This window comes from Taudactylus pleione, unplaced genomic scaffold (genome assembly GCF_031769625.1).
Source record: "Taudactylus pleione unplaced genomic scaffold, aTauple2 ptg000174l, whole genome shotgun sequence".
NCBI classification, from domain to species: Eukaryota; Metazoa; Chordata; class Amphibia; order Anura; family Myobatrachidae; genus Taudactylus; species Taudactylus pleione.
This window is the reverse complement of record NW_028284576.1, coordinates 5,719,906-5,791,994: the sequence shown is the minus strand read 5'-3', so window position 1 is coordinate 5,791,994 and position 72,089 is coordinate 5,719,906. Positions and strand designations below refer to the sequence as shown.

General features: G+C 36.3%; 4 non-coding genes across 4 annotated transcripts; 2 read left to right on the top strand and 2 right to left on the bottom strand.

Moving 5' to 3' along the window:
• Positions 1 to 24,398: 24,398 nt before the first annotated feature.
• TRNAY-AUA (transfer RNA tyrosine (anticodon AUA)) lies at positions 24,399 to 24,472 on the bottom strand. The gene has a single exon. It is a non-coding gene; the product is annotated as a tRNA-Tyr (tRNA).
• Positions 24,473 to 30,127: 5,655 nt separating this feature from the next.
• On the bottom strand, positions 30,128 to 30,201 carry TRNAN-GUU (transfer RNA asparagine (anticodon GUU)). Its single transcript has one exon. It is a non-coding gene; the product is annotated as a tRNA-Asn (tRNA).
• Positions 30,202 to 43,889: 13,688 nt separating this feature from the next.
• Positions 43,890 to 43,962, top strand: TRNAA-AGC (transfer RNA alanine (anticodon AGC)). The gene has a single exon. It is a non-coding gene; the product is annotated as a tRNA-Ala (tRNA).
• A 21,453-nt stretch (positions 43,963 to 65,415) lies between these two features.
• Positions 65,416 to 65,488, top strand: TRNAA-AGC (transfer RNA alanine (anticodon AGC)). The gene has a single exon. It is a non-coding gene; the product is annotated as a tRNA-Ala (tRNA).
• The last annotated feature ends 6,601 nt before the right edge of the window (positions 65,489 to 72,089 follow it).

Genomic DNA, 72,089 nt, shown 5'->3' with positions numbered 1-72,089 from the left:
CCAACATTTCAGTTAACAGCCGAAAACACGCTAACCAATTGCCCCACAGAGACACATGAAAGTGCTTTCTAATGGATATTATCAGTAAGGGAAGATGAACCAGCAGAACTGAACTTAAACTGCTTAAAAGTTTCTAACTTGGATCATTTCTTACAAATGGACACTATAATATGAGCTTGTGCAAAGTAAGAAATAACAGGATTATACCCTGTGAATTGAGAATTTTGTCAGTGTGTGAAAATATCTTAGTCATGATGGGGGCGAATCAATCCATTTATAAAAGGGTTGAAATAGGGGGATTTCAGTTAGTCCAAGGATCCAAGTATATGAGAACTTATTTGCAGTGTTAAGAAAAATTCTGGTGATGTATTCACAATGATAAATGTGCCAAATTGTATTTATAATAAAGATAGAGAATGGTGGAACTGAGTTTTTTCAATATAAAGCTATATGGCATTTGGTAGCACTCAAAATATGTGTTAGAAATTTGTGGGTATACTTAGGAATATCAGAAATATAATGAGATAAAAGGGAATATGACAGGGAGTTGGGCATTACAATTCCTAAGAGAAGGAAAGCAAGACAATGTATCTCTGTCCACAATGGAAGTAAGTTGGGACAGTGCCACCAGATGTGGGACAGTTTCCTCAGCCCCACAAAGTCTGCAACACAATGGTGATAAAGAAGGAAACATTTTATGAAATCATTAAGGTACTAAATACCAACGATAATGGGATTTCACTAAACTTGAGGCTAATGGATGTTTTTGAGATGTTATCTCTAAATGTAATCCAGTCCTCCTGGTGTAAGTGGTGGAAATGGCTATAACATCAAAGGGGAATTAGCTCAAATGGTAGAGCGCTTGCTTAGCATGCGAGAGGTAGTGGCATCGATGCCCGCATTCTCCAGATAAGATTTTGGAACCAAAATTTGCTGCAGTATGTCAAGTGAAGAATAACATTCCAGACCAAAATTCTTCACTGTTTTTATTTTCTTCTGATGCCCCAGAGGAATGCTGAGTTACATATAGTTGTCTTGAAAATTACTTGCAAACAATTTGGGGGTGATTCAAAGAGCTGATACACCACATTTCCTGTGAGTAACAGACTATAAGCCACACTTATGGTAGCTCCAAACTTGCACCAATTTGTTTTAGCCTCATAATGCTGCATAAAAAATTGATATCGGGTTGCTAGGGGTCCAATTTCAACTGCTGTAACTGGTGTTACTATACTGTTGCAAGGTTAACTTACCCCATTTGTAAATAATTGAATCAACTTCTCAGAATTAACCCAGTGGATCCCAGTATCTGGTATATATTAATACATTTTTGTTATTCTTCTGGCTATAAGTCACTGTGAATTTTTAGCTTATTCTCTATATTTTCTTAGGACTGTTCACTTGTTTTCAATTTGTAAAGTTCTTTATAGCATTATCTAACACTATCTTAAAGCCATGGATGTAGAGTTAGTAAAGTCATAGCTGTTAATTTCCATGTAAGTTTGTGTATTGAGGTAAAATGAAGACAAATGCCTGGTAAATTTTGTCAAATACAGAATCCGCTTGCCACAGAATAACAAACACCAAAAACATCCAAGGGTGGGCTTGAACCACCAACATTTCAGTTAACAGCCAAAAACACGCTAACCAATTGCCCCACAGAGACACAGGAAAGTGCTTTCTAATGGATATTATCAGTAAGGGAAGATGAACCAGCAGAACTGAACTTAAACTGCTTAAAAGTTTCTAACTTGGATCATTTCTTACAAATGGACACTATAATATGAACTTGTGCAAAGTAAGAAATAACAGGATTATACCCTGTGAATTGAGAATTTTGTCAGGGTGTGAAAATATCTTAGTCATGATGGGGGCGAATCAATCCAGTTATAAAAGGGTTGAAATAGGGGGATTTCAGTTAGTCCAAGGATCCAAGTATATGAGAACTTATTTGCAGTGTTATGAAAAAGTCTGGTGATGTATTCACAATGATAAATGTGAAAAATTGTATTTATAATAAAGATAGAGAATGGTGGAACTGAGTTTTTTCAATATAAAGCTATATGGCATTTGGTAGCACTCAAAATATGTGTTATAAATTTGTGGGTATACTTAGGAATATCAGAAATAAAATAAGATAAAAGGGAATATGACAGGGAGTTGGGCATTACAATTCCTATGAGAAGGAAAGCAAGACAATGTATGTCTGTCCACAATGGAAGTAAGTTGGGACAGTGCCACCAGATTTGGGACAGTTTCCTCAGCCCCATAAAGTCTCCAACACAAAGGTGATAAGGAAGGAAACATTTTATGAAATCATTAAGGTACTAAATACCAACGATAATGGGATTTCACTAAACTTGAGGCTAATGGATGTTTTTGAAATGTTATCTCTAAATGTAATCCAGTCCTCTTGGAGTAAGTGGTGTGAATGGTTTTAATATCAAAGGGGAATTAGCTCAAATGGTAGAGCACTCGATTAGCATGCGAGAGGTAGCAGCATCGATGCCCGCATTCTCCAGATAAGATTTTGGAACCAAAATTTGCTGCAGTATATCAAGTGAAGAATAATATTCCTGACCAAAATTCTTCACTGTTTTTATTTTCTTCTGATGCCCCAGAGAAATGCTGAGTTACATGTAGTTGTCTTGAAAATTACATGCAACCAATTTGGGGTTGATTCAAAGAGCTGACACACCACATTTCCTGTGAGTAACTGACTATAAGCCACACTTATGGTAGCTCCAAACTTGCAGCAATTTGTTGTAGCCCCATAATGCTGCATAAAAAAGTGATATCAGGTTGCTAGGGGACCAATTTCAACTGCTGTAACTGGTGTTACTATACTGTTGCAGTATTAACTTACCCCCTTTGTAAATAATTGAATCAACTACTCAGAATTAACCCAGTGGATCCCAGTATCTGGTATATATTAATACATTTTTCTTATTCTTCTGGCTATAAGTCACTGTGAATTTTTAGCTTATTCTCTATATCTTCTTAGGACTGATCACTTGCTTTCAATTTGTAAAGTTCTTTCTAGTATTATCTAACACTAGCTGGAAAGCCAAGGATGTAGAGTTATTAGAGTCATAGCTGTTAATTTCCATGTAAGTTTGTGTATTGAGGTAAAATGAAGACAAATGCCTGGTAAATTTTGTCAAATACAGAATCCTCCTGCCACAGAATAACAAACACCAAAAACGTCCCTGGGTGGGCATGAACCACCAACCTTTCAGTTAACAGCCAAAAAAACGCTAACCAATAGCCCAACAGAGACAAGTGAAAATGCTTTCTAATGGATATTATCAGTAAGGGAAGATGAACAAGCAGAATTGAACTTAAACTGATTAAAAGTTTCTAACTTTTATCATTTCTTACAAATGGACACTATAATATGAACTTGTGCAAAGTAAGAAATAACAGGATTATACCCTGTGAATTGAGAATTTTGTCAGTGTGTGAAAATATCTTAGTCATGATGGGGGTGAATCAATCCAGTTATAAAAGGGTTGAAATAGGGGGATTTCAGTTAGTCCAAGGATCCAAGTATATGAGAACTTATTTGCAGTGTTATGAAAAATTCTGGTGATGTATTCACAATGATAGATGTGCCAAATTGTATTTATAATAAAGATAGAGAATGGTGGAACTGAGTTTTTTCAATATAAAGCTATATGGCATTAGTTAGCACTCAAAATATGTGTTATAAATTTGTGGGTATACTTAGGAATATCAGAAATATAATGAGATAAAAGGGAATATGACAGGGAGTTGGGCATTACAATTCCTATGAGAAGGAAAGCAAGACAATGTATGTCTGTCCACAATGGAAGTAAGTTGGGACAGTGCCACCAGATGTGGGACAGTTTCCTCAGCCCCACAAAGTCTCCAACACAATGAAGATAAGGAAGGAAACATTTTATGAAATCATTAAGGTACTAAATACCAACGATAATGGGATTTCACTTAACTTGAGGCTAATGGATGTTTTTGAGATGTTATCTCTAAATGTAATCAAGTCCTCCTGGTGTAAGTGGTGTAAATGGCTAAAACATCAAAGGGGAATTAGCTCAAATGGTAGAGCGCTTGCTTAGCATGCGAGAGGTAGCGGGATCGATGCCCGCATTCTCCAGATAAGATTTTGGAACCAAAATTAGCTGCAGTATGTCAAGTGAAGAATAACATTCCTGACCAAAATTCTTCACTGTTTTTATTTTCTTCTGATGCCCCAGAGGAATGCTGAGTTACAGATAGTTGTCTTGAAAATTACATGCAAACAATTTGGGGTTGATTCAAAGAGCTGATACACCACATTTCCTGTGAGTAACTGACTATAAGCCACACTTATGGTAGCTCCTAACTTGCAGCAATTTGTTGTAGCCCCATAATGCTGCATAAAAAAGTGATATCGGGTTGCTAGGGGTCCAATTTCAACTGCTGTAACTGGTGTTACTATACTGTTGCAAGGTTAACTAACCCCATTTGTAAATAATTGAATCAACTTCTCAGAATTAACCCAGTGGATCCCAGTATCTGGTATATATTAATACATTTTTGATATTCTTCTGGCTATAAGTCACTGTGAATTTTTAGCTTATTCTCTATATCTTCTTAGGACTGATCACTTGTTTTCAATTTGTAAAGTTCTTTCTAGTATTATCTAACACTAGCTGGAAAGCCATGGATGTAGAGTTAGTAAAGTCATAGCTGTTAATTTCCATGTAAGTTTGTGTATTGAGGTAAAATGAAGACAAATGCCTGGTAAATTTTGTCAAATACAGAAACCTCCTGCCACAGAATAATAAACACCAAAAATATCCCAGGGTATGCTTGAACCACCAACATTTCAGTTAACAGCCGAAAACACGCTAACCAATTGCCCCACAGAGACACATGAAAGTGCTTTCTAATGGATATTATCAGTAAGGGAAGATGAACCAGCAGAACTGAACTTAAACTGCTTAAAAGTTTCTAACTTGGATCATTTCTTACAAATGGACACTATAATATGAGCTTGTGCAAAGTAAGAAATAACAGGATTATACCCTGTGAATTGAGAATTTTGTCAGTGTGTAAAAATATCTTAGTCATGATGGGGGCGAATCAATCCATTTATAAAAGGGTTGAAATAGGGGGATTTCAGTTAGTCCAAGGATCCAAGTATATGAGAACTTATTTGCAGTGTTAAGAAAAATTCTGGTGATGTATTCACAATGATAAATGTGCCAAATTGTATTTATAATAAAGATAGAGAATGGTGGAACTGAGTTTTTTCAATATAAAGCTATATGGCATTTGGTAGCACTCAAAATATGTGTTATAAATTTGTGGGTATACTTAGGAATATCAGAAATATAATGAGATAAAAGGGAATATGACAGGGAGTTGGGCATTACAATTCCTAAGAGAAGGAAAGCAAGACAATGTATGTCTGTCCACAATGGAAGAAAGTTGGAACAGTGCCACCAGATGTGGGACAGTTTCCTCAGCCCCACAAAGTCTCCAACACAATGGTGATAAAGAAGAAAACATTTTATGAAATCATTAAGGTACTAAATACCAACAATAATGGGATTTCACTAAACTTGAGGCTAATGGATGTTTTTGAGATGTTATCTCTAAATGTAATCCAGTCCTCCTGGTGTAAGTGGTGGAAATGGCTATAACATCAAAGGGGAATTAGCTCAAATGGTAGAGCGCTTGCTTAGCATGCAAGAGGTAGCGGCATCGATGCCCGCATTCTCCAGATAAGATTTTGGAACCAAAATTTGCTGCAGTATGTCAAGTGAAGAATAACATTCCAGACAAAAATTCTTCACTGTTTTTATTTTCTTCTGATGCCCCAGAGGAATGCTGAGTTACATATAGTTGTCTTGAAAATTACTTGCAAACAATTTGGGGGTGATTCAAAGAGCTGATACACCACATTTCCTGTGAGTAACTTGCTATAAGCCACACTTATGGTAGCTCCAAACTTACAGCAATTTGTTGTGGCCCCATAATGCTGCATAAAAAAGTGATATCGGGTTGCTTGGAGTCCAATTTCAACTGCTGTAACTGGTGTTACTATACTGTTGCAAGGTTAACTAACCCCATTTGTAAATAATTGAATCAACTTCTCAGAATTAACCCAGTGGATCCCAGAATCTGGTATATATTAATACATTTTTCTTATTCTTCTGGCTATAAGTCACTGTGAATTTTTAGCTTATTCTCTATATCTTCTTAGGACTGATCACTTGTTTTCAATTTGTAAAGTTCTTTCTAGTATTATCTAACACTAGCTGGAAAGCCATGGATGTAGAGTTAGTAAAGTCATAGCTGTTAATTTCCATGTAAGTTTGTGTATTGAGGTAAAATGAAGACAAATGCCTGGTAAATTTGGTCAAATACAAAATCCTCCTGTCTCAGAATAACAAACACCAAAAACATCCCAGGGTGGGCTTGAACCACCAACATTTCAGTTAACAGCCAAAAACACGCTAACCAATTGCCCCACAGAGACACATGAAAGTGCTTTCTAATGGATATTATCAGTAAGGGAAGATGAACCAGCAGAACTGAACTTAAACTGCTTAAAAGTTTCTAACTTGGATCATTTCTTACAAATGGACACTATAATATGAACTATTGCAAAGTAAGAAATAACAGGATTATACCCTGTGAATTGAGAATTTTGTCAGTGTGTGAAAATATCTTAGTCATGATGGGGGCGAATCAATCCAGTTATAAAAGGGTTGAAATAGGGGGATTTCAGTTAGTCCAAGGATCCAAGTATATGAGAACTTATTTGCAGTGTTATGAAAAAGTCTGGTGATGTATTCACAATGATAAATGTGCCAAATTGTATTTATAATAAAGATAGAGAATGGTGGAACTGAGTTTTTTCAATATAAAGCTATATGGCATTTGGTAGCACTCAAAATATGTGTTATAAATTTGTGGGTATACTTAGGAATATCAGAAATATAATGAGATAAAAGGGAATATGACAGGGAGTTGGGCATTACAATTCCTATGAGAAGGAAAGCAAGACAATGTATGTCTGTCCACAATGGAAGTAAGTTGGGACAGTGCCACCAGATGTGGGACAGTTTCCTCAGCCCCACAAAGTCTCCAACACAATGGTGATAAAGAAGGAAACATTTTATGAAATCATTAAGGTACTAAATACCAACGATAATGGGATTTCACTAAACTTGAGGCTAATGGATGTTTTTGAGATGTTATCTCTAAATGTAATCCAGTCCTCTTGGAGTAAGTGGTGTAAATGGTTTTGACATTAAAGGGGAATTAGCTCAAATGGTAGAGTGCTTGCTTAGCATGCGAGAGGTGGCGTGATCGATGCCCGCATTCTCCAGATAAGATTTTGGAACCAAAATTTGCTGCAGTATATCAAGTGAAGAATAACATTCCAGACCAAAATTCTTCACTGTTTTTATTTTCTTCTGATGCCCCAGAGGAATGCTGAGTTACATATAGTTTTCTTGAAAATTACATGCAAACAATTTTTGGGTTGATTCAAAGAGCTGATACACCACATTTCCTGAGAGTAACTGACTATAAGCCACACTTATGGTAGCTCCAAACTTGCAGCAATTTGATGTAGCCCCATAATGCTGCATAAAAAAGTGATGTCGGGTTGCTAGGGGTCCAATTTCAACTGCTGTAACTAGTGCTACTATACTGTTGCAAGGTTAACTTACCCCCTTTGAAAATAATTGAATCAACTTCTCAGAATTAACCCAGTGGATCCCAGTATCTGGTATATATTAATACATTTTTCTTATTCTTCTGGCTATAAGTCACTGTGAATTTTTAGCTTATTCTCTATATCTTCTTAGGACTGATCACTTGTTTTCAATTTGTAAAGTTCTTTCTAGTATTATCTAACACTAGCTGGAAAGCCATGGATGTAGAGTTAGTAAAGTCACAGCTGTTAATTTCCATGTAAGTTTGTGTATTGAGGTAAAATGAAGAGAAATGCCAGGTAAATTTTGTCAAATACAGAATCCTCCTGTCACAGAATAATAAATACCAAACACGTCCCTGGGTGGGCTTGAACCACAAACCTTTCAGTTAACAGCCAAATGCGCTAACAAATTGCGCCACAGAGACACGTGAAAATGCTTTGAAATGGATATTATCAGTAAGGGAAGATGAACCAGCAGAATTGAAATTAAACTGCTTAAAAGTTTCTAACTTGGATCATTTCTTACAAATGGACACTATAATATGAACTTGTGCAAAGTAAGAAATAACAGGATTATACCCTGTGAATTGAGAATTTTGTCAGGGTGTGAAAATATCTTAGTCATGATGGGGGCGAATCAATCCAGTTATAAAAGGGTTGAAATAGGGGGATTTCAGTTAGTCCAAGGATCCAAGTATATGAGAACTTATTTGCAGTGTTATGAAAAATTCTGGTGATGTATTCACAATGATAGATGTGCCAAATTGTATTTATAATAAAGATAGAGAATGGTGTAACTGAGTTTTTTCAATATAAAGCTATATGGCATTTGGTAGCACTCAAAATATGTGTTATAAATTTGTGGGTATACTTAGGAATATCAGAAATAAAATGAGATAAAAGGGAATATGAAAGGGAGTTGGGCATTACAATTCCTATGAGAAGGAAGCAAGACAATGTATGTCTGTCCACAATGGAAGTAAGTTGGGACAGTGCCACCAGATTTGGGACAGTTTCCTCAGCCCCACAAAGTCTCCAACACAAAGGTGATAAGGAAGGAAACATTTTATGAAATCATTAAGGTACTAAATACCAACGATAATGGGAATTCACTAAACTTGAGGCTAATGGATGTTTTTGAAATGTTATCTCTAAATGTAATCCAGTCCTCTTGGAGTAAGTGGTGTGAATGGTTTTAATATCAAAGGGGAATTAGCTCAAATGGTAGAGCACTCGATTAGCATGCGAGAGGTAGCAGCATCGATGCCCGCATTCTCCAGATAAGATTTTGGAACCAAAATTTGCTGCAGTATATCAAGTGAAGAATAATATTCCTGACCAAAATTCTTCACTGTTTTTATTTTCTTCTGATGCCCCAGAGAAATGCTGAGTTACATGTAGTTGTCTTGAAAATTACATGCAACCAATTTGGGGTTGATTCTAAGAGCTGACACACCACATTTCCTGTGAGTAACTGACTATAAGCCACACTTATGGTAGCTCCAAACTTGCAGCAATTTGTTGTAGCCCCATAATGCTGCATAAAAAAGTGATATCAGGTTGCTAGGGGACCAATTTCAACTGCTGTAACTGGTGTTACTATACTGTTGCAGTATTAACTTACCCCCTTTGTAAATAATTGAATCAACTTCTCAGAATTAACCCAGTGGATCCCAGTATCTGGTATATATTAATACATTTTTCTTATTCTTCTGGCTATAAGTCACTGTGAATTTTTAGCTTATTCTCTATATCTTCTTAGGACTGATCACTTGCTTTCAATTTGTAAAGTTCTTTCTAGTATTATCTAACACTAGCTGGAAAGCCAAGGATGTAGAGTTATTAGAGTCATAGCTGTTAATTTCCATGTAAGTTTGTGTATTGAGGTAAAATGAAGACAAATGCCTGGTAAATTTTGTCAAATACAGAATCCTCCTGCCACAGAATAACAAACACCAAAAACGTCCCTGGGTGGGCATGAACCACCAACCTTTCAGTTAACAGCCAAAAAAACGCTAACCAATAGCCCAACAGAGACAAGTGAAAATGCTTTCTAATGGATATTATCAGTAAGGGAAGATGAACAAGCAGAATTGAACTTAAACTGATTAAAAGTTTCTAACTTTTATCATTTCTTACAAATGGACACTATAATATGAACTTGTGCAAAGTAAGAAATAACAGGATTATACCCTGTGAATTGAGAATTTTGTCAGTGTGTGAAAATATCTTAGTCATGATGGGGGTGAATCAATCCAGTTATAAAAGGGTTGAAATAGGGGGATTTCAGTTAGTCCAAGGATCCAAGTATATGAGAACTTATTTGCAGTGTTATGAAAAATTCTGGTGATGTATTCACAATGATAGATGTGCCAAATTGTATTTATAATAAAGATAGAGAATGGTGGAACTGAGTTTTTTCAATATAAAGCTATATGGCATTAGTTAGCACTCAAAATATGTGTTATAAATTTGTGGGTATACTTAGGAATATCAGAAATATAATGAGATAAAAGGGAATATGACAGGGAGTTGGGCATTACAATTCCTATGAGAAGGAAAGCAAGACAATGTATGTCTGTCCAAAATGGAAGTAAGTTGGGACAGTGCCACCAGATGTGGGACAGTTTCCTCAGCCCCACAAAGTCTCCAACACAATGAAGATAAGGAAGGAAACATTTTATGAAATCATTAAGGTACTAAATACCAACGATAATGGGATTTCACTTAACTTGAGGCTAATGGATGTTTTTGAGATGTTATCTCTAAATGTAATCAAGTCCTCCTGGTGTAAGTGGTGTAAATGGCTAAAACATCAAAGGGGAATTAGCTCAAATGGTAGAGCGCTTGCTTAGCATGCGAGAGGTAGCGGGATCGATGCCCGCATTCTCCAGATAAGATTTTGGAACCAAAATTTGCTGCAGTATATCAAGTGAAGAATAACATTCCAGACCAAAATTCTTCACTGTTTTTATTTTCTTCTGATGCCCCAGAGGAATGCTGAGTTACATATAGTTGTCTTGAAAATTACATGCAAACAATTTGGGGTTGATTCAAAGAGCTGATACACCACATTTCCTGTGAGTAACTGACTATAAGCCACACTTATGGTAGCTCCTAACTTGCAGCAATTTGTTGTAGCCCCATAATGCTGCATAAAAAAGTGATATCGGGTTGCTAGGGGTCCAATTTCAACTGCTGTAACTGGTGTTACTATACTGTTGCAAGGTTAACTAACCCCATTTGTAAATAATTGAATCAACTTCTCAGAATTAACCCAGTGGATCCCAGTATCTGGTATATATTAATACATTTTTGATATTCTTCTGGCTATAAGTCACTGTGAATTTTTAGCTTATTCTCTATATCTTCTTAGGACTGATCACTTGTTTTCAATTTGTAAAGTTCTTTCTAGTATTATCTAACACTAGCTGGAAAGCCATGGATGTAGAGTTAGTAAAGTCATAGCTGTTAATTTCCATGTAAGTTTGTGTATTGAGGTAAAATGAAGACAAATGCCTGGTAAATTTTGTCAAATACAGAAACCTCCTGCCACAGAATAATAAACACCAAAAATATCCCAGGGTATGCTTGAACCACCAACATTTCAGTTAACAGCCGAAAACACGCTAACCAATTGCCCCACAGAGACACATGAAAGTGCTTTCTAATGGATATTATCAGTAAGGGAAGATGAACCAGCAGAACTGAACTTAAACTGCTTAAAAGTTTCTAACTTGGATCATTTCTTACAAATGGACACTATAATATGAGCTTGTGCAAAGTAAGAAATAACAGGATTATACCCTGTGAATTGAGAATTTTGTCAGTGTGTAAAAATATCTTAGTCATGATGGGGGCGAATCAATCCATTTATAAAAGGGTTGAAATAGGGGGATTTCAGTTAGTCCAAGGATCCAAGTATATGAGAACTTATTTGCAGTGTTAAGAAAAATTCTGGTGATGTATTCACAATGATAAATGTGCCAAATTGTATTTATAATAAAGATAGAGAATGGTGGAACTGAGTTTTTTCAATATAAAGCTATATGGCATTTGGTAGCACTCAAAATATGTGTTATAAATTTGTGGGTATACTTAGGAATATCAGAAATATAATGAGATAAAAGGGAATATGACAGGGAGTTGGGCATTACAATTCCTAAGAGAAGGAAAGCAAGACAATGTATGTCTGTCCACAATGGAAGAAAGTTGGGACAGTGCCACCAGATGTGGGACAGTTTCCTCAGCCCCACAAAGTCTCCAACACAATGGTGATAAAGAAGGAAACATTTTATGAAATCATTAAGGTACTAAATACCAACGATAATGGGATTTCACTAAACTTGAGGCTAATGGATGTTTTTGAGATGTTATCTCTAAATGTAATCCAGTCCTCCTGGTGTAAGTGGTGGAAATGGCTATAACATCAAAGGGGAATTAGCTCAAATGGTAGAGCGCTTGCTTAGCATGCAAGAGGTAGCGGCATCGATGCCCGCATTCTCCAGATAAGATTTTGGAACCAAAATTTGCTGCAGTATGTCAAGTGAAGAATAACATTCCAGACAAAAATTCTTCACTGTTTTTATTTTCTTCTGATGCCCCAGAGGAATGCTGAGTTACATATAGTTGTCTTGAAAATTACTTGCAAACAATTTGGGGGTGATTCAAAGAGCTGATACACCACATTTCCTGTGAGTAACTTGCTATAAGCCACACTTATGGTAGCTACAAACTTACAGCAATTTGTTGTGGCCCCATAATGCTGCATAAAAAAGTGATATCGGGTTGCTTGGAGTCCAATTTCAACTGCTGTAACTGGTGTTACTATACTGTTGCAAGGTTAACTAACCCCATTTGTAAATAATTGAATCAACTTCTCAGAATTAACCCAGTGGATCCCAGAATCTGGTATATATTAATACATTTTTCTTATTCTTCTGGCTATAAGTCACTGTGAATTTTTAGCTTATTCTCTATATCTTCTTAGGACTGATCACTTGTTTTCAATTTGTAAAGTTCTTTCTAGTATTATCTAACACTAGCTGGAAAGCCATGGATGTAGAGTTAGTAAAGTCATAGATGTTAATTTCCATGTAAGTTTGTGTATTGAGGTAAAATGAAGAGAAATGCCAGGTAAATTTTGTCAAATACAGAATCCTCCTGTCACAGAATAATAAATACCAAACACGTCCCTGGGTGGGCTTGAACCACAAACCTTTCAGTTAACAGCCAAATGCGCTAACAAATTGCGCCACAGAGACACGTGAAAATGCTTTGAAATGGATATTATCAGTAAGGGAAGATGAACCAGCAGAATTGAAATTAAACTGCTTAAAAGTTTCTAACTTGGATCATTTCTTACAAATGGACACTATAATATGAACTTGTGCAAAGTAAGAAATAACAGGATTATACCCTGTGAATTGAGAATTTTGTCAGGGTGTGAAAATATCTTAGTCATGATGGGGGCGAATCAATCCAGTTATAAAAGGGTTGAAATAGGGGGATTTCAGTTAGTCCAAGGATCCAAGTATATGAGAACTTATTTGCAGTGTTATGAAAAATTCTGGTGATGTATTCACAATGATAGATGTGCCAAATTGTATTTATAATAAAGATAGAGAATGGTGTAACTGAGTTTTTTCAATATAAAGCTATATGGCATTTGGTAGCACTCAAAATATGTGTTATAAATTTGTGGGTATACTTAGGAATATCAGAAATAAAATGAGATAAAAGGGAATATGAAAGGGAGTTGGGCATTACAATTCCTATGAGAAGGAAAGCAAGACAATGTATGTCTGTCCACAATGGAAGTAAGTTGGGACAGTGCCACCAGATTTGGGACAGTTTCCTCAGCCCCACAAAGTCTCCAACACAAAGGTGATAAGGAAGGAAACATTTTATGAAATCATTAAGGTACTAAATACCAACGATAATGGGATTTCACTAAACTTGAGGCTAATGGATGTTTTTGAAATGTTATCTCTAAATGTAATCCAGTCCTCTTGGAGTAAGTGGTGTGAATGGTTTTAATATCAAAGGGGAATTAGCTCAAATGGTAGAGCACTCGATTAGCATGCGAGAGGTAGCAGCATCGATGCCCGCATTCTCCAGATAAGATTTTGGAACCAAAATTTGCTGCAGTATATCAAGTGAAGAATAATATTCCTGACCAAAATTCTTCACTGTTTTTATTTTCTTCTGATGCCCCAGAGAAATGCTGAGTTACATGTAGTTGTCTTGAAAATTACATGCAACCAATTTGGGGTTGATTCAAAGAGCTGACACACCACATTTCCTGTGAGTAACTGACTATAAGCCACACTTATGGTAGCTCCAAACTTGCAGCAATTTGTTGTAGCCCCATAATGCTGCATAAAAAAGTGATATCAGGTTGCTAGGGGACCAATTTCAACTGCTGTAACTGGTGTTACTATACTGTTGCAGTATTAACTTACCCCCTTTGTAAATAATTGAATCAACTTCTCAGAATTAACCCAGTGGATCCCAGTATCTGGTATATATTAATACATTTTTCTTATTCTTCTGGCTATAAGTCACTGTGAATTTTTAGCTTATTCTCTATATCTTCTTAGGACTGATCACTTGCTTTCAATTTGTAAAGTTCTTTCTAGTATTATCTAACACTAGCTGGAAAGCCAAGGATGTAGAGTTATTAGAGTCATAGCTGTTAATTTCCATGTAAGTTTGTGTATTGAGGTAAAATGAAGACAAATGCCTGGTAAATTTTGTCAAATACAGAATCCTCCTGCCACAGAATAACAAACACCAAAAACTTCCCTGGGTGGGCATGAACCACCAACCTTTCAGTTAACAGCCAAAAAAACGCTAACCAATAGCCCAACAGAGACAAGTGAAAATGCTTTCTAATGGATATTATCAGTAAGGGAAGATGAACAAGCAGAATTGAACTTAAACTGATTAAAAGTTTCTAACTTTTATCATTTCTTACAAATGGACACTATAATATGAACTTGTGCAAAGTAAGAAATAACAGGATTATACCCTGTGAATTGAGAATTTTGTCAGTGTGTGAAAATATCTTAGTCATGATGGGGGTGAATCAATCCAGTTATAAAAGGGTTGAAATAGGGGGATTTCAGTTAGTCCAAGGATCCAAGTATATGAGAACTTATTTGCAGTGTTATGAAAAATTCTGGTGATGTATTCACAATGATAGATGTGCCAAATTGTATTTATAATAAAGATAGAGAATGGTGGAACTGAGTTTTTTCAATATAAAGCTATATGGCATTTGGTAGCACTCAAAATATGTGTTATAAATTTGTGGGTATACTTAGGAATATCAGAAATATAATGAGATAAAAGGGAATATGACAGGGAGTTGGGCATTACAATTCCTATGAGAAGGAAAGCAAGACAATGTATGTCTGTCCACAATGGAAGTAAGTTGGGACAGTGCCACCAGATGTGGGACAGTTTCCTCAGCCCCACAAAGTCTCCAACACAATGAAGATAAGGAAGGAAACATTTTATGAAATCATTAAGGTACTAAATACCAACGATAATGGGATTTCACTGAATTTGAGGCTAATGGATGTTTTTGAGTTTTTATCGCTAAATGTAATCTAGTCCTCTTGGTGTGAGTGGTGTAAATGGTTTTAACATCAAAGGGGAATTAGCTCAAATTTTGGAGCACTCGCTTAGCATGCGAGAGGTAACGGGATCGATGCCTGCATTCTCCACATAAGTTTTTCGAACCAAAATTTGCTGCAATATATCAAGTGAAGAATAACATTCCTGACCAAAATTCTTCACTGTTTTTATTTTCTTCTGATGACCCAGAGGATTGCTGAGTTACATATAGTTGTCTTGCAAATGACATGCAAACAATTTGGGGTTGATTCAAAGAGTGGATACACCACATTTCCTGTGAGTAACTGACTTTAAGCTTCACTTATGGTAGCTCCAATCTTGCAGCAATTTGTTATAGCCCCATAATGCAGCATAAAAAAGTGATATCGGGTTGCTAGGGGTCCAATTTCACCTGCTGTAACTGGTGTTACTATACTGTTGCAAGGTTAACTTACCCCCTTTGTAAATAATCGAATCAACTTCTCAGAATTAACCCAGTGGATCCCAGTATCTGGTATATATTAATACATTTTTCTTATTCTTCTGGCTAAAAGTCACTGTGAATTTTTAGCTTATTCTCTATATCTTCTTAGGACAGATCACTTGTTTTCAATTTGTAAAGTTCTTTATAGTATTATCTAACACTAGCTGGAAAGCCATGGATGTATAGTTAGTAAAGACATAGCTGTTAATTTCCATGTAAGTTTGTGTATTGAGGTAAAATGAAGACAAATGCCTGGTAAATTTTGTCAAATACAGAATCCTCCTGCCACAGAATAACAAACACTAAACACGTCCTTGGGTGGGCTTGAACCACCAACCTTTCAGTTAACATCCGAATGTGCTAACCAATTGCGCCACAGAGACACGTGAAAGTGCTTTCTAATGGATATTATCAGTAAGGGAAGATGAACCAGCAGAACTGAACTTAAACTGTTTAAAAGTTTCTATCTTGGATCATTTCTTACAAATGGACACTATAATATGAACTTGTGCAAAGTAAGAAATTTCAGGATTATACCCATTGAATTGAGAATATTGTCAGGGTGTCAAAATATCTTAGTCATGATGGCCGTGAATCAACCAGTTATAAAAGGGTTGAAATAGGGGGATTTCAGTTAGTCCAAGGATCCAAGTATATGAGAACTTATTTGCAGTGTTATGAAAAATTCTGGTGATGTATTCACAATGATAGATGTGCCAAATTGTATTTATAATAAAGATAGAGAATGGTGGAACAGAGTTTCTTCAATATAAAGCTATATGGCAATTGGTAGTACTCAAAATATGTGTTATAAATTTGTGGGTATACTTTGGAATATCAGAAATATAATGAGATAAAAGGTAATATGACAGGGATTTGGGCATTAAAATTCCTATGAGAAGGAAAGCAAGACAATGTATCTCTGTCCACAATGGAAGTAAGTTGGGACAGTGCCACCAGATGTGGGACAGTTTCCTCAGCCCCACAAAGTAAACAACACAATGGTGATAAAGAAGGAAAATTTTATGAAATCATTAAGGTACTAAACACCAACGATAATGGGATTTCACTAAACTTGAGGCTAATGGATGTTTTTGAGTTGTTATCGCTAAATGTAATCCAGTCCTCTTGGTGTGAGTGGTGTAAATGGTTTTAACATCAAATGGGAATTACCTCAAATGGTAGAGCACTCGCATAGTATGCGAGAGGCAACGGGATCGATGCCTGCATTCTCCAGATAAGATTTTGGAACCAAAATTTGCTGCAATATATCAAGTGAAGAATAACATTCCTGACCAAAATTCTTCACTGTTTTCATTTTCTTCTGATGCCCCAGAGGACTGCTGAGTTACATATAGTTATCTTGAAAATTACATGCAAACAATTTGGGGATGATTCAAAGAGCTGATACATCACATTTCCTGTGAGTAACTGATTATAAGCTTCACTTATGGTAGCTCCAAACTTGCAGCAATTTGTTGTAGCCCCATAATGCTGCATAAAAAAGTGATATCGGGTTGCTAGGGGTCCAATTTCAACTGCTGTAACTGGTGTTACTATACTGTTGCAAGGTTAACTTACCCCCTTGGTAAATAATTGGATCAACTTCTCAGAATTAACCCAGTGGATCCCAGTATCTGGTATATATTAATAAATTTTTCTTATTCTTCTGGCTAAAAGTCACTGTGAATTTTTAGCTTATTCTCTATATCTTCTTAGGACTGATCACTTGTTTTCAATTTGTAAAGTTCTTTATAGTATTATCTAACACTAGCTGGAAAGCCATGGATGTAGAGTTAGTAAAGTCATAGCTGTTAATTTCCATGTAAGTTTGTGTATTGAGGTAAAATGTAAACAAATTGCTGGTAAATTTTGTCAAATATAGAATCCTCCTGCCACAGAATAACAAATACTAAACACATCCCTGGGTTGGCTTGAACCACCAAACTTTTGGTTAACAACTGAACGTGTTAAGCAATTGCGCCACAGAGACACGTGAAAGTGCTTTCTAATGGATATTATCAGTAAGGGAAGATGAACCAGCAGAACTGAACTTAAACTGCTTAAAAGTTTCTAACTTGGATCATTTCTTACAAATGGACACTATAATATGAACTTGTGCAAAGTAAGAAATAACAGGATTATACCCTGTGAATTGAGAATTTTGTCAGTGTGTGAAAATATCTTAGTCATGATGGGGGCGAATCAATTCAGTTATAAAAGGGTTGAAATAGGGTGATTTCAGTTAGTCCAAGGATCCAAGTATATGAGAACTTATTTGCAGTGTTATAAAAAATTCTGGTGATGTATTCACAATCATAGATGTGCCAAATTGTATTTATAATAAAGATAGAGAATGGTGGAACTGAGATTTTTCAATAAAAAGCTATATGGCATTTGGTAGCACTCAAAATATGTGTTATAAATTTTTGGGTATACTTAGGAATATCAGAAATATAATGAGATAAAAGGGAATATGACAGGGAGCTTGGCATTAATATTCCTATGAGAAGGAAAGCAAGACAATGTATCTCTGTCCTCAATGGAAGTAAGTTGGGACAGTGTCACCAGATGTGGGACAGTTTCCTCAGCCCCACAAAGTCTCCAACACAATGGTGATAAAGAAGGAAACATTTTATGAAATCATTAAGGTACTAAATACCAACGATAATGGGATTTCACTAAACTTGAGGCTAATGGATGTTTTTGAGATGTTATCTCTAAATGTAATCCAGTCCTTTTGGTGTGAGTGGTGTAAATGGTTTTAACATCAAAGGGGAATTAGCTAAAATGGTAGAGCGCTCACTTAGCATGCGAGAGGTAACAGGATTGATGCCCGCATTCTCCAGATAAGATTTTGGAACCAAAATTTGATTCAATATATCAAGTGAAGATAAACATTCCTGATCAAAATTCTTCTCTGTTTTTATTTTCTTCTGATGCCCCAGAGGATTGCTGAGTTACATATAGTTGTCTTGAAATTGACATGCAAACAATTTGGGGTTGATTCAAAGAGCTGATACACCACATTTCCTGTGAGTAACTGACTATAAGCTTCACTTATGGTAGCTCCAAACTTGCAGCAATTTGTTGTAGCCCCATAATGCTGCATTAAAAAGTGATATCGGGTTGCTAGGGGTCCAATTTCAACTGCTGTAACTGGTGTTACTATACTGTTGCAAGGTTAACTTACCCCCTTTGTAAATAATTGAATCAACTTCTCAGAATTAACCCAGTGGATCCCAGTATCTGGTATATATTGAAACATTTTTCTTATTCTTCTGGCTAAAAGTCACTGTGAATTTTTAGCTTATTCTCTATATCTTCTTAGGACTGATCACTTGTTTTCAATTTGTAAAGTTCTTTCTAGTATTATCTAACACAAGCTGGAAAGCCATGGATGTAGAGTTAGTAAAGTCATAGTTGTTAATTTCCATGTAAGTTTGTGTATTGAGGTAAAATGAAGACAAATGCCTGGTAAATTTTGTCAAATACAGAATCCGCCTGCCACAGAATAACAAATACTAAACACGTCCTTGGGTGGGCTTGAACCACCAATCTTTCAGTTAATAGCCAAATGCGCTAACCTATTGCGCCACAGAGACACGTGAAAGTGCTTTCTAATGGATATTATCAGTAAGAAAAGATGAACCAGCAGAACTGAACTTAAACTACTTAAAAGTTTCTAACTTGGATCATTTCTTACAAATGGACACTATAATATGAACTTGTGCAAAGTAAGAAATAACAGGATTATACCGATTGAATTGAGAATTTTGTAAGGGTGTCAAAATATCTTAGTCATGATGGGGGGGAATCAAACCAGTTATAAAAGGGTTGAAATAGGGTGATTTCAGTTAGTCCAAGGATCCAAGTATATGAGAACTTATTTGCAGTGTTATAAAAAATTCTGGTGATGTATTCACAATCATAGATGTGCCAAATTGTATTTATAATAAAGATAGAGAATGGTGGAACTGAGTTTCTTCAATATAAAGCTATATGGCATTTGGTAGCACTCAAAATATGTGTTATAAATTTGTGGGTATACTTAGGAATATCAGAAATATAATGAGATAAAAGGGAATATGACAGTGAGTTGGGCATTAAAATTCCTATGAGAAGGAAAGCAAGACAATGTATCTCTGTCCACAATGGAAGTAAGTTGGGACAGTGACACCAGATGTGGGACAGTTTCCTCAGCCCCACAAAGTCTCCAACACAATGGTGATAAAGAAGGAAACATTTTATGAAATCATTAAGGAACTAAATACCAACGATAATGGGATTTCACTAAACTTGAGGCTAATGGATGTTTTTGAGATGTTATTTCTAAATGTAATCCAGTCCGCATTCTCCAGATAAGATTTTGGAACCAAAATTTGCTGCAATATATCAAGTGAAGAATAACATTCCTGACCCAAATTCTTCACTGTTTTTATTTTCTTCTGATGCCCCAGAGGAATGCAGAGTTACATATAGTTATCTTGAAAATTACATGCAAACAATTTGGGGATGATTCAAAGAGCTGATACATCACATTTCCTGTTAGTAACTGACTATAAGCCACACTTATGGTAGCTCCAAACTTGCAGCAATTTGTTGTAGCCCCATTATGCTGCATAAAAAAGTGATATTGGGTTGCTAGGGGTCCAATTTCATCTGCTGTAACTGGTGTTACTATACTGTTGCAAGGTTAACTTACCCCCTTTGTAAATAATTGAATCAACTTCTCAGAATTAACCCAGTGGATCCCAGTATCTGGTATATATTAATACATTTTTCTTATTCTTGCTAAAAGTCACAGTGAATTTTTAGCTTATTCTCTATATCTTCTTAGGACTGATCACTTGTTTTCAATTTGTAAACTTCTTTCTAGTATTATCTAACACTAGCTGGAAAGCCATGGATGTAGAGTTAGTAAAGTAAAAGCTGTTAATTTCCATGTAAGTTTGTGTATTGAGGTAAAATGAAGACAAATGCCTGGTAAATTTTGTCAAATACAGAATCCTCCTGCCACAGAATAACAAATACTAAACACGTCCCTGGGTGGGATGGAACCACCAATCTTTCAGTTAACAGCCGAAAGTGCTAAGCAACTGCGTCACAGAGACACGTGAAAGTGCTTTTTAATGGATATTATCAGTAAGGGAAGATGAACCAGCAGAACTGAACTTAAACTACTTAAAAGTTTCTAACTTGGATCATTTCATACAAATGGACACTATAATATGAACTTGTGCAAAGTAAGAAATAACAGGATTACCCTGTGAATTGAGAATTTTGTCAGGGTGTCAAAATATCTTAGTCATGATGGGGGCGAATCAAACCAGTTATAAAATGGTTGAAATAGGGGGATTTCAGTTAGTCCAAGGATCCAAGTATATGAGAACTTATTTGCAGTGTTATGAAAAATTCTGGAGATGTATTCACAATGATAGATGTGCCAAATTGTATTTATAATAAAGATAGAGAATGGTGGAACTGAGTTTTTTCAATAAAAAGCTATATGGCATTTGGTAGCACTCAAAATATGTGTTATAAATTTGTGGGTCTACTTAGGAATATCAGAAATATAATGAGATAAAAGGGAATATGACAGGGAGCTTGGCATTAATATTCCTATGAGAAGGAAAGCAAGACAATGTATCTCTGTCCTCAATGGAAGTAAGTTGGGACAGTGCCACCAGATGTGGGACAGTTTCCTCAGCCCCACAAAGTCTCCAACACAATGGTGATAAAGAAGGAAACATTTTATGAAATCATCAAGGTACTAAATACTAACGATAATGGGATTTCACTAAACTTGAGGCTAATGGATGTTTTTGAGATGTTATCTCTAAATGTAATCCAGTCCTTTTGGTGTGAGTGGTGTAAATGGTTTTAACATCAAAGGGGAATTAGCTCAATTGGTAGAGCGCTCACTTAGCATGCGAGAGGTAACAGGATTGATGCCCGCATTCTCCAGATAAGATTTTGGAACCAAAATTTGATTCAATATATCAAGTGAAGATAAACATTCCTGACCAAAATTCTTCACTGTTTTTATTTTCTTCTGATGCCCCAGAGGATTGCTGAGTTACATATAGTTGTCTTGAAATTGACATGCAAACAATTTGGGGTTGATTCAAAGAGCTGATACACCACATTTCCTGTGAGTAACTGACTATAAGCTTCACTTATGGTAGCTCCAAACTTGCAGCAATTTGTTGTAGCCCCATAATGCTGCATTAAAAAGTGATATCGGGTTGCTAGGGGTCCAATTTCAACTGCTGTAACTGGTGTTACTATACTGTTGCAAGGTTAACTTACCCCGTTTGTAAATAATTGAATCAACTTCTCAGAATTAACCCAGTGGTTCCCAGTATCTGGTATATATTAATATATTTTTCTTATTCTTCTGGCTGAAAGTCACTGTGAATTTTTAGCTTATTCTCTATATCTTCTTAGGACTGATCACTTGTTTTCAATTTGTAAAGTTCTTTCTAGTATTATCTAACACTAGCTGGAAAGCCATGGATGTAGAGTTAGTAAAGTCATAGCTGTTAATTTCCATGTAAGTTTGTGTATTGAGGTAAAATGTAAACAAATGGCTGGTAAATTTTATCAAATATAGAATCCTTCTGCCACAGAATAACAATTACTAAACACATCCCTGGGTTGGCTTGAACCACCAAACTTTTGGTTAACAACTGAACGTGTTAAGCAATTGCGCCACAGAGACACGTGAAAGTGCTTTCTAATGGATATTATCAGTAAGGGAAGATGAACCAGCAGAACTGAACTAAAACTGCTTAAAAGTTTCTAACTTGGATCATTTCTTACAAATGGACACTATAATATGAACTTGTGCAAAGTAAGAAATAACAGGATTATACCCTGTGAATTGAGAATTTTGTCAGGGTGTGAAAATATCTTAGTCATGATGGGGGCGAATCAATTCAGTTATAAAAGGGTTGAAATAGGGGGATTTCAGTTAGTCCAAGGATCCAAGAATATGAGAAATTATTTGTAGTGTTATGAAAAATTCTAGTGATGTATTCACAATGATAGATGTGCCAAATTGTATTTATAATAAAGATAGAGAATGGTGGAACTGAGTTTTTTCAATATAAAGCTATATGGCATTTGGTAGCACTCAAAATATGCGTTATAAATTTGTGGGTATACTTAGGAATGTCAGAAATATAATGAGATAAAAGGGAATATGACAGGGAGTTGGGCATTCAAATTCCTATGAGAAGGAAAGTAAGACAATGTATCTCTGTTCACAATGGAAGTAAGTTGTGACAGTGCCACCAGATGTGGGACAGTTTCCTCAGCCCCACAAAGTCTCCAACACAAAGGTGATAAAGAAGGAAACATTTTATGAAATCATCAAGGTACTAAATACTAACGATAATGGGATTTCACTAAACTTGAGGCTAATGGATGTTTTTGAGATGTTATCTCTAAATGTAATCCAGTCCTCTTGGTGTAAGTGGTGTAAATGGTTTTAACATCAAAGGGGAATTATCTCAAATGGTAGAGTGCTCGCTTAGTATGCGAGAGGTAGCGGGATCGATGCCCGCTTTCTCCAGATAAGATTTTGGAACCAAAATTTGCTGCAATATATCAAGTGAAGAATAACATTCCTGACCAAAATTCTTCAATGTTTTTAATTTCTTCTGATGCCCCAGAGGAATGCTGAGTTACATATAGTTATCTTGAAAATTACATGCAAACAATTTGGGGTTGATTCAAAGAGCTGATACACCACATTTCCTGTGAGTAACTGACTATAAGCTTCACTTATGGTAGCTCCAAACTTGCAGCAATTTGTTGTAGCCCCATAATGCTGCATAAAAAAGTGATATCGGGTTGCTAGGGGTCCAATTTCAACTGCTGTAACTGGTGTTACTATACTGTTGCAAGGTTAACTTACCCCCTTTGTAAATAATTGAATCAACTTCTCAGAATTAACCCAGTGGATCCCTGTATCTGGTATATATTAATACATTTTTCTTATTCTTCTGGCTAAAAGTCACTGTGAATTTTTAGCTTATTCTCTATATCTTCTTAGGACAGATCACTTGTTTTCAATTTGTAAAGTTCTTTATAATATTATCTAACACTAGCTGGAAAGCCATGGATGTAGAGTTAGTAAAGTCATAGCTGTTAATTTCCATGTAATGGAGCGTACACACGGTCAGACTTGTCAGATTTGTCAGATGAACGACTGAACGATTAAACGATTTGAACGATTTTACCAAAGTTTTGAACGATTTGAACGATTTGAACAATTTTTGACTGCATTAAAATGAATGGAATCGTCCAAGTCTGACTGCAAACCCATCAGATGTCAGATATCGTTATCTGACAAACGGGAACGCGCATCGTTGATCGTCCGTCGTTCAGGCATGTCAGATATGAACGATTTTCCTCCAGATATGAACGACTGAACGATTTTTAAATCGTTATCGTTCATATCTGAAGGAAAAATCTGATCGTGTGTATGCACCATAAGTTTGTGTATTGATTTAAAATGAAGACAAATGCCTGGTAAATTTTGTCAAATACAGAATCCGCCTGCCACAGAATAACAAATACTAAACAAGTCCTTGGGTGGGCTTGAACCACCAACCTTTCAGTTTATAGCCGAATGCGCTAACCAATTGCGCCACAGAGACACGTGAAAGTGCTTTCTAATGGATATTATCAGTAAGAAAAGATGAACCAGCAGAACTGAACTTAAACTGCTTAAAAGTTTCTAACTTGGATCATTTCTTACAAATGGACACTATAATATGAACTTGTGCAAAGTAAGAAATAACAGGATTATACCCATTGAATTGAGAATTTTGTAAGGGTGTCAAAATATCTTAGTCATGATGGGGAGGAATCAAACCAGTTATAAAAGGGTTGAAATAGGGTGATTTCAGTTAGTCCAAGGATCCAAGTATATGAGAACTTATTTGCAGTGTTATGAAAAATTCTGGTGATGTATTCACAATCATAGATGTGCCAAATTGCATTTATAATAAAGATAGAGAATGGTGGAACTGAGTTTCTTCAATATAAAGCTATATGGCATTTGGTAGCACTCAAAATATGTGTTATAAATTTGTGGGTATACTTAGGAATATCAGAAATATAATGAGAAAAAGGGAATATGACAGGGAGTTGGGCATTAAAATTCCTATGAGAAGGAAAGCAAGACAATGTATCTCTGTCCACAATGGAAGTAAGTTGGGACAGTGCCACCAGATGTGGGACAGTTTCCTCAGCCCCACAAAGTCTCCAACACAATGGTGATAAAGAAGGAAACATTTTATGAAATCATTAAGGTACTAAATACCAACGATAATGGGATTTCACTAAACTTGAGGCTAATGGATGTTTTTGAGATGTTATTTCTAAATGTAATCCAGTCCGCATTCTCCAGATAAGATTTTGGAACCAAAATTTGCTGCAATATATCAAGTGAAGAATAACATTCCTGACCCAAATTCTTCACTGTTTTTATTTTCTTCTGATGCCCCAGAGGAATGCAGAGTTACATATAGTTATCTTGAAAATTACATGCAAACAATTTGGGGATGAATCAAGGAGCTGATACATCATATTTCCTGTGACTAACTCACTATAAGCCACACTTATGGTAGCTCCAAACTTGCAGCAATTTGTTGTAGCCACATTATGCTGCATAAAAAAGTGATATTGGGTTGCTAGGGGTCCAATTTCATCTGCTGTAACTGGTGTTACTATACTGTTGCAAGGTTAACTTACCCCCTTTGTAAATAATTGAATCAACTTCTCAGAATTAACCCAGTGGATCCCAGTATCTGGTATATATTAATACATTTTTCTTATTCTTCTTGCTAAAAGTCACAGTGAATTTTTAGCTTATTCTCTATATCTTCTTAGGACTGATCACTTGTTTTCAATTTGTAAACTTCTTTCTAGTATTATCTAACACTAGCTGGAAAGCCATGGATGTAGAGTTAGTAAAGTAAAAGCTGTTAATTTCCATGTAAGTTTGTGTATTGAGGTAAAATGAAGAGAAATGCCTGGTAAAATTTGACAAATACAGAATCCTCCTGCCACAGAATAACAAATACTAAACACTTCCCTGGGTGGGATAGAACCACCAACCTTTCAGTTAACAGCCGAACGCGCTAACCAACTGCATCACTGAGACATGTGAATGTGCTTTTTAATGGATATTATCAGTAAGGGAAGATGAACCAGCAGAACTGAACTTAAACTGCTTAAAAGTTTCTAACTTGGATCATTTCTTACAAATGGACACTATAATATGAACTTGTGCAAAGTAAGAAATAACAGGATTATACCCTGTGAATTGAGAATTTTGTCAGGGTGTGAAAATATCTTAGTCATGATGGGGGTGAATCAAACCAGTTGTAAAAGGGTTGAAATAGGGGGATTTCAGTTAGTCCAAGGATCCAAGTATATGAGAACTTATTTGCAGTGTTATGAAAAATTCTGGCAATGTATTCACAATGATAGATGTGCCAAATTGTATTTATAATAAAGATAGAGAATGGTGGAACTGAGTTTTTTCAATATAAAGCTATATGGCATTTGGTAGCACTCAAAATATGTGTTATAAATTTGTGGGTATACTTAGGAATATCAGAAATATAATGAGATAAAAGGGAATATGACAGGGAGTTGGGCATTAAAATTCCTATGAGAAGGAAAGCAAGACAATGTATGTCTGTCCACAATGGAAGTAAGTTGGGACAGTCCCACCAGATGTGGGACAGTTTCCTCAGCCCCACAAAGTCTCCAACACAATGGTGATAAAGAAGGAAACATTTTATGAAACCATTAAGGTACTAAATACCAACGATAATGGGATTTCACTAAACTTGAGGCTAATGGATGTTTTTGAGATGTTATCTCTAAATGTAATCCAGTCCTCTTGGTGTAAGTGATATAAATGGCTTTAACATCAGAGTGGAATTAGCTCAAATGGTAGAGCGCTAGCTTAGCATGCGAGAGGTAGTGGGATCGATGCCCGCATTCTCCAGATAAGATTTTGGAACCAAAATTTGCAGCAATATATCAAGTGAAGAATTACATTCCTGACCAAAATTCTTCACTGTTTTTATTTTCTTCTGATGCCCCAGAGGAATGCTGAGTTGCATATAGTTATCTTGAAAATTGCATGCAAACAATTTGGGGTTGATTCAAAGAGCTGATACACCACATTTCCTGTGAGTAACTGACTATAAGCCACACTTATGGTAGCTCCAAACTTGCAGCAATTTGTTGTAGCCCCATAATGCTGCATAAAAAAGTGATATCGGGTTGCTAGGGGTTCAATTTCAAAGCTGTAACTGGTGTTACTATACTGTTGCAGCGATAACTTACCCCCTTTGTAAATATTTGAATCAACTTCTCAGAATTAACCCAGTGGTTCCCAGTATCTGGTATATATTAATATATTTTTCTTATTCTTCTGGCTAAAAGTCACTGTGAATTTTTAGCTTATTCTCTATATCTTCTTAGGACTGATCACTTGTTTTCAATTTGTAAAGTTCTTTCTAGTATTATCTAACACTAGCTGGAAAGCCATGGATGTAGAGTTAGTAAAGTCATAGCTGTTAATTTCCATGTAAGTTTGTGTATTGAGGTAAAATGTAAACAAATGGCTGGTAAATTTTATCAAATATAGAATCCTTCTGCCACAGAATAACAATTACTAAACACATCCCTGGGTTGGCTTGAACCACCAAACTTTTGGTTAACAACTGAACGTGTTAAGCAATTGCGCCACAGAGACACGTGAAAGTGCTTTCTAATGGATATTATCAGTAAGGGAAGATGAACCAGCAGAACTGAACTAAAACTGCTTAAACTTGAGGCTAATGGATGTTTTTGAGATGTTATCTCTAAATGTAATCCAGTCCTCTTGGTGTGAGTGGTGTAAATGGTTTTAACATCAAAGGGGAATTAGCTCAAATGGTAGAGCGCTCGCTTAACATGCAAGAGGTAGTGGGATCGATGCCCGCATTCTCCAAATAAGATTTTGGAACCAAAATTTACTGCAATATATCAAGTGAAGAATAACATTCCTGACCAAAATTCTTCACTGTTTTTATTTTCTTCTGATGCCCCAGAGGAATGCTGAGTTACATATAGTTATCTTGAAAATTGCATGCAAACAATTTGGGTTTGATTCACAGAGCTGATACACCACATTTCCTGTGAGTAACTGAATATAAGCCATACTTATGGTAGCTCCAAACTTGCAGCAATTTGTTGTAGCCCCATAATGCTGCATAAAAAAGTGATATCGGGTTGCTAGGGGTCCAATTTCAACTGCTGTAACTGGTGTTACTATACTGTTGCAAGGTTAACTTACCCCCTTTGCAAATAATAGAATCAACTTCTCAGAATTAACCCAATGGATCCCAGTATCTGGTTTATATTAATAAATTTTTCTTATTCTTCTGGCTAAAAGTCACTGTGAATTTTTAGCTTATTCTCTATATCTTCTTAGGACTGATCACTTGTTTTCAATTTGTAAAGTTCTTTCTAGTATTATCTAACACTAGCTGGAAAGCCATGGATGTAGAGTTAGTAAAGTCATAGCTGTTAATTTCCATGTAAGTTTGTGTATTGAGGTAAAATGAAGACAAATGCCTGGTAAATTTTGTCAAATAAAGAATCCTCCTCCCACCGAATAACAAACACCAAAAATGTCCCTGGGTGGGCTTGAACCACCAACCTTTCAGTAAACAGCCGAAAACACGCTAACCAATTGCGCCACAGAGACACATGAAAGTGCTTTCTAATGGATATTATCAGTAAGGGAAGATGAACCAGCCGAACTGAACTTAAACTGCTTAAAAGTTTCTAACTTGGATCATTTCTTACAAATGGACACTATAATATGAACTTGTGCAAAGTAAGAAATAACATGATTATACCCTGTGAATTGAGAATTTTGTCAGGGTGTGAAAATATCTTAGTCATGATGGGGGCGAATCAATCCAGTTATAGAAGGGTTGAAATAGGGGGATTTCAGTTAGTCCAAGGATCCAAGTATATGAGAACTTATTTGCATTGTTATGAAAAATTCTGGTGATGTATTCACAATGATAAATGTGCCAAATTGCATTTATAATAAAGATAGAGAATGGTGGAACTGAGTTTTTTCAATATAAAGCTATATGGCATTTGGTAGCACTCAAAATATGTGTTATAAATTTGTGGATATACTTAGGAATATCAGAAATATAATGAGATAAAAGGGAATATGACAGGGAGTTGGGCATTAAAATTCCTATGAGAAGGAAAGCAAGACAATGTATGTCTGTCCACAATGGAAGTAAGTTGGGACAGTGCCACCAGATGTGGGACAGTTTCCTCAGCCCCACAAAGTCTCCAACACAATGGTGATAAAGAAGGAAACATTTTATGAAATCATTAAGGTACTAAATACCAACGAAAATGGGATTTCACTAAACTTGAGGCTAATGGATGATTTTGAGATGTTATCTCTAAATGTATTCCAGTCCTCCTGGTGTAAGTGGTGTAAATGGCTTTAACATCAAAGGGGAATTAGCTCAAAAGGTAGAGCGCTCACTTAGCATGCGAGAGGTAGCGGGATCGATGCCCGCATTCTCCAGATAAGATTTTGGAACCAATATTTGCTGCAGTATATCAAGTGAAGAATAACATTCCTGACCAAAATTCTTCACTGTTTTTATTTTCTTCTGATGCCCAGAGGAATGCTGAGTTACATATACTTATCTTGAAAATTGCATGCAAACAGTTTGGGGTTGATTCAAAGAGCTGATACACCACATTTCCTGTGAGTAACTGACTATAAGCCACACTTATGGTAGCTCCAAACTTGCAGCAATTTGTTGTAGCCCCATAATGCTGCATAAAAAAGTGATATCGGGTTGCTAGGGGTCCAATTTCAAATGCTGTTACTGGTGTTACTATTCTGTTGCAAGGTTAACTTACCCCCTTTGTAAATAATTGAATCAACTTCTCAGAATTAACCGAGTGGATCCCAGTATCTGGTTTATATTAATAAATTTTTTTTATTCTTCTGGCTAAAAGTCACTGTGAATTTTTAGCTTATTGTCTATATCTTCTTAGGACTGATCACTTGTTTTCAATTTGTAAAGTTCTTTCTAGTATTATCTAACACTAGCTGGAAAGCCATGGATGTAGAGTTAGTAAAGTCATAGCTGTTAATTTCCATGTAAGTTTGTGTATTGAGGTAAAATGAAGACAAATGCCTGGTAAATATTGTCAAATACAGAATCCTCCTCTCACAGAATAACAAATACCAAACACGTCCCTGGGTGGGCTTGAACCACCAACCTTTCAGTTAACAGCCGAACGCGCTAACCAATTGCGCCACAGAGACACGTGAATATGCTTTCTAATGGATATTATCAGTAAGGGAAGATGAATCAGCAGAATTGAACTTAAACTGCTTAAAAGTTTGTAACTTGGATCATTTCTTACAAATGGACACTATAATATGAACTTGTGCAAAGTAAGAAATAACAGGATTATACCCTGTGAATTGAGAATTTTGTCAGGGTGTGAAAATATCTTAGTCATGATGGGGGCGAATCAATCCAGTTATAAAAGGGTTGAAATAGGGGGATTTCAGTTAGTCCAAGGATCCAAGTATATGAGAACTTATTTGCAGTGTTATGAAAAATTCTGGTGATGTATTCACAATGATAAATGGGCCAAATTGTATTTATAATAAAGATAGAGAATGGTGGAACTGAGTTTTTTCAATATAAAGCTATATGGCATTTGGTAGCACTCAAAATATGTGTTATAAATTTGTGGGTATACTTAGAAATATCAGAAATATAATGAGATAAAAGGGAATATGACAGGGAGTTGGGCATTAAAATTCCTATGAGAAGGAAAGCAAGACAATGTATGTCTGTTCACAAAGGAAGTAAGTTGGGACAGTGCCACCAGATGTGGGACAGTTTCCTCAGCCCCACAAAGTCTCCAACACAATGGTGATAAAGAAGGAAACATTTTATGAAATCATTAAGGTACTAAATACCAACAATAATGGGATTTCACTAAACTTGAGGCTAATGGATGTTTTTGAGATGTTATCTCTAAATGTAATCCAGTCCTCTTGGTGTGAGTGGTGTAAATGGTTTTAACATCAAAGGGGAATTAGCTCAAATGGTAGAGCGCTCGCTTAACATGCAAGAGGTAGTGGGATCGATGCCCGCATTCTCCAAATAAGATTTTGGAACCAAAATTTACTGCAATATATCAAGTGAAGAATAACATTCCTGACCAAAATTCTTCACTGTTTTTATTTGCTTCTGATGCCCCAGAGGAATGCTGAGTTACATATAGTTATCTTGAAAATTGCATGCAAACAATTTGGGTTTGATTCACAGAGCTGATACACCACATTTCCTGTGAGTAACTGAATATAAGCCATACTTATGGTAGCTCCAAACTTGCAGCAATTTGTTGTAGCCCCATAATGCTGCATAAAAAAGTGATATCGGGTTGCTAGGGGTCCAATTTCAACTGCTGTAACTGGTGTTACTATACTGTTGCAAGGTTAACTTACCCCCTTTGCAAATAATAGAATCAACTTCTCAGAATTAACCCAATGGATCCCAGTATCTGGTTTATATTAATAAATTTTTCTTATTCTTCTGGCTAAAAGTCACTGTGAATTTTTAGCTTATTCTCTATATCTTCTTAGGACTGATCACTTGTTTTCAATTTGTAAAGTTCTTTCTAGTATTATCTAACACTAGCTGGAAAGCCATGGATGTAGAGTTAGTAAAGTCATAGCTGTTAATTTCCATGTAAGTTTGTGTATTGAGGTAAAATGAAGACAAATGCCTGGTAAATTTTGTCAAATAAAGAATCCTCCTCCCACCGAATAACAAACACCAAAAATGTCCCTGGGTGGGCTTGAACCACCAACCTTTCAGTAAACAGCCGAAAACACGCTAACCAATTGCGCCACAGAGACACATGAAAGTGCTTTCTAATGGATATTATCAGTAAGGGAAGATGAACCAGCCGAACTGAACTTAAACTGCTTAAAAGTTTCTAACTTGGATCATTTCTTACAAATGGACACTATAATATGAACTTGTGCAAAGTAAGAAATAACATGATTATACCCTGTGAATTGAGAATTTTGTCAGGGTGTGAAAATATCTTAGTCATGATGGGGGCGAATCAATCCAGTTATAAAAGGGTTGAAATAGGGGGATTTCAGTTAGTCCAAGGATCCAAGTATATGAGAACTTATTTGCATTGTTATGAAAAATTCTGGTGATGTATTCACAATGATAAATGTGCCAAATTGCATTTATAATAAAGATAGAGAATGGTGGAACTGAGTTTTTTCAATATAAAGCTATATGGCATTTGGTAGCACTCAAAATATGTGTTATAAATTTGTGGATATACTTAGGAATATCAGAAATATAATGAGATAAAAGGGAATATGACAGGGAGTTGGGCATTAAAATTCCTATGAGAAGGAAAGCAAGACAATGTATGTCTGTCCACAATGGAAGTAGTTGGGACAGTGCCACCAGATGTGGGACAGTTTCCTCAGCCCCACAAAGTCTCCAACACAATGGTGATAAAGAAGGAAACATTTTATGAAATCATTAAGGTACTAAATACCAACAATAATGGGATTTCACTAAACTTGAGGCTAATGGATGTTTTTGAGATGTTATCTCTAAATGTAATCCAGTCCTCTTGGTGTGAGTGGTGTAAATGGTTTTAACATCAAAGGGGAATTAGCTCAAATGGTAGAGCGCTCGCTTAACATGCAAGAGGTAGTGGGATTGATGCCCGCATTCTCCAAATAAGATTTTGGAACCAAAATTTACTGCAATATATCAAGTGAAGAATAACATTCCTGACCAAAATTCTTCACTGTTTTTATTTTCTTCTGATGCACCAGAGGAATGCTGAGTTACATATAGTTATCTTGAAAATTGCATGCAAACAATTTGGGTTTGATTCACAGAGCTGATACACCACATTTCCTGTGAGTAACTGAATATAAGCCACACTTATGGTAGCTCCAAACTTGCAGCAATTTGTTGTAGCCCCATAATGCTGCATAAAAAAGTGATATCGGGTTGCTAGGGGTCCAATTTCAACTGCTGTAACTGGTGTTACTATACTGTTGCAAGGTTAACTTACCCCCTTTGCAAATAATAGAATCAGCTTCTCAGAATTAACCCAATGGATCCCAGTATCTGGTTTATATTAATAAATTTTTCTTATTCTTCTGGCTAAAAGTCACTGTGAATTTTTAGCTTATTCTCTATATCTTCTTAGGACTGATCACTTGTTTTCAATTTGTAAAGTTCTTTCTAGTATTATCTAACACTAGCTGGAAAGCCATGGATGTAGAGTTAGTAAAGTCATAGCTGTTAATTTCCATGTAAGTTTGTGTACTGAGGTAAAATGAAGACAAATGCCTGGTAAATTTTGTCAAATAAACAATTCTCCTCCCACCGAATAACAAACACCATAAAATGTCCCTGGGTGGGCTTGAACCACCAACCTTTCAATAAACAGCCGAAAACACGCTAACCAATTGCCCCACAGAGACACATGAAAGTGCTTTCTAATGGATATTATCAGTAAGGGAAGATGAACCAGCAGAACTGAACTTAAACTGCTTAAAAGTTTCTAACTTGGATCATTTCTTACAAATGGACACTATAATATGAACTTGTGCAAAGTAAGAAATAACAGGATTATACCCTGTGAATTGAGAATTTTGTCAGTGTGTGAAAATATCTTAGTCATGATGGGGGCGAATCAATCCAGTTATAAAAGGGTTGAAATAGGGGGATTTCAGTTAGTCCAAGGATCCAAGTAAATGAGATCTTATTTGTAGTGTTATGAAAAATTCTGGTGATGTATTCACAATGATAAATGTGCCAAATTGTATTTATAATAAAGATAGAGAATGGTGGAAATGAGTTTTTTCAATATAAAGCTATATAGTATTTGGTAGCACTCAAATATGTGTTATAAATTTGTGGGTATACTTCGGAATATCAGAAATATAATGAGATAAAAGGGAATATGACAGGGAGTTGTGCATTACAATTCCTATGAGAAGGAAAGCAAGACAATGTATGCCTGTCCACAATGGAAGTAAGTTGGGACAGTGCCACCAGATGTGGGACAGTTTCCTCAGCTCCACAAAGTCTCCAACACAATGGTGATAAAGAAGGAAACATTTTATGAAATCATTAAGGTACTAAATATCAACGATAATGGGATTTCACTAAACTTGAGGCTAATGGATGTTTTTGAGATGTTATCACTAAATGTAATCCAGTCCTCCTGGTGTAAGTGGAGTACATGGCTTTAACATCAAAGGGGAATTAGCTCAAAAGGTAGAGTGCTCGCTTAGCATGCGAGAGGTAGCGGGATCGATGCCCGCATTCTCCAGAAAAGATTTTGGAACCAATATTTGCTGCAGTATATCAAGTGAAGAATAACATTCCTGACCAAAATTCTTCACTGTTTTTATTTTCTTCTGATGCCCCAGAGGAATGCTGAGTTACATATACTTATCTTGAAAATTGCATGCAAACAGTTTGGGGTTGATTCAAAGAGCTGATACACCACATTTCCTGTGAGTAACTGACTATAAGCCACACTTATGGTAGCTCCAAACTTGCAGCAATTTGTTGTAGCCCCATAATGCTGCATAAAAAAGTGATATCGGGTTGCTAGGGGTCCAATTTCAAATGCTGTTACTGGTGTTACTATTCTGTTGCAAGGTTAACTTACCCCCTTTGTAAATAATTGAATCAACTTCTCAGAATTAACCGAGTGGATCCCAGTATCTGGTTTATATTAATACATTTTTCTTATTCTTCTGGCTAAAAGTCACTGTGAATTTTTAGCTTATTCTCTATATCTTCTTAGGACTGATCACTTGTTTTCAATTTGTAAAGTTCTTTCTAGTATTATCTAACACTAGCTGGAAAGCCATGGATGTAGAGTTATTAAAGTCATAGCTGTTAATTTCCATGTAAGTTTGTGTATTGAGATAAAATGAAGACAAATGCCTGGTAAATTTTGTCAAATAAAGAATCCTCCTCCCACCGAAGAACAAACACCAAAAACGTCTCTGGGTGGGCTTGAACCAACAACCTTTCAGTAAACAGCCGAAAACACGCTAACCAATTGCGCCACAGAGACACATGAAAGTGCTTTCTAATGGATATTATCAGTAAGGGAAGATGAACTAGCAGAACTGAACTTAAACTGCTTAAAAGTCTCTAACTTGGATCATTTCTTACAAATGGACACTATAATATGAACTTGTGCAAAGTAAGAAATAACATGATTATACCCTGTGAATTGAGAATTTTGTCAGGGTGTGAAAATATCTTAGTCATGATGGGGGCGAATCAATCCAGTTATAAAAGGGTTGAAATAGGGGGATTTCAGTTAGTCCAAGGATCCAAGTATATGAGAACTTATTTGCAGTGTTATGAAAAATTCTGGTGATGTATTCACAATGATAAATGTGCCAAATTGCATTTATAATAAAGATAGAGAATGGTGGAACTGAGTTTTTTCAATATAAAGCTATATGGCATTTGGTAGCACTCAAAATATGTGTTATAAATTTGTGGGTATACTTAGGAATATCAGAAATATAATGAGATAAAAGGGAATATGACAGGGAGTTGGGCATTAAAATTCCTATGAGAAGGAAAGCAAGACAATGTATGTCTGTCCACAATGGAAGTAAGTTGGGACAGTGCCACCAGATGTGGGACAGTTTCCTCAGCCCCACAAAGTCTCCAACACAATGGTGATAAAGAAGGAAACATTTTATGAAATCATTAAGGTACTAAATACCAACAATAATGGGATTTCACTAAACTTGAGGCTAATGGATGTTTTTGAGATGTTATCTCTAAATGTAATCCAGTCCTCTTGGTGTAAGTGGTGTAAATGGTTTTAACATCAAAGGGGAATTAGCTCTAATGGTAGAGCGCTCGCTTAACATGCAAGAGGTAGTGGGATCGATGCCCGCATTCTCCAAATAAGATTTTGGAACCAAAATTTACTGCAATATATCAAGTGAAGAATAACATTCCTGACCAAAATTCTTCACTGTTTTTATTTTCTTCTGATGCCCCAGAGGAATGCTGAGTTACATATAGTTATCTTGAAAATTGCATGCAAACAATTTGGGTTTGATTCACAGAGCTGATACACCACATTTCCTGTGAGTAACTGAATATAAGCCATACTTATGGTAGCTCCAAACTTGCAGCAATTTGTTGTAGCCCCATAATGCTGCATAAAAAAGTGATATCGGGTTGCTAGGGGTCCAATTTCAACTGCTGTAACTGGTGTTACTATACTGTTGCAAGGTTAACTTACCCCCTTTGCAAATAATAGAATCAACTTCTCAGAATTAACCCAATGGATCCCAGTATCTGGTTTATATTAATAAATTTTTCTTATTCTTCTGGCTAAAAGTCACTGTGAATTTTTAGCTTATTCTCTATATCTTCTTAGGACTGATCACTTGTTTTCAATTTGTAAAGTTCTTTCTAGTATTATCTAACACTAGCTGGAAAGCCATGGATGTAGAGTTAGTAAAGTCATAGCTGTTAATTTCCATGTAAGTTTGTGTATTGAGGTAAAATGAAGACAAATGCCTGGTAAATTTTGTCAAATAAAGAATCCTCCTCCCACCGAATAACAAACACCAAAAATGTCCCTGGGTGGGCTTGAACCACCAACCTTTCAGTAAACAGCCGAAAACACGCTAACCAATTGCGCCACAGAGACACATGAAAGTGCTTTCTAATGGATATTATCAGTAAGGGAAGATGAACCAGCAGAACTGAACTTAAACTGCTTAAAAGTTTCTAACTTGGATCATTTCTTACAAATGGACACTATAATATGAACTTGTGCAAAGTAAGAAATAACATGATTATACCCTGTGAATTGAGAATTTTGTCAGGGTGTGAAAATATCTTAGTCATGATGGGGGCGAATCAATCCAGTTATAAAAGGGTTGAAATAGGGGGATTTCAGTTAGTCCAAGGATCCAAGTATATGAGAACTTATTTGCATTGTTATGAAAAATTCTGGTGATGTATTCACAATGATAAATGTGCCAAATTGCATTTATAATAAAGATAGAGAATGGTGGAACTGAGTTTTTTCAATATAAAGCTATATGGCATTTGGTAGCACTCAAAATATGTGTTATAAATTTGTGGATATACTTAGGAATATCAGAAATATAATGAGATAAAAGGGAATATGACAGGGAGTTGGGCATTAAAATTCCTATGAGAAGGAAAGCAAGACAATGTATGTCTGTCCACAATGGAAGTAAGTTGGGACAGTGCCACCAGATGTGGGACAGTTTCCTCAGCCCCACAAAGTCTCCAACACAATGGTGATAAAGAAGGAAACATTTTATGAAATCATTAAGGTACTAAATACCAACGAAAATGGGATTTCACTAAACTTGAGGCTAATGGATGATTTTGAGATGTTATCTCTAAATGTATTCCAGTCCTCCTGGTGTAAGTGGTGTAAATGGCTATAACATCAAAGGGGAATTAGCTCAAAAGGTAGAGCGCTCGCTTAGCATGCGAGAGGTAGCGGGATTGATGCCCGCATTCTCCAGATAAGATTTTGGAATCAATATTTGCTGCAGTATATCAAGTGAAGAATAACATTCCTGACCAAAATTCTTCACTGTTTTTATTTTCTTCTGATGCCCCAGGGGAATGCTGAGTTACATATAGTTATCTTGAAAATTGCATGCAAACAATTTGGGGTTGATTCAAAGAGCTGATACACCACATTTCCTGTGAGTAACTGACTATAAGCAACACTTATGGTAGCTCCAAACTTGCAGCAATTTGTTGTAGCCCCATAATGCTGCATAAAAAATTGATATCGGGTTGCTAGGGTCCAATTTCAAATGCTGTTACTGGTGTTACTATTCTGTTGCAAGGTTAACTTACCCCCTTTGAAAATAATTGAATCATCTTCTCAGAATTAACCGAGTGGATCCCAGTATCTGGTTTATATTAATAAATTTTTCTTATTCTTCTGGCTAAAAGTCACTGTGAATTTTTAGCTTATTGTCTATATCTTCTTAGGACTGATCACTTGTTTTCAATTTGTAAAGTTCTTTCTAGTATTATCTAACACTAGCTGGAAAGCCATGGATGTAGAGTTAGTAAAGTCATAGCTGTTAATTTCCATGTAAGTTTGTGTATTGAGGTAAAATGAAGACAAATGCCTGGTAAATTTTGTCAAATACAGAATCCTCCTGTCACAGAATAACAAATACCAAACACGTCCCTGGGAGGGCTTGAACCACCAACCTTTCAGTTAACAGCCGAACGCGCTAACCAATTGTGCCACAGAGACACGTGAATATGCTTTCTAATGGATATTATCAGTAAGGGAAGATGAATCAGCAGAATTGAACTTAAACTGCTTAAAAGTTTGTAACTTGGATCATTTCTTACAAATGGACACTATAATATGAACTTGTGCAAAGTAAGAAATAACAGGATTATACCCTGTGAATTGAGAATTTTGTCAGGGTGTGAAAATATCTTAGTCATGATGGGGGCGAATCAATCCAGTTTTAAAAGGGTTGAAATAGGGGGATTTCAGTTAGTCCAAGGATCCAAGTATATGAGAACTTATTTGCAGTGTTATGAAAAATTCTGGTGATGTATTCACAATGATAAATGTGCCAAATTGTATTTATAATAAAGATAGAGAATGGTGGAACTGAGTTTTTTCAATATAAAGCTATATGGCATTTGGTAGCACTCAAAATATGTGTTATAAATTTGTGGGTATACTTAGAAATATCAGAAATATAATGAGATAAAAGGGAATATGACAGGGAGTTGGGCATTAAAATTCCTATGAGAAGGAAAGCAAGACAATGTATGTCTGTTCACAAAGGAAGTAAGTTGGGACAGTGCCACCAGATGTGGGACAGTTTCCTCAGCCCCACAAAGTCTCCAACACAATGGTGATAAAGAAGGAAACATTTTATGAAATCATTAAGGTACTAAATACCAACAATAATGGGATTTCACTAAACTTGAGGCTAATGGATGTTTTTGAGATGTTATCTCTAAATGTAATCCAGTCCTCTTGGTGTAAGTGGTGTAAATGGTTTTAACATCAAAGGGGAATTAGCTCTAATGGTAGAGCGCTCGCTTAACATGCAAGAGGTAGTGGGATCGATGCCCGCATTCTCCAAATAAGATTTTGGAACCAAAATTTACTGCAATATATCAAGTGAAGAATAACATTCCTGACCAAAATTCTTCACTGTTTTTATTTTCTTCTGATGCCCCAGAGGAATGCTGAGTTACATATAGTTATCTTGAAAATTGCATGCAAACAATTTGGGTTTGATTCACAGAGCTGATACACCACATTTCCTGTGAGTAACTGAATATAAGCCATACTTATGGTAGCTCCAAACTTGCAGCAATTTGTTGTAGCCCCATAATGCTGCATAAAAAAGTGATATCGGGTTGCTAGGGGTCCAATTTCAACTGCTGTAACTGGTGTTACTATACTGTTGCAAGGTTAACTTACCCCCTTTGCAAATAATAGAATCAACTTCTCAGAATTAACCCAATGGATCCCAGTATCTGGTTTATATTAATAAATTTTTCTTATTCTTCTGGCTAAAAGTCACTGTGAATTTTTAGCTTATTCTCTATATCTTCTTAGGACTGATCACTTGTTTTCAATTTGTAAAGTTCTTTCTAGTATTATCTAACACTAGCTGGAAAGCCATGGATGTAGAGTTAGTAAAGTCATAGCTGTTAATTTCCATGTAAGTTTGTGTATTGAGGTAAAATGAAGACAAATGCCTGGTAAATTTTGTCAAATAAAGAATCCTCCTCCCACCGAATAACAAACACCAAAAATGTCCCTGGGTGGGCTTGAACCACCAACCTTTCAGTAAACAGCCAAAAACACGCTAACCAATTGCGCCACAGAGACACATGAAAGTGCTTTCTAATGGATATTATCAGTAAGGGAAGATGAACCAGCAGAACTGAACTTAAACTGCTTAAAAGTTTCTAACTTGGATCATTTCTTACAAATGGACACTATAATATGAACTTGTGCAAAGTAAGAAATAACATGATTATACCCTGTGAATTGAGAATTTTGTCAGGGTGTGAAAATATCTTAGTCATGATGGGGGCGAATCAATCCAGTTATAAAAGGGTTGAAATAGGGGGATTTCAGTTAGTCCAAGGATCCAAGTATATGAGAACTTATTTGCATTGTTATGAAAAATTCTGGTGATGTATTCACAATGATAAATGTGCCAAATTGCATTTATAATAAAGATAGAGAATGGTGGAACTGAGTTTTTTCAATATAAAGCTATATGGCATTTGGTAGCACTCAAAATATGTGTTATAAATTTGTGGATATACTTAGGAATATCAGAAATATAATGAGATAAAAGGGAATATGACAGGGAGTTGGGCATTAAAATTCCTATGAGAAGGAAAGCAAGACAATGTATGTCTGTCCACAATGGAAGTAAGTTGGGACAGTGCCACCAGATGTGGGACAGTTTCCTCAGCCCCACAAAGTCTCCAACACAATGGTGATAAAGAAGGAAACATTTTATGAAATCATTAAGGTACTAAATACCAACGAAAATGGGATTTCACTAAACTTGAGGCTAATGGATGATTTTGAGATGTTATCTCTAAATGTATTCCAGTCCTCCTGGTGTAAGTGGTGTAAATGGCTATAACATCAAAGGGGAATTAGCTCAAAAGGTAGAGCGCTCGCTTAGCATGCGAGAGGTAGCGGAATTGATGCCCGCATTCTCCAGATAAGATTTTGGAATCAATATTTGCTGCAGTATATCAAGTGAAGAATAACATTCCTGACCAAAATTCTTCACTGTTTTTATTTTCTTCTGATGCCCCAGAGGAATGCTGAGTTACATATACTTATCTTGAAAATTGCATGCAAACAGTTTGGGGTTGATTCAAAGAGCTGATACACCACATTTCCTGTGAGTAACTGACTATAAGCCACACTTATGGTAGCTCCAAACTTGCAGCAATTTGTTGTAGCCCCATAATGCTGCATAAAAAAGTGATATCGGGTTGCTAGGGGTCCAATTTCAAATGCTGTTACTGGTGTTACTATTCTGTTGCAAGGTTAACTTACCCCCTTTGTAAATAATTGAATCAACTTCTCAGAATTAACCGAGTGGATCCCAGTATCTGGTTTATATTAATACATTTTTCTTATTCTTCTGGCTAAAAGTCACTGTGAATTTTTAGCTTATTGTCTATATCTTCTTAGGACTGATCACTTGTTTTCAATTTGTAAAGTTCTTTCTAGTATTATCTAACACTAGCTGGAAAGCCATGGATGTAGAGTTAGTAAAGTCATAGCTGTTAATTTCCATGTAAGTTTGTGTATTGAGGTAAAATGAAGACAAATGCCTGGTAAATTTTGTCAAATACAGAATCCTCCTGTCACAGAATAACAAATACCAAACACGTCCCTGGTAGGGCTTGAACCACCAACCTTTCAGTTAACAGCCGAACGCGCTAACCAATTGCGCCACAGAGACACGTGAATATGCTTTCTAATGGATATTATCAGTAAGGGAAGATGAATCAGCAGAATTGAACTTAAACTGCTTAAAAGTTTGTAACTTGGATCATTTCTTACAAATGGACACTATAATATGAACTTGTGCAAAGTAAGAAATAACAGGATTATACCCTGTGAATTGAGAATTTTGTCAGGGTGTGAAAATATCTTAGTCATGATGGGGGCGAATCAATCCAGTTTTAAAAGGGTTGAAATAGGGGGATTTCAGTTAGTCCAAGGATCCAAGTATATGAGAACTTATTTGCAGTGTTATGAAAAATTCTGGTGATGTATTCACAATGATAAATGGGCCAAATTGTATTTATAATAAAGATAGAGAATGGTGGAACTGAGTTTTTTCAATATAAAGCTATATGGCATTTGGTAGCACTCAAAATATGTGTTATAAATTTGTGGGTATACTTAGAAATATCAGAAATATAATGAGATAAAAGGGAATATGACAGGGAGTTGGGCATTAAAATTCCTATGAGAAGGAAAGCAAGACAATGTATGTCTGTTCACAAAGGAAGTAAGTTGGGACAGTGCCACCAGATGTGGGACAGTTTCCTCAGCCCCACAAAGTCTCCAACACAATGGTGATAAAGAAGGAAACATTTTATGAAATCATTAAGGTACTAAATACCAACAATAATGGGATTTCACTAAACTTGAGGCTAATGGATGTTTTTGAGATGTTATCTCTAAATGTAATCCAGTCCTCTTGGTGTAAGTGGTGTAAATGGTTTTAACATCAAAGGGGAATTAGCTCTAATGGTAGAGCGCTCGCTTAACATGCAAGAGGTAGTGGGATCGATGCCCGCATTCTCCAAATAAGATTTTGGAACCAAAATTTACTGCAATATATCAAGTGAAGAATAACATTCCTGACCAAAATTCTTCACTGTTTTTATTTTCTTCTGATGCCCCAGAGGAATGCTGAGTTACATATAGTTATCTTGAAAATTGCATGCAAACAATTTGGGTTTGATTCACAGAGCTGATACACCACATTTCCTGTGAGTAACTGAATATAAGCCACACTTATGGTAGCTCCAAACTTGCAGCAATTTGTTGTAGCCCCATAATGCTGCATAAAAAAGTGATATCGGGTTGCTAGGGGTCCAATTTCAACTGCTGTAACTGGTGTTACTATACTGTTGCAAGGTTAACTTACCCCCTTTGCAAATAATAGAATCAACTTCTCAGAATTAACCCAATGGATCCCAGTATCTGGTTTATATTAATACATTTTTCTTATTCTTCTGGCTAAAAGTCACTGTGAATTTTTAGCTTATTCTCTATATCTTCTTAGGACTGATCACTTGTTTTCAATCTGTAAAGTTCTTTCTAGTATTATCTAACACTAGCTGGAAAGCCATGGATGTAGAGTTAGTAAAGTCATAGCTGTTAATTTCCATGTAAGTTTGTGTATTGAGGTAAAATGAAGACAAATGCCTGGTAAATTTTGTCAAATAAAGAATCCTCCTCCCACCGAATAACAAACACCAAAAATGTCCCTGTGTGGGCTTGAACCACCAACCTTTCAGTAAACAGCCGAAAACACGCTAACCAATTGCGCCACAGAGACACATGAAAGTGCTTTCTAATGGATATTATCAGTAAGGGAAGATGAACCAGCAGAACTGAACTTATACTGCTTAAAAGTTTCTAACTTGGATCATTTCTTACAAATGGACACTATAATATGAACTTGTGCAAAGTAAGAAATAACATGATTATACCCTGTGAATTGAGAATTTTGTCAGGGTGTGAAAATATCTTAGTCATGATGGGGGCGAATCAATCCAGTTATAAAAGGGTTGAAATAGGGGGATTTCAGTTAGTCCAAAGATCCAAGTATATGAGAACTTATTTGCATTGTTATGAAAAATTCTGGTGATGTATTCACAATGATAAATGTGCCAAATTGCATTTATAATAAAGATAGAGAATGGTGGAACTGAGTTTTTTCAATATAAAGCTATATGGCATTTGGTAGCAGTCAAAATATGTGTTATAAATTTGTGGATATACTTAGGAATATCAGAAATATAATGAGATAAAAGGGAATATGACAGGGAGTTGGGCATTAAAATTCCTATGAGAAGGAAAGCAAGACAATGTATGTCTGTCCACAATGGAAGTAAGTTGGGACAGTGCCACCAGATGTGGGACAGTTTCCTCAGCCCCACAAAGTCTCCAACACAATGGTGATAAAGAAGGAAACATTTTATGAAATCATTAAGGTACTAAATACCAACGAAAATGGGATTTCACTAAACTTGAGGCTAATGGATGTTTTTGAGATGTTATCTCTAAATGTATTCCAGTCCTCCTGGTGTAAGTGGTGTAAATGGCTATAACATCAAAGGGGAATTAGCTCAAATGGTAGAGCGCTCGCTTAGCATGCGAGCGGTAGCGGGATCGATGCCCGCATTCTCCAGATTAGATTTTGGAACCAATATTTGCTGCAGTATATCAAGTGAAGAATAACATTCCTGACCAAAATTCTTCACTGTTTTTATTTTCTTCTGATGCCCCAGGGGAATGCTGAGTTACATATAGTTAACTTGAAAATTGCATGCAAACAATTTGGGGTTGATTCAAAGAGCTGATACACAACATTTCCTGTGAGTAACTGACTATAAGCCACACTTATGGTAGCTCCAAACTTGCAGCAATTTGTTGTAGCCCCATAATGCTGCATAAAAAATTGATATCGGGTTGCTAGGGGTCCAATTTCAAATGCTGTTACTGGTGTTACTATTCTGTTGCAAGGTTAACTTACCCCCTTTGTAAATAATTGAATCATCTTCTCAGAATTAACCGAGTGGATCCCAGTATCTGGTTTATATTAATAAATTTTTCTTATTCTTCTGGCAAAAAGTCACTGTGAATTTTTAGCTTATTCTCTATATCTTCTTAGGACTGATCACTTGTTTTCAATTTGTAAAGTTCTTTCTAGTATTATCTAACACTAGCTGGAAAGCCATGGATGTAGAGTTAGTAAAGTCATAGCTGTTAATTTCCATGTAAGTTTGTGTACTGAGGTAAAATGAAGACAAATGCCTGGTAAATTTTGTCAAATAAACAATCCTCCTCCCACCGAATAACAAACACCATAATACGTCCCTGGGTGGGCTTGAACCACCAACCTTTCAATAATCAGCCGAAAACACGCTAACCAATTGCCCCACAGAGACACATGAAAGTGCTTTCTAATGGTTATTATCAGTAAGGGAAGATGAACCAGCAGAACTGAACTTAAACTGCTTAAAAGTTTCTAACTTGGATCATTTCTTACAAATGGACACTATAATATGAACTTGTGCAAAGTAAGAAATAACAGGATTATACCCTGTGAATTGAGAATTTTGTCAGTGTGTGAAAATATCTTAGTCATGATGGGGGCGAATCAATCCAGTTATAAAAGGGTTGAAATAGGGGGATTTCAGTTAGTCCAAGGATCCAAGTAAATGAGATCTTATTTGTAGTGTTATGAAATATTCTGGTGATGTATTCACAATGATAAATGTGCCAAATTGTATTTATAATAAAGATAGAGAATGGTGGAAATGAGTTTTTTCAATATAAAGCTATATGGTATTTGGTAGCACTCAAATATGTGTTATAAATTTGTGGGTATACTTAGGAATATCAGAAATATAATGAGATAAAAGGGAATATGACAGGGAGTTGTGCATTACAATTCCTATGAGAAGGAAAGCAAGACAATGTATGCCTGTCCACAATGGAAGTAAGTTGGGACAGTGCCACCAGATGTGGGACAGTTTCCTCAGCTCCACAAAGTCTCCAACACAATGGTGATAAAGAAGGAAACATTTTATGAAATCATTAAGGTACTAAATATCAACGATAATGGGATTTCACTTGAGGCTAATGGATGTTTTTGAGATGTTATCACTAAATGTAATCCAGTCCTCCTGGTGTAAGTGGAGTAGATGGCTTTAACATCAAAGGGGATTTAGCTCAAATGGTAGAGCACTCGCTTAGCTTGCGAGAGGTAGCGGGATCGACGCCTGCTTTCTCCAGATAAGATTTTGGAACCAAAATTTACTGCAATATATCAAGTGTGGAATAACATTCCTGACCAAAATTCTTCACTGTTTTTATTTTCTTCTGATGCCCCAGAGGAAAGCTGAGTTACATATAGTTATCTTGAAAATTGCAGGCAAACAATTTGGGGTTGATTCAAAGAGCTGATACACCACATTTCCTGTGAGTATCTGACTATAAGCCACACTTATGGTAGCTCCAAACTTGCAGCAATTTGTTGTAGCCCCATAATGCTGCATAAAAAAGTGATATCGGGTTGCTAGGGGTCCAATTTCAACTGCTGTAACTGGTGTTACTATACTGTTGCAAGGTTAACTTACCCCCTTTGTAAATAATTGAATCAACTTCTCAGAATTAACCCAGTGGATCCCAGTATCTGGTTTATATTAATACATTTTTCTTATTCTTCTGGCTAAAAGTCACTGTGAATTTTTAGCTTATTCTCTATATCTTCTAAGGACTGATCACTTGTTTTCAATTTGTAAAGTTCTTTCTAGTATTATCTAACACTAGCTGGAAAGCCATGGATGTAGAGTTAATAAAGTCATAGCTGTTAATTTCCATGTAAGTTTGTGTATTGAGGTAAAATGAAGACAAATGCCTGGTAAATTTTGTCAAATAAAGAATCCTCCTTCCACCAAATAACAAACACCAAAAACATCCCTGGGTGGGCTTGAACCACCAACCTTTCAATTAACAGCCGAAAACACGCTAACCAATTGCCCCACAGAGACACATGAAAGTGATTTCTAATGGATATTATCAGTAAGGGAAGATGAACCATCAGAACTGAACTTAAACTGCTTAAAAGTTTCTAACTTGGATCATTTCTTACAAATGGACACTATAATATGAACTTGTGCAAAGTAAGAAATAACAGGATTATACCCTGTGAATTGAGAATTTTGTCAGGGTGTGAAAATATCTTAGTCATGATGGGGGCGAATCAATCCAGTTATAAAAGGGTTGAAATAGGGTGATTTCAGTTAGTCCAAGGATCCAAGTATATGAGAACTTATTTGCAGTGTTATGAAAAATTCTGGTGATGTATTCACAATGATAAATGTGCCAAATTGTATTTATAATAAAGATAGAGAATGGTGGAACTGAGTTTTTTCAATATAAAGCTATATGGCATTTGGTAGCACTCAAAATATGTGTTATAAATTTGTGGGTATACTTAGGAATATCAGAAATATAATGAGATAAAAGGGAATATGACAGGGAGTTGGGCATTAAAATTCCTATGAGAAGGAAAGCAAGACAATGTATGTCTGTTCACAAAGGAAGTAAGTTGGGACAGTGCCACCAGATGTGGGACAGTTTCCTCAGCCCCACAAAGTCTCCAACACAATGGTGATAAAGAAGGAAACATTTTATGAAATCATTAAGGTACTAAATACCAACGATAATGGGATTTCACTAAACTTGAGGCTAATGGATGTTTTTGAGATGTTATCTCTAAATGTAATCCAGTCCTCTTGGTGTGAGTGGTGTAAATGGTTTTAGCATCAAAGGGGAATTAGCTCGAATGGTAGAGCGCTCGCTTAACATGCAAGAGGTAGTGGGATCGATGCCCGCATTCTCCAAATAAGATTTTGGAACCAAAATTTACTGCAATATATCAAGTGAAGAATAACATTCCTGACCAAAATTCTTCACTGTTTTTATTTTCTTCTGATGCCCCAGAGGAATGCTGAGTTACATATAGTTATCTTGAAAATTGCATGAAAACAATTTGGGTTTGATTCACAGAGCTGATACACGACATTTCCTGTGAGTAACTGACTATAAGCCACACTTATGGTAGCTCCAAACTTGCAGCAATTTGTTGTAGCCCCATAATGCTGCATAAAAAAGTGATATCGGGTTGCTAGGGGTTCAATTTCAAAGCTGTAACTGGTGTTACTATACTGTTGCAGCGTTAACTTACCCCCTTTGTAAATAATGGAATCAACTTCTCAGAATTAACCGAGTGGATCCCAGTATCTGGTTTATATTAATACATTTTTTTATTCTTCTGGCTAAAAGTCACTGTGAATTTTTAGCTTATTCTCTATATCTTCTTAGGACTGATCACTTGTTTTCAATTTGTAAAGTTCTTTCTAGTATTATCTAACACTAGCTGGAAAGCCATGGATGTGGAGTTAGTAAAGTCATAGCTGTTAATTTCCATGTAAGTTTGTGTACTGAGGTAAAATGTAGACAAATGCCTGGTAAATTTTGTCAAATAAAGAATCCTCCTCCCACCGAATAAAAAGCACCATAAAACGTCCCTGGGTGGGCTTGAACCACCAACCTTTCAATTAACAGCCAAAAAACACGCTAACCAATTGCCCCACAGAGACACATGAAAATGCTTCTAATGGATATTATCAGTAAGGGAAGATGAACCAGCAGAACTGAACTTAAACTGCTTAAAAGTTTCTAACTTGGATCATTTCTTACAAATGGACACTATAATATGAACTTGTGCAAAGTAAGAAATAACAGGATTATACCCTGTGAATTGAGAATTTTGTCAGTGTGTGAAAATATCTTAGTCATGATGGGGGCAAATCAATCCAGTTATAAAAGGGTTGAAATAGGGGGATTTCAGTTAGTCCAAGGATCCAAGTATATGAGAACTTACTTGCAGTGTTATGAAAAATTCTGGTGATGTATTCAGAATGATAAATGTGCCAAATTGCATTTATAATAAAGATAGAGAATGGTGGAACTGAGTTTTTTCAATATAAAGCTATATGGCATTTGGTAGCACTCAAAATATGTGTTATAAATTTGTGGGTATACTTAGGAATATCAGAAATATAATGAGATAAAAGGGAATATGACAGGGAGTTGGGCATTACAATTCCTATGAGAAGGAAAGCAAGACAATGTATGCCTGTCCACAATGGAAGTAAGTTGGGAGAGTGCCACCAGATGTGGGACAGTTTCCTCAGCCCCACAAAGTCTCCAACACAATGGTGATAAAGAAGGAAACATTTTATGAAATCATTAAGGTACTAAATACCAACGATAATGGGATTTCACTAAACTTGAGGCTAATGGATTTTTTTGAGATGTTATCTCTAAATGTAATCCAGTCCTCCTGGTGAAAGTGGTGTAAATGGCTTTAACATCAAAGGGGAATTAGCTCAAATGGTAGAGCGCTCGCTTAGCATGTGAGAGGCAGTGGGATCGATGCCAGCATTCTCGAGATAAGATTTTGGAACCAAAATTTACTGCAATATATCAAGTGTGGAATAACATTCCTGACCAAAATTCTTCACTGTTTTTATTTTCTTCTGATGCCCCAGAGGAATGCTGAGTTACATATAGTTATCTTGAAAATTACATGCAAACAATTTGGGGTTGATTCAAAGAGCTGATACACCACATTTCCTGTGAGTAACTGACTATAAGCCACACTTATGGTAGCTCCAAACTTGCAGCAATTTGTTGTAGCCCCATAATGCTGCATAAAAAAGTGATATCGGGTTGCTAGGGGTCCAATTTCAACTGCTGTAACTGGTGTTACTATACTGTTGCAAGGTTAACTTACCCCCTTTGTAAATAATTGAATCAACTTCTCAGAATTAACCCAGTGGATCCCTGTATCTGGTTTATATTAATAAATTTTTCTTAATCTTCTGGCTAAAAGTCACTGTGAATTTTTAGCTTATTCTCTATATCTTCTTAGGACTGATCAATTGTTTTCAATTTGTAAAGTTCTTTCTAGTATTATCTAACACTAGCTGGAAAGCCATGGATGTAGAGTTAGTAAAGTCATAGCTGTTAATTTCCATGTAAGTTTGTGTATTGAGGTAAAATGAAGACAAATGCCTGGTAAATTTTGTCAAATAAAGCATCCTCCTCCCACCGAATAACAAACACCAAAAAGATCCCTGGGTGGGCTTGAACCACTAACCTTTCAGTAAACAGCTGAAAACACGCTAACCAATTGCGCCACAGTGACACATGAAAGTGCTTTCTAATGGATATTATCAGTAAGGGAAGATGAACCAGCAGAACTAAACTTAAACTGCTTAAAAGTTTCTAACTTGGATCATTTCTTACAAATGGACACTATAATATGAACTTGTGCAAAGTAAGAAATAACAGGATTATACCCTGTGAATTGAGAATTTTGTCAGTGTGTGAAAATATCTTAGTCATGATGGGGGCGAATCAATCCAGTTATAAAAGGGTTGAAATAGGGGGATTTCAGTTAGTTCAAGGATCCAAGTATATGAGAACTTATTTGCAGTGTTATGAAAAATTCTGGTGATGTATTCACAATGATAAATGTGCCAAATTGCATTTATAATAAAGATAGAGAATGGTGGAACTGAGTTTTTTCAATATAAAGCTATATGGCATTTGGTAGCACTCAAAATATGTGTTATAAATTTGTGGGTATACTTAGGAATATCAGAAATATAATGAGATAAAAGGGAATATGACAGGGAGTTGGGCATTACAATTCCTATGAGAAGGAAAGCAAGACAATGCATGCCTGTCCACATTGGATGTAAGTTGGGACAGTGCCACCAGATGTGGGACAGTTTCCTCAGCCCCACAAAGTCTCCAACACAATGGTAATAAAGAAGGAAACATTTTATGAAATCATTAAGGTACTAAATACCAACGATAATGGGATTTCACTAAACTTGAGGCTAATGGATGTTTTTGAGATGTTATCTCTAAATGTAATCCAGTCCTCCTGGTGTAAGTGGTGTAAATGGTTTTAACATCAAAGGGGAATTAGCTCAAATGGTAGAGCGCTTGCTTAGCATGCGGAGGTAGTGGGATCGATGCCCGCATTCTCCAGACAAGATTTTGGATCTAAAATTTACTGCAATATATCAAGTGAAGAATAACATTCCTGACCAAAATTCTTCACTGTTTTTATTTTCTTCTGATGCCCCAGAGGAATGCTGAGTTACATATAGTTATCTTGAAAATTGCATGCAAACAATTTGGGTTTGATTCACAGAGCTGATACACCACATTTCCTGTGAGTAACTGACTATAAGCCACACTTATGGTAGCTCCAAACTTGCAGCAATTTGTTGTAGCCCCATAATGCTGCATAAAAAAGTGATATTGGGTTGCTAGGGGTTCAATTTCAAAGCTGTAACTGGTGTTACTATACTGTTGCAGCGTTAACTTACCCCCTTTGTAAATAATTGAATCAACTTCTCAGAATTAACCCAGTGGATCCCAGTATCTGGCATATATTAATACATTTTTCTTATTCTTCTGGCTAAAAGTCACTGTGAATTTTTAGCTTATTCTCTATATCTTCTTAGAACTGATCACTTGTTTTCAATTTGTAAAGTTCTTTAGATAATTATCTAACACTAGCTGGAAAGCCATGGATGTAGAGTTAGTAAAGTCATAGCTGTTAATTTCCATGTAAGTTTGTGTATTGAGGTAAAATGAAGACAAATGCCTGGTAAATTTTGTCAAATAAAGAATCCTCCTCCCACCGAATAACAAACACCATAAAATGTCCCTGGGTGGGCTTGAACCACCAACCTTTCAATTAACAGCCGAAAACACGCTAACCAATTGCCCCACAGAGACACATGAAAGTGCTTTCTAATGGATATTATCAGTAAGGGAAGATGAACCAGCAGAACTGAACTTAAACAGCTTAAAAGTTTCTAACTTGGATCATTTCTTACAAATGGACACTATAATATGAACTTGTGCAAAGTAAGAAATAACAGGATTATACCCTGTGAATTGAGAATTTTGTCAGGGTGTGAAAATATCTTAGTCATGATGGGGGCGAATCAATCCAGTTATAAAAGGGTTGAAATAGGGTGATTTCAGTTAGTTCAAGGATCCAATTATATGAGAACTTATTTGCAGTGTTATGAAAAATTCTGGTGATGTATTCACAATGATAAATGTGCCAAATTGCATTTATAATAAAGATAGAGAATGGTGGAACTGAGTTTTTTCAATATAAAGCTATATGGCATTTGGTAGCACTCAAAATATGTGTTATAAATTTGTGGGTATACTTAGGAATATCAGAAATATAATGAGATAAAAGGGAATATGACAGGGAGTTGGGCATTACAATTCCTATGAGAAGGAAAGCAAGACAATGCATGCCTGTCCACATTGGAAGTAAGTTGGGACAGTGCCACCAGATGTGGGACAGTTTCCTCAGCCCCACAAAGTCTCCAACACAATGGTAATAAAGAAGGAAACATTTTATGAAATCATTAAGGTACTAAATACCAACGATAATGGGATTTCACTAAACTTGAGGCTAATGGATGTTTTTGAGATGTTAACTCTAAATGTAATCCAGTCCTCCTGGTGTAAGTGGTGTAAATGGTTTTAACATCAAAGGGGAATTAGCTCAAATGGTAGAGCGCTTGCTTAGCATGCGGAGGTAGTGGGATCGATGCCCGCATTCTCCAGACAAGATTTTGGATCTAAAATTTACTGCAATATATCAAGTGAAGAATAACATTCCTGACCAAAATTCTTCACTGTTTTTATTTTCTTCTGATGCCCCAGAGGAATGCTGAGTTACATATAGTTATCTTGAAAATTGCATGCAAACAATTTGGGGTTGATTCAAAGAGCTGATACACCACATTTCCTGTGAGTAACTGACTATAAGCCACACTTATGGTAGATCCAAACTTGCAGCAATTTGTTGTAGCCCCATAACGCTGCATAAAAAAGTGATATCGGGTTGCTAGTGGTCCAATTTCAACTGCTGTAACTGGTGTTACTATACTGTTGCAAGGTTAACTTACCCCCTTTGCAAATAATAGAATCAACTTCTCAGAATTAACCCAATGGATCCCAGTATCTGGTTTATATTAATACATTTTTCTTATTCTTCTGGCTAAAAGTCACTGTGAATTTTTAGCTTATTCTCTATATCTTCTTAGGACTGATCACTTGTTTTCAATTTGTAAAGTTCTTTCTAGTATTATCTAACACTAGCTGGAAAGCCATGGATGTAGAGTTAGTAAAGTCATAGCTGTTAATTTCCATGTAAGTTTGTGTATTGAGGTAAAATGAAGACAAATGCCTGGTAAATTTTGTCAAATAAAGAATCCTCCTCCCACCGAATAACAAACACCAAAAACGTCCCTGGGTGGGCTTGAACCACCAACCTTTCAGTAAACAGCCAAAAACACGCTAACCAATTGCACCACAGAGACACATGAAAGCGCTTTCTAATGGATATTGGCCCTCATTCAGAGCCGTACGCTCTGAGCAGAGCGCACGCTCTGCATGAGGGCTGGGCTCCTTTTTCATGGAGCGTCCTCCTGGACGCTCGTATAGCTGTGGGTCACCACCCACAGGCTATACGAGCGTGCATTTTGATGGCCGCGATGGTCGTGACCATCGCGAACATCGAAATTGCGAGCCAGAGCCTGCGGTTGAGGTTTTCAACCGCAAGCTCCGGAGTGATTTTGGCTCTATCAGAGCCAAAATCACTCCCACTGACATCACTAGTGATGTCAGTGGGCCGGCTTCTGACGGGAGGCGTTCCCGTGGGAACGCCCCCGTCAGGGAGGCACGCCCCCAGCACGCCCACCAAAGGGGGCGTGCTGTCAATCAACATTGACAGCACGCCCCCTTTGTTCGGACACAACGAGCGAAGGAAAGTCCTTCGCTCGTCGTGTCTGGCGCATGCGCACGACGGAGCTCCCTCTGTCGTGCGCATGCTCAGTGCAGACCATCGACCCACTTGCGAGCGTACAGCCGCTCGCGAGTGGGTCTGAATCAGGCCCATTATCAGTAAGGGAAAATGAACCAGCAGAACTGAACTTAAACTGCTTAAAAGTTTCTAACTTGGATCATTTCTTACAAATGGACACTATAATATGAACTTGTGCAAAGTAAGAAATAACAGGATTATACCCTGTGAATTGAGAATTTTGTCAGTGTGTGAAAATATCTTAGTCATGACGGGGGCGAATCAATCCAGTTATAAAAGGGTTGAAATAGGGGGATTTCAGTTAGTCCAAGGATCCATGTATATGAGAACTTATTTGCAATTTTATGAAAAATTCTGGTGATGTATTCATAATGATAAATGTGCCAAATTGTATTTATAATAAAGATAGAGAATGGTGGAACTGAGTTTTTTCAATATAAAGCTATATGGCATTTGGTAGCACTCAAAATATGTGTTATAAATTTGTTGGTATACTTAGGAATATTAGAAATATAATGAGATAAAAGGGAATATGACAGGGAGTTGGGCATTACAATTCCTAAGAGAAGGAAAGCAAGACAATGTATGCCTGTCCACAATGGAAGTAAGTTGGGACAGTGCCACCAGATGTGGGACAGTTTCCTCAGCCCCACAAAGTCTCCAACACAATGGTGATAAAGAAGGAAACATTTTATGAAATCATTAAGGTACTAAATACCAACGATAATGGGATTTCACTAAACTTGAGGCTAATGGTTGTTTTTGAGATGTTATCTCTAAATGTAATCCAGTCCTCCTGGTATAAGTGGTGTACATGGCTTTATCATCAAAGGGGAATTAGCTTAAATGGTAGAGCGCTCGCTTAGCATGCGAGAGGTAGCGGGAACGATGCCTGCATTCTCCAGATAAGATTTTGAAACCAAAATTTACTGCAATATATTAAGTGTGGAATAACATTCCTGACCAAAATTCTTCACTGTTTTTATTTTCTTCTGATGCCCCAGAGGAATGCTGAGTTACATATAGTTTCCTTGAAAATTGCATGCAAACAATTTGGGGTTGATTCAAAGAGCTGATACACCACATTTCCTGTGAGTAACTGACTATAAGCCACACTTATGGTAGCTCCAAACTTGCAGCAATTTGTTGTAGCCCCATAATGCTGCATAAAAAAGTGATATCGGGTTGCTAGGGGTCCAATTTCAACTGCTGTAACTGGTGTTACTATACTGTTGCAAGGTTAACTTACCCACTTTGTAAATAATTGAATCAACTTCTCAGAATTAACCCAGTGGATCCCAGTATCTGGTTTATATTAATAAATTTTTCTTAATCTTCTGGCTAAAAGTCACTGTGAATTTTTAGCTTATTCTCTATATCTTCTTAGGACTGATCACTTGTTTTCAATTTGTAAAGTTCTTTCTAGTATTATCTAACACTAGCTGGAAAGCCATGGATGTAGATTTAGTAAAGTCATAGCTGTTAATTTCCATGTAAGTTTGTGTATTGAGGTAAAATGTAGACAAATGCCTGGTAAATTTTGTCAAATAAAGAATCCTCCTCCCACCGAATAACTAACACCAAAAACGTCCCTGGGTGGGCTTGAACCACCAACCTTTCAGTAAACAGCCAAAAACACGCTAACCAATTGCGCCACAGAGACACATGAAAGTGCTTTCTAATGGATATTATCAGTAAGGGAAGATGAACCAGCAGAACTGAACTTAAACTGCTTAAAAGTTTCTAACTTGGATCATTTCTTACAAATGGACACTATAATATGAACTTGTGCAAAGTAAGAAATAACAGGATTATACCCTGTGAATTGAGAATTTTGTCAGTGTGTGAAAATATCTTAGTCATGATGGGGGTGAATCAATCCAGTTATAAAAGGGTTGAAATAGGGGGATTTCAGTTATTCCAAGGATCCAAGTATATGAGAACTTATTTGCAGTGTTATGAAAAATTCTGGTGATGTATTCAGAATTATAAATGTGCCAAATTGTATTTATAATAAAGATAGAGAATGGTGGAACTGAGTTTTTTCAATATAAAGCTATATGGCATTTGGTAGCACTCAAAATATGTGTTATAAATTTGTGGGTATACTTAGGAATATCAGAAAAATAATGAGATAAAAGAGAATATGACAGGGAGTTGGGCATTACAATTCATATGAGAAGGAAAGCAAGACAATGTATGCCTGTCCACATTGGAAGTAAGTTGGGACAGTGCCACCAGATGTGGGACAGTTTCCTCAGCCCCACAAAGTCTCCAACACAATGGTGATAAAGAAGGAAACATTTTATGAAATCATTAAGGTACTAAATACCAACGATAATGGGATTTCACTAAACTTGAGGCTAATGGATGTTTTTGAGATGTTATCTCTAAATGTAATCCAGTCCTCCTGGTGTAAGTGGTGTAAATGGCTTTAACATCAGAGGGGAATTAGCTCAAATGGTAGAGCGCTCGCTTAGCATGCGAGAGGTAGCGGGATTGATGCCTGCATTCTCCAGACAAGATTTTGGAACTAAAATTTACTGCAATATATCAAGTGAAGAATAACATTCCTGACCAAAATTCTTCACTGTTTTTATTTTCTTCTGATGCCCCAGAGGAATGCTGAGTTACATATAGTTATCTTGAAAATTGCATGCAAACAATTTGGGGTTGATTCAAAGAGCTGATACACCACATTTCCTGTGAGTAACTGACTATAGGCCACACTTATGGTAGCTCCAATCTTGCAGCAATTTGTTGTAGCCCCATAATGCTGCATAAAAATGTGATATCGTGTTGCTAGGGGTCCAATTTCAACTGCTGTAACTGGTGTTACTATTCTGTTGCAAGGTTAACTTACCCCCTTTGTAAATAATTGAATCAACTTCTCAGAATTAACCCAGTGGATCCCAGTATCTGGTTTATATTAGTAAATTTTTCTTATTCTTCTGGCTAAAAGTCACTGTGAATTTTTAGCTTATTCTCTATATCTTCTTAGGACTGATCACTTGTTTTCAATTTGTAAAGTTCTTTCTAGTATTATCTAACACTAGCTGGAAAGCCATGGATGTAGAGTTAGTAAAGTCATAGCTGTTAATTTCCATGTAAGTTTGTGTATTGAGGTAAAATGAAGACAAATGCCTGGTAAATTTTGTCAAATAAAGAATCCTCCGCCCACCGAATAACAAACACCATAAAACGTCCCTGGGTGGGCTTGAACCCCCAACCTTTCAATTAACAGCCGAAAACACGCTAACCAATTGCCCCACAGAGACACATGAAAATGCTTCTAATGGATATTATCAGTAAGGGAAGATGAACCAGCAGAACTGAACTTAAACTGCTTTAAAGTTTCTAACTTGGATCATTTCTTACAAATGGACACTATAATATGAACTTGTGCAAAGTAAGAAATAACAGGATTATACCCTGTGAATTGAGAATTTTGTCAGTGTGTGAAAATATCTTAGTCATGACGGGGGCGAATCAATCCAGTTATAAAAGAGTTGAAATAGGGGGATTTCAGTTAGTCCAAGGATCCAAGTATATGAGAACTTATTTGCAATTTTATGAAAAATTCTGGTGATGTATTCATAATGATAAATGTGCCAAATTGTATTTATAATAAAGATAGAGAATGGTGGAACTGAGTTTTTTCAATATAAAGCTATATGGCATTTGGTAGCACTCAAAATATGTGTTATAAATTTGTTGGTATACTTAGGAATATCAGAAATATAATGAGATAAAAGGGAATATGACAGGGAGTTGGGCATTACAATTCCTATGAGAAGGAAAGCAAGACAATGTATGCCTGTCCACAATGGAAGTAAGTTGGGACAGTGCCACCAGATGTGGGACAGTTTCCTCAGCCCCACAAAGTCTCCAACACAATGGTGATAAAGAAGGAAACATTTTATGAAATCATTAAGGTACTAAATACCAACGATAATGGGATTTCACTAAACTTGAGGCTAATGGATGTTTTTGAGATGTTATCTCTAAATGTAATCCAGTCCTCCTGGTGTAAGTGGTGTACATGGCTTTAACATCAAAGGGGAATTAGCTTAAATGGTAGAGCGCTCGCTTAGCATGCGAGAGGTAGCGGGAACGATGCCCGCATTCTCCAGATAAGATTCTGAAACCAAAATTTACTGCAATATATTAAGTGTGGAATAACATTCCTGACCAAAATTTTTCACTGTTTTTATTTTCTTCTGATGCCCCAGAGGAATGCTGAGTTACATATAGTTTCCTTGAAAATTGCATGCAAACAATTTGGGGTTGATTCAAAGAGCTGATACACCACATTTCCTGTGAGTAACTGACTATAAGCCACACTTATGGTAGCTCCAAACTTGCAGCAATTTGTTGTAGCCCCATAATGCTGCATAAAAAAGTGATATCGGGTTGCTAGGGGTCCAATTTCAACTGCTGTAACTGGTGTTACTATACTGTTGCAAGGTTAACTTACCCACTTTGTAAATAATTGAATCAACTTCTCAGAATTAACCCAGTGGATCCCAGTATCTGGTTTATATTAATAAATTTTTCTTAATCTTCTGGCTAAAAGTCACTGTGAATTTTTAGCTTATTCTCTATATCTTCTTAGGACTGATCACTTGTTTTCAATTTGTAAAGTTCTTTCTAGTATTATCTAACACTAGCTGGAAAGCCATGGATGTAGATTTAGTAAAGTCATAGCTGTTAATTTCCATGTAAGTTTGTGTATTGAGGTAAAATGAAGACAAATGCCTGGTAAATTTTGTCAAATAAAGAATCCTCCTCCCACCGAATAACAAACACCAAAAACGTCCCTGGGTGGGCTTGAACCACCAACCTTTCAGTAAACAGCCAAAAACACGCTAACCAATTGCGCCACAGAGACACATGAAAGTGCTTTCTAATGGATATTATCAGTATGGGAAGATGAACCAGCAGAACTGAACTTAAACTGCTTAAAAGTTTCTAACTTGGATCATTTCTTACAAATGGACACTATAATATGAACTTGTGCAAAGTAAGAAATAACAGGATTATACCCTGTGAATTGAGAATTTTGTCAGTGTGTGAAAATATCTTAGTCATGATGGGGGTGAATCAATCCAGTTATAAAAGGGTTGAAATAGGGGGATTTCAGTTAGTCCAAGGATCCAAGTATATGAGAACTTATTTGCAGTGTTATGAAAAATTCTGGTGATGTATTCAGAATTATAAATGTGCCAAATTGTATTTATAATAAAGATAGAGAATGGTGGAACTGAGTTTTTTCAATATAAAGCTATATGGCATTTGGTAGCACTCAAAATATGTGTTATAAATTTGTGGGTATACTTAGGAATATCAGAAAAATAATGAGATAAAAGAGAATATGACAGGGAGTTGGGCATTACAATTCCTATGAGAAGGAAAGCAAGACAATGTATGCCTGTCCACATTGGAAGTAAGTTGGGACAGTGCCACCAGATGTGGGACAGTTTCCTCAGCCCCACAAAGTCTCCAACACAATGGTGATAAAGAAGGAAACATTTTATGAAATCATTAAGGTACTAAATACCAACGATAATGGGATTTCACTAAACTTGAGGCTAATGGATGTTTTTGAGATGTTATCTCTAAATGTAATCCAGTCCTCCTGGTGTAAGTGGTGTAAATGGCTTTAACATCAGAGGGGAATTAGCTCAAATGGTAGAGCGCTCGCTTAGCATGCGAGAGGTAGCGGGATTGATGCCTGCATTCTCCAGACAAGATTTTGGAACTAAAATTTACTGCAATATATCAAGTGAAGAATAACATTCCTGACCAAAATTCTTCACTGTTTTTATTTTCTTCTGATGCCCCAGAGGAATGCTGAGTTACATATAGTTATCTTGAAAATTGCATGCAAACAATTTGGGGTTGATTCAAAGAGCTGATACACCACATTTCCTGTGAGTAACTGACTATAAGCCACACTTATGGTAGCTCCAAACTTGCAGCAATTTGTTGTAGCCCCATAATGCTGCATAAAAATGTGATATCGTGTTGCTAGGGGTCCAATTTCAACTGCTGTAACTGGTGTTACTATTCTGTTGCAAGGTTAACTTACCCCCTTTGTAAATAATTGAATCAACTTCTCAGAATTAACCCAGTGGATCCCAGTATCTGGTTTATATTAGTAAATTTTTCTTATTCTTCTGGCTAAAAGTCACTGTGAATTTTTAGCTTATTCTCTATATCTTCTTAGGACTGATCACTTGTTTTCAATTTGTAAAGTTCTTTCTAGTATTATCTAACACTAGCTGGAAAGCCATGGATGTAGAGTTAGTAAAGTCATAGCTGTTAATTTCCATGTAAGTTTGTGTATTGAGGTAAAATGAAGACAAATGCCTGGTAAATTTTGTCAAATAAAGAATCCTCCGCCCACCGAATAACAAACACCATAAAACGTCCCTGGGTGGGCTTGAACCCCCAACCTTTCAATTAACAGCCGAAAACACGCTAACCAATTGCCCCACAGAGACACATGAAAATGCTTCTAATGGATATTATCAGTAAGGGAAGATGAACCAGCAGAACTGAACTTAAACTGCTTTAAAGTTTCTAACTTGGATCATTTCTTACAAATGGACACTATAATATGAACTTGTGCAAAGTAAGAAATAACAGGATTATACCCTGTGAATTGAGAATTTTGTCAGTGTGTGAAAATATCTTAGTCATGACGGGGGCGAATCAATCCAGTTATAAAAGAGTTGAAATAGGGGGATTTCAGTTAGTCCAAGGATCCAAGTATATGAGAACTTATTTGCAATTTTATGAAAAATTCTGGTGATGTATTCATAATGATAAATGTGCCAAATTGTATTTATAATAAAGATAGAGAATGGTGGAACTGAGTTTTTTCAATATAAAGCTATATGGCATTTGGTAGCACTCAAAATATGTGTTATAAATTTGTTGGTATACTTAGGAATATCAGAAATATAATGAGATAAAAGGGAATATGACAGGGAGTTGGGCATTACAATTCCTATGAGAAGGAAAGCAAGACAATGTATGCCTGTCCACAATGGAAGTAAGTTGGGACAGTGCCACCAGATGTGGGACAGTTTCCTCAGCCCCACAAAGTCTCCAACACAATGGTGATAAAGAAGGAAACATTTTATGAAATCATTAAGGTACTAAATACCAACGATAATGGGATTTCACTAAACTTGAGGCTAATGGATGTTTTTGAGATGTTATCTCTAAATGTAATCCAGTCCTCCTGGTGTAAGTGGTGTACATGGCTTTAACATCAAAGGGGAATTAGCTTAAATGGTAGAGCGCTCGCTTAGCATGCGAGAGGTAGCGGGAACGATGCCCGCATTCTCCAGATAAGATTTTGAAACCAAAATTTACTGCAATATATTAAGTGTGGAATAACATTCCTGACCAAAATTCTTCACTGTTTTTATTTTCTTCTGATGCCCCAGAGGAATGCTGAGTTACATATAGTTTCCTTGAAAATTGCATGCAAACAATTTGGGGTTGATTCAAAGAGCTGATACACCACATTTCCTGTGAGTAACTGACTATAAGCCACACTTATGGTAGCTCCAAACTTGCAGCAATTTGTTGTAGCCCCATAATGCTGCATAAAAAAGTGATATCGGGTTGCTAGGGGTCCAATTTCAACTGCTGTAACTGGTGTTACTATTCTGTTGCAAGGTTAACTTACCCCCTTTGTAAATAATTGAATCAACTTCTCAGAATTAACCCAGTGGATCCCAGTATCTGGTTTATATTAATAAATTTTTCTTATTCTTCTGGCTAAAAGTCACTGTGAATTTTTAGCTTATTCTCTATATCTTCTTAGGACTGATCACTTGTTTTCAATTTGTAAAGTTCTTTCTAGTATTATCTAACACTAGCTGGAAAGCCATGGATGTAGAGTTAGTAAAGTCATAGCTGTTAATTTCCATGTAAGTTTGTGTATTGAGGTAAAATGAAGACAAATGCCTGGTAAATTTTGTCAAATAAAGAATCCTCCTCCCACCGAATAACAAACACCAAAAACATCCCTGGGTGGGCTTGAACCACCAACCTTTCAGTAAACAGCCAAAAACACGCTAACCAATTGCGCCACAGAGACACATGAAAGTGCTGTCTAATGGATATTATTAGTAAGGGAAGATGAACCAGCAGAACTGAACTTAAACTGCTTAAAAGTTTCTAACTTGGATCATTTCTTACAAATGGACACTATAATATGAACTAGTGCAAAGTAAGAAATAACAGGATTATACCCTGTGAATTGAGAATTTTGTCAGTGTGTGAAAATATCTTAGTCATGATGGGGGTGAATCAATCCAGTTATAAAAGGGTTGAAATAGGGGGATTTCAGTTAGTCCAAGGATCCAAATATATGAGAACTTATTTGCAGTGTTATGAAAAATTCTGGTGATGTATTCAGAATTATAAATGTGCCAAATTGTATTTATAATAAAGATAGAGAATGGTGGAACTGAGTTTTTTCAATATAAAGCTATATGGCATTTGGTAGCACTCAAAATATGTGTTATAAATTTGTGGGTCTACTTAGGAATATCAGAAATATAATGAGATAAAAGGGAATATGACAGGGAGCTTGGCATTAATATTCCTATGAGAAGGAAAGCAAGACAATGTATCTCTGTCCTCAATGGAAGTAAGTTGGGACAGTGCCACCAGATGTGGGACAGTTTCCTCAGCCCCACAAAGTCTCCAACACAATGGTGATAAAGAAGGAAACATTTTATGAAATCATTAAGGTACTAAATACCAACGATAATGGGATTTCACTAAACTTGAGGCTAATGGATGTTTTTGAGATGTTATCTCTAAATGTAATCCAGTCCTCCTGGTGTAAGTGGTGTAAATAGCTTTAACATCAGAGGGGAACTAGCTCAAATGGTAGAGCGCTCGCTTAGCATGCGAGAGGTAGCGGGATTGATGCCTGCATTCTCCAGACAAGATTTTGGAACTAAAATTTACTGCAATATATCAAGTGAAGAATAACATTCCTGACCAAAATTCTTCACTGTCTTTATTTTCTTCTGATGCCCCAGAGGAATGCTGAGTTACATATAGTTATCTTGAAAATTGCATGCAAACAATTTGGGGTTGATTCAAAGAGCTGATACACCACATTTCCTGTGAGTAACTGACTATAAGCCACACTTATGGTAGCTCCAAACTTGCAGCAATTTGTTGTAGCCCCATAATGCTGCATAAAAATGTGATATCGGGTTGCTAGGGGTCCAATTTCAACTGCTGTAACTGGTGTTACTATTCTGTTGCAAGGTTAACTTACCCCCTTTGTAAATAATTGAATCAACTTCTCAGAATTAACCCAGTGGATCCCAGTATCTGGTTTATATTAATAAATTTTTCTTATTCTTCTGGCTAAAAGTCACTGTGAATTTTTAGCTTATTCTCTATATCTTCTTAGGACTGATCACTTGTTTTCAATTTGTAAAGTTCTTTCTAGTATTATCTAACACTAGCTGGAAAGCCATGGATGTAGAGTTAGTAAAGTCATAGCTGTTAATTTCCATGTAAGTTTGTGTATTGAGGTAAAATGAAGACAAATGCCTGGTAAATTTTGTCAAATAAAGAATCCTCCTCCCACCGAATAACAAACACCAAAAACTTCCCTGGGTGGGCTTGAACCACCAACCTTTCAGTAAACAGCCAAAAAACACGCTAACCAATTGCCCCACAGAGACACATGAAAATGCTTCTAATGGATATTATCAGTAAGGGAAGATGAACCAGCAGAACTGAACTTAAACTGCTTTAAAGTTTCTAACTTGGATCATTTCTTACAAATGGACACTATAATATGAACTTGTGCAAAGTAAGAAATAACAGGATTATACCCTGTGAATTGAGAATTTTGTCAGTGTGTGAAAATATCTTAGTCATGACGGGGGCGAATCAATCCAGTTATAAAAGAGTTGAAATAGGGGGATTTCAGTTAGTCCAAGGATCCAAGTATATGAGAACTTATTTGCAATTTTATGAAAAATTCTGGTGATGTATTCATAATGATAAATGTGCCAAATTGTATTTATAATAAAGATAGAGAATGGTGGAACTGAGTTTTTTCAATATAAAGCTATATGGCATTTGGTAGCACTCAAAATATGTGTTATAAATTTGTTGGTATACTTAGGAATATCAGAAATATAATGAGATAAAAGGGAATATGACAGGGAGTTGGGCATTACAATTCCTATGAGAAGGAAAGCAAGACAATGTATGCCTGTCCACAATGGAAGTAAGTTGGGACAGTGCCACCAGATGTGGGACAGTTTCCTCAGCCCCACAAAGTCTCCAACACAATGGTGATAAAGAAGGAAACATTTTATGAAATCATTAAGGTACTAAATACCAACGATAATGGGATTTCACTAAACTTGAGGCTAATGGATGTTTTTGACATGTTATCTCTAAATGTAATCCAGTCCTCCTGGTGTAAGTGGTGTACATGGCTTTAACATCAAAGGGGAATTAGCTCAAATGGTAGAGCGCTCGCTTAGCATGCGAGAGGTAGTGGGAACGATGCCCGCATTCTCCAGATAAGATTTTGAAACCAAAATTTACTGCAATATGTTAAGTGTGGAATAACATTCCTGACCAAAATTCTTCACTGTTTTTATTTTCTTCTGATGCCCCAGAGGAATGCTGAGTTACATATAGTTATCTTGAAAATTGCATGCAAACAATTTGGGGTTGATTCAAAGAGCTGATACACCACATTTCCTGTGAGTAACTGTCTATAAGCCACACTTATGGTAGCTCCAAACTTGCAGCATTTTGTTGTAGCCCCATAATGCTGCATAAAAAAGTGATATCGGGTTGCTAGGGGTCCAATTTCAACTGCTGTAACTGGTGTTACTATACTGTTGCAAGGTTAACTTACCCACTTTGTAAATAATTGAATCAACTTCTCAGAATTAACCCAGTGGATCCCAGTATCTGGTTTATATTAATAAATTTTTCTTAATCTTCTGGCTATAAGTCACTGTGAATTTTTAGCTTATTCTCTATATCTTCTTAGGACTGATCACTTGTTTTCAATTTGTAAAGTTCTTTCTAGTATTATCTAACACTAGCTGGAAAGCCATGGATGTAGAGTTAGTAAAGTCATAGCTGTTAATTTCCATGTAAGTTTGTGTATTGAGGTAAAATGAAGACAAATGCCTGGTAAATTTTGTCAAATAAAGAATCCTCCTCCCACCGAATAACAAACACCAAAAACGTCCCTGGGTGGGCTTGAACCACCAACCTTTCAGTAAACAGCCAAAAACACGCTAACCAATTGCGCCACAGAGACACATGAAAGTGCTTTCTAATGGATATTATCAGTAAGGGAAGATGAACCAGCAGAACTGAACTTAAACTGCTTAAAAGTTTCTAACTTGGATCATTTCTTACAAATGGACACTATAATATGAACTTGTGCAAAGTAAGAAATAAGAGGATTATACCCTGTGAATTGAGAATTTTGTCAGTGTGTGAAAATATCTTAGTCATGATGGGGGTGAATCAATCCAGTTATAAAAGGGTTGAAATAGGGGGATTTCAGTTATTCCAAGGATCCAAGTATATGAGAACTTATTTGCAGTGTTATGAAAAATTCTGGTGATGTATTCAGAATTATAAATGTGCCAAATTGTATTTATAATAAAGATAGAGAATGGTGGAACTGAGTTTTTTCAATATAAAGCTATATGGCATTTGGTAGCACTCAAAATATGTGTTATAAATTTGTGGGTATACTTAGGAATATCAGAAATATAATGAGATAAAAGGGAATATGACAGGGAGTTGGGCATTACAATTCCTATGAGAAGGAAAGCAAGACAATGTATGCCTGTCCACATTGGAAGTAAGTTGGGACAGTGCCACCAGATGTGGGACAGTTTACTCAGCCCCACAAAGTCTCCAACACAATGGTGATAAAGAAGGAAACATTTTATGAAATCATTAAGGTACTAAATACCAACGATAATGGGATTTCACTAAACTTGAGGCTAATGGATGTTTTTGAGATGTTATCTCTAAATGTAATCAAGTCCTCCTGGTGTAAGTGGTGTACATGGCTTTAACATCAAAGGGGAATTAGCTCAAATGGTAGAGCGCTCGCTTAGCATGCGAGAGGTAGTGGGATCGATGCCCGCATTCTCCAGACAAGATTTTGGATCTAAAATTTACTGCAATATATCAAGTGTGGAATAACATTCCTGACCAAAATTCTTCACTGTTTTTATTTTCTTCTGATGCCCCAGAGGAATGCTGAGTTACATATAGTTATCTTGAAAATTGCAGGCAAACAATTTGGGGTTGATTCAAAGAGCTGATACACCACATTTCCTGTGAGTAACTGACTATAAGCCCACTTATGGTAGCTCCAAACATGCAGCAATTTGTTGTAGCCCCATAATGCTGCATAAAAAAGTGATATCGGGTTGCTAGGGGTCCAATTTCAACTGCTGTAACTGGTGTTACTATTCTGTTGCAAGGTTAACTTACCCCCTTTGTAAATAATTGAATCAACTTCTCAGAATTAACCCAGTGGATCCCAGTATCTGGTTTATATTAATAAATTTTTCTTATTCTTCTGGCTAAAAGTCACTGTGAATTTTTAGCTTATTCTCTATATCTTCTTAGGACTGATCACTTGTTTTCAATTTGTAAAGTTCTTTCTAGTGTTATCTAACACTAGCTGGAAAGCCATGGATGTAGAGTTAGTAAAGTCATAGCTGTTAATTTCCATGTAAGTTTGTGTATTGAGGTAAAATGAAGACAAATGCCTGGTAAATTTTGTCAAATAAAGAATCCTCCTCCCACCGAATAACAAACACCATAAAACGTCCCTGGGTGGGCTTGAACCCCCAACCTTTCAATTAACAGCCGAAAACACGCTAACCAATTGCCCCACAGAGACACATGAAAATGCTTCTAATGGATATTATCAGTAAGGGAAGATGAACCAGCAGAACTGAACTTAAACTGCTTTAAAGTTTCTAACTTGGATCATTTCTTACAAATGGACACTATAATATGAACTTGTGCAAAGTAAGAAATAACAGGATTATACCCTGTGAATTGAGAATTTTGTCAGTGTGTGAAAATATCTTAGTCATGACGGGGGCGAATCAATCCAGTTATAAAAGAGTTGAAATAGGGGGATTTCAGTTAGTCCAAGGATCCAAGTATATGAGAACTTATTTGCAATTTTATGAAAAATTCTGGTGATGTATTCATAATGATAAATGTGCCAAATTGTATTTATAATAAAGATAGAGAATGGTGGAACTGAGTTTTTTCAATATAAAGCTATATGGCATTTGGTAGCACTCAAAATATGTGTTATAAATTTGTTGGTATACTTAGGAATATCAGAAATATAATGAGATAAAAGGGAATATGACAGGGAGTTGGGCATTACAATTCCTATGAGAAGGAAAGCAAGACAATGTATGCCTGTCCACAATGGAAGTAAGTTGGGACAGTGCCACCAGATGTGGGACAGTTTCCTCAGCCCCACAAAATCTCCAACACAATGGTGATAAAGAAGGAAACATTTTATGAAATCATTAAGGTACTAAATACCAACGATAATGGGATTTCACTAAACTTGAGGCTAATGGATGTTTTTGAGATGTTATCTCTAAATGTAATCCAGTCCTCCTGGTGTAAGTGGTGTACATGGCTTTAACATCAAAGGGGAATTAGCTCAAATGGTAGAGCGCTCGCTTAGCATGCGAGAGGTAGCGGGAACGATGCCCGCATTCTCCAGATGAGATTTTGAAACCAAAATTTACTGCAATATATTAAGTGTGGAATAACATTCCTGACCAAAATTCTTCACTGTTTTTATTTTCTTCTGATGCCCCAGAGGAATGCTGAGTTACATATAGTTATCTTGAAAATTGCATGCAAACAATTTGGGGTTGATTCAAAGAGCTGATACACCACATTTCCTGTGAGTAACTGACTATAAGCCACACTTATGGTAGCTCCAAACTTGCAGCAATTTGTTGTAGCCCCATAATGCTGCATAAAAAAGTGATATCGGGTTGCTAGGGGTCCAATTTCAACTGCTGTAACTGGTGTTACTATACTGTTGCAAGGTTAACTTACCCACTTTGTAAATAATTGAATCAACTTCTCAGAATTAACCCAGTGGATCCCAGTATCTGGTTTATATTAATAAATTTTTCTTATTCTTCTGGCTAAAAGTCACTGTGAATTTTTAGCTTATTCTCTATATCTTCTTAGGACTGATCACTTGTTTTCAATTTGTAAAGTTCTTTCTAGTATTATCTAACACTAGCTGGAAAGCCATGGATGTAGATTTAGTAAAGTCATAGCTGTCAATTTCCATGTAAGTTTGTGTATTGAGGTAAAATGAAGACAAATGCCTGGTAAATTTTGTCAAATAAAGAATCCTCCTCCCACCGAATAACAAACACCAAAAACTTCCCTGGGTGGGCTTGAACCACCAACCTTTCAGTAAACAGCCAAAAAACACGCTAACCAATTGCGCCACAGAGACACATGAAAGTGCTTTCTAATGGATATTATCAGTAAGGGAAGATGAACCAGCAGAACTGAACTTAAACTGCTTAAAAGTTTCTAACTTGGATCATTTCTTACAAATGGACACTATAATATGAACTTGTGCAAAGTAAGAAATAACAGGATTATACCCTGTGAATTGAGAATTTTGTCAGTGTGTGAAAATATCTTAGTCATGATGGGGGTGAATCAATCCAGTTATAAAAGGGTTGAAATAGGGGGATTTCAGTTAGTCCAAGGATCCAAGTATATGAGAACTTATTTGCAGTGTTATGAAAAATTCTGGTGATGTATTCAGAATTATAAATGTGCCAAATTGTATTTATAATAAAGATAGAGAAAGGTGTAACTGAGTTTTTTCAATATAAAGCTATATGGCATTTGGTAGCACTCAAAATATGTGTTATAAATTTGTGGGTATACTTAGGAATATCAGAAATATAATGAGATAAAAGAGAATATGACAGGGAGTTGGGCATTACAATTCCTATGAGAAGGAAAGCAAGACAATGTATGCCAGTCCACATTGGAAGTAAGTTGGGACAGTGCCACCAGATGTGGGACAGTTTCCTCAGCCCCACAAAGTCTCCAACACAATGGTGATAAAGAAGGAAACATTTTATGAAATCATTAAGGTACTAAATACCAACGATAATGGGATTTCACTAAACTTGAGGCTAATGGATGTTTTTGAGATGTTATCTCTAAATGTAATCCAGTCCTCCTGGTGTAAGTGGTGTCAATGGCTTTAATATCAGAGGGGAATTAGCTCAAATGGTAGAGCGCTCGCTTAGCATGCGAGAGGTAGCGGGATCGATGCCTGCATTCTCCAGACAAGATTTTGGAACTAAAATTTACTGCAATATATCAAGTGAAGAATAACATTCCTGACCAAAATTCTTCACTGTTTTTATTTTCTTCTGATGCCCCAGAGGAATGCTGAGTTACATATAGTTATCTTGAAAATTGCATGCAAACAATTTGGGGTTGATTCAAAGAGCTGATACACCACATTTCCTGTGAGTAACTGACTATAAGCCACACTTATGGTAGCTCCAAACTTGCAGCAATTTGTTGTAGCCCCATAATGCTGCATAAAAATGTGATATCGGGTTGCTAGGGGTCCAATTTCAACTGCTGTAACTGGTGTTACTATTCTGTTGCAAGGTTAACTTACCCCCTTTGTAAATAATTGAATCAACTTCTCAGAATTAATCCAGTGGATCCCAGTATCTGGTTTATATTAATAAATTTTTCTTATTCTTCTGGCTAAAAGTCACTGTGAATTTTTAGCTTATTCTCTATATCTTCTTAGGACTGATCACTTGTTTTCAATTTGTAAAGTTCTTTCTAGTATTATCTAACACTAGCTGGAAAGCCATGGATGTAGAGTTAGTAAAGTCATAGCTGTTAATTTCCATGTAAGTTTGTGTATTGAGGTAAAATGAAGACAAATGCCTGGTAAATTTTGTCAAATAAAGAATCCTCCTCCCACCGAATAACAAACACCATAAAACGTCCCTGGGTGGGCTTGAACCCCCAACCTTTCAATTAACAGCCAAAAACACGCTAACCAATTGCCCCACAGAGACACATGAAAATGCTTCTAATGGATATTATCAGTAAGGGAAGATGAACCAGCAGAACTGAACTTAAACTGCTTTAAAGTTTCTAACTTGGATCATTTCTTACAAATGGACACTATAATATGAACTTGTGCAAAGTAAGAAATAACAGGATTATACCCTGTGAATTGAGAATTTTGTCAGTGTGTGAAAATATCTTAGTCATGACGGGGGCGAATCAATCCAGTTATAAAAGAGTTGAAATAGGGGGATTTCAGTTAGTCCAAGGATCCAAGTATATGAGAACTTATTTGCAATTTTATGAAAAATTCTGGTGATGTATTCATAATGATAAATGTGCCAAATTGTATTTATAATAAAGATAGAGAATGGTGGAACTGAGTTTTTTCAATATAAAGCTATATGGCATTTGGTAGCACTCAAAATATGTGTTATAAATTTGTTGGTATACTTAGGAATATCAGAAATATAATGAGATAAAAGGGAATATGACAGGGAGTTGGGCATTACAATTCCTATGAGAAGGAAAGCAAGACAATGTATGCCTGTCCACAATGGTAGTAAGTTGGGACAGTGCCACCAGATGTGGGACAGTTTCCTCAGCCCCACAAAATCTCCAACACAATGGTGATAAAGAAGGAAACATTTTATGAAATCATTAAGGTACTAAATACCAACGATAATGGGATTTCACTAAACTTGAGGCTAATGGATGTTTTTGAGATGTTATCTCTAAATGTAATCCAGTCCTCCTGGTGTAAGTGGTGTACATGGCTTTAACATCAAAGGGGAATTAGCTCAAATGGTAGAGCGCTCGCTTAGCATGCGAGAGGTAGTGGGAACGATGCCTGCATTCTCCAGATGAGATTTTGAAACCAAAATTTACTGCAATATATTAAGTGTGGAATAACATTCCTGACCAAAATTCTTCACTGTTTTTATTTTCTTCTGATGCCCCAGAGGAATGCTGAGTTACATATAGTTATCTTGAAAATTGCATGCAAACAATTTGGGGTTTGATTCAAAGAGCTGATACACCACATTTCCTGTGAGTAACTGACTATAAGCCACACTTATGGTAGCTCCAAACTTGCAGCAATTTGTTGTAGCCCCATAATGCTGCATAAAAAAGTGATATCGGGTTGCTAGGGGTCCAATTTCAACTGCTGTAACTGATGTTACTATACTGTTGCAAGGTTAACTTACCCACTTTGTAAATAATTGAATCAACTTCTCAGAATTAACCCAGTGGATCCCAGTATCTGGTTTATATTAATAAATTTTTCTTATTCTTCTGGCTAAAAGTCACTGTGAATTTTTAGCTTATTCTCTATATCTTCTTAGGACTGATCACTTGTTTTCAATTTGTAAAGTTCTTTCTAGTATTATCTAACACTAGCTGGAAAGCCATGGATGTAGATTTAGTAAAGTCATAGCTGTTAATTTCCATGTAAGTTTGTGTATTGAGGTAAAATGAAGACAAATGCCTGGTAAATTTTGTCAAATAAAGAATCCTCCTCCCACCGAATAACAAACACCAAAAACTTCCCTGGGTGGGCTTGAACCACCAACCTTTCAGTAAACAGCCAAAAAACACGCTAACCAATTGCGCCACAGAGACACATGAAAGTGCTTTCTAATGGATATTATCAGTAAGGGAAGATGAACCAGCAGAACTGAACTTAAACTGCTTAAAAGTTTCTAACTTGGATCATTTCTTACAAATGGACACTATAATATGAACTTGTGCAAAGTAAGAAATAACAGGATTATACCCTGTGAATTGAGAATTTTGTCAGTGTGTGAAAATATCTTAGTCATGATGGGGGTGAATCAATCCAGTTATAAAAGGGTTGAAATAGGGGGATTTCAGTTAGTCCAAGGATCCAAGTATATGAGAACTTATTTGCAGTGTTATGAAAAATTCTGGTGATGTATTCAGAATTATAAATGTGCCAAATTGTATTTATAATAAAGATAGAGAATGGTGGAACTGAGTTTTTTCAATATAAAGCTATATGGCATTTGGTAGCACTCAAAATATGTGTTATAAATTTGTGGGTATACTTAGGAATATCAGAAATATAATGAGATAAAAGAGAATATGACAGGGAGTTGGGCATTACAATTCCTATGAGAAGGAAAGCAAGACAATGTATGCCAGTCCACATTGGAAGTAAGTTGGGACAGTGCCACCAGATGTGGGACAGTTTCCTCAGCCCCACAAAGTCTCCAACACAATGGTGATAAAGAAGGAAACATTTTATGAAATCATTAAGGTACTAAATACCAACGATAATGGGATTTCACTAAACTTGAGGCTAATGGATGTTTTTGAGATGTTATCTCTAAATGTAATCCAGTCCTCCTGGTGTAAGTGGTGTCAATGGCTTTAACATCAAAGGGGAATTAGCTCAAATGGTAGAGCGCTCGCTTAGCATGCGAGAGGTAGCGGGATCGATGCCTGCATTCTCCAGACAAGATTTTGGAACTAAAATTTACTGCAATATATCAAGTGAAGAATAACATTCCTGACCAAAATTCTTCACTGTTTTTATTTTCTTCTGATGCCCCAGAGGAATGCTGAGTTACATATAGTTATCTTGAAAATTGCATGCA